Below are 72,089 nucleotides of genomic sequence, written 5' to 3'. Positions count from 1 at the left end.
GTCTCACTTTGCTGTTTACCTATGCCATTACTCTTGTCTACTTTTTCTATCTTTCTCAGTATCCCCTTTTCTTTTTTAAAAATCTTTGTTTGAATAAAAAATTTGATGAGTCATGCACTAAAGAATAGGACAAATTAAAATGTTGAAATTATGGGAAACATCTTTTAAGCCACATAAGCCACAAATACCAGTGTAATGACAAAAGAAAAGTCAGGGCACTACCTAAACGAATAATTGTTTTTTTTCTGGGTATCAAAAGTGTCATATCTGGACCACAATGGTGGCCAGCTGTCAGACCAACACTGCCAGGCATAAAGACATTTACAAGCTATTGCTTAACACTGACTACAGACCTGTTTTTGGCTTCATCTTAGCTCTGTGATGTAAAAGATGATTGCACAATGCAGTGGCTATAGAAAAGGAGCGAAAGGGGTGTTACAGTGTCAGCCTTGGGGTAAACTGAAAGTAACAAGAAATGTGGATGTCACCCCCAAACCCACAACCATCCTCACATGCAGTTGTTTTAAAATGGAAAGCAAAGGAAAGCAACTCTGTCCATGCAACAGCAGCAAAGGAGGGGTACAGGAGCTAAGTTTATTATTGCTGGTTCTGTCCATGCATATCTAATAACTAGCATATAGTCTCAGCCAGGTGACCAAGAGAATTATTTATCGTCTTATTATTAGTATATCATTGCTGAGTTGCTTAAAATTTATAGCTGATGCTACATTTCATAATTGTGTGTGAGAGAGCAGCAGGGATACAATTATTATGTCTGTCAGTCAAATGCAAAACAGAAATCGATAAAGGTTACTCCCCTCTCGTTTCATATCTGGGGAAGCCACAGATATGAAAACAAGAGGGGAGCCAGCAGAGAGTGAAATGAATGATTTCTGGAGTGAGTGCAAAAGAAGATCTGAAGACTTCCTTTTGTCTGACAACAGGCGACTGACTGTTGTTAAGTAAACACAAAGCAAAGTTTTACTCAAACAAGTACAGAAACTGTGAGGAGCATGCACACTTCTTTCCACGTGTACGTGCATGTGTCTGTGTGTGCTTCAGTACACTGTGTGTTCATCTTATAAACTGAGAAAATCAAGGACAGCTTTAGCTCTTAGCAACAAGAATATGAATGTGCAGGTGACAACAATTTTTTTCATTTTCACACTCTGCTCTATTCTGCTGCCTGTGTCATGTCAGTATTGCTTTTCTTTCTTTTCTCGGGATTGTTCTTGTCCAGTAGAGTAGACGAGACACCTCCGTAAATGTTTACTGTATGAGAGGGTTTTTTTACAGATGTGATTGAAGAGTGATAAACATAAAACATCTGGACACTGACCCAACATCTGCTATTATAAGGAAGTTGAACACAGAGACCAAGTGTACTGAAGAAAGTATGAAGAGGAAAAAAGTTGAATGGCACACTACAGTTTGCAGAAACCAGCTTTCATAACCTGATGAGATAGAAACACCTAAACCTTACTAAAAAAATTAACTGCACAAACTTGCATCTTGATTTATTTCTATCTCGCTCCCTTACTTCACCTTTCTGTTGCTCTCCTTTTCATAGAAAGCCAATAAGACAGCTTGGGAGTCAGGCACCCATTGCAGGGGTGGATCATGCAGGATACAGAAAAGAGAGCCAACAAGGAGCAGATGTTAAAGAAAACATGCAGAGACACACTGATGCAAACACACATTTGGAGCATGTAGTTCCTGTCCTGGAACTGAAAGTACAGCTTCACCTCTTCTAAACACGTACAAACTCAAATTGAAGTAAAAAAGGGAAGTTATGGAACACATCAGATACAGAAAAGCATCCCCCCCCCCCCCCCCTCACATGAAAGGGCATTGCAACTTTGCAGAAACATAATTTTCTGAGTAATGTGTATGCTTCTTGCAGCCTTTGTTAAATCCCAGTACATGTATGCATGTGTGTGTGAATCAGGCTGATCCATAATCATCTGAGGAAACATCTGCGTGGACCTGTGTGGGTTGAAAGGGGCGGTATTTGCAGATAACCTCTGACTTCTCCGAGAGGAAGCTTGGAGGGAACCTCAGGAAGTGACTCTCAGGACTGAAGCACAAAACAGATCTTGCATTTACAGCAGCAGTGAAAATAAACACAGCTTTCAGGTGCAGAAGCACAATGACTCGAGTGTGTGCATCAGCACCTTGCCTTATTTTTAACCGTATAACCAGGTGCATGCAAGAAAATTCACTCAACAGTTTGCACATAGGAAATAAAACAAAACAGCCATGTAATAACGTGGTCTGTTTTTAATGTGTATTAATGCCACACCTGAACCGTTTTTGCAACACCTTGACAAACACGGTCATTAATCAATCAGTCAACAGCCTATCACGCTATTTGTTCTGTATGTTCCCAAACTCTCGAGCAGAACACTATAAAAACCCCACCGCAGGCGAGGGGAGGAGAAATTGGCCCTGTGCCTCTCTTTCAGAGCCTCTGCACAGAAAGGAAGCAGCCTGAGTAGTTGTATTGTAAGTCCTTCCTGCAGTTCTCGAAAGGCATAACTATGCTTTACTGGGCCTGTCTTTTTGCCAGTGATGTCCAAGATACCAGAAACACAGCTGTTAAGTGTTGTGGCAGAATGCTACCCAAAACTGGCATGGCACTGTAAAATGCCAGTGTGATGGTTTACTGACAAAATAGGTTGGTCTTCTGGGTAGCAGTGCATTCCTCACATTTTGTGTTCTTCATATGAAATATCTCTGTGTCACTGTCAAGATGCAATCCATAAACTTTATTTTAGCATGGTTATAACTTCTGCTGTTGGTGCAAGATTGTAATTGTTGCTGCAAAATAACCAGCAGATACTGCAGGTCTGTGAGGTGGCTGTACGTGACATGAAGCTCTTTCGATTTGTGAATTTTATATTCTGGTTGATACAGGGAGGATGGTGCCTGCTCTGAGGCTTCACTGGTTTCGCTTCTCCGCTCTGCAAAACCACACATACAAATACGTCCCCTCACAGTACCACGTCAACACAAACACTCACACAAGCGTGGCTGAGGGCGGACGTACGTCAAGAGCAAAGAGTGGAATCCTACTCCCCCTATAACGTCACACGCCCACTGCTGCCCGGCATGGCACCCAGACAGTTAAAGGCAGCGCTTGTGATGAGCTGAATGAAAGTGTGTGAGTGTCTGATTGTTCCTACATCGACTGACAGTGACGTCTGTCCATTCTCTCCACCTCCATCTCTTTCTCCATTTCTCCATCCCACGTGCAAGACAGACGGAGAACAATAGGAACAACATGAGCGCAGATAAAGCTAAAATATAAGACAAATATTAAATAAAAATGGTAAGGCAATAATAAAAAGGGGACTATTCAGTTTCAGTTTAATCACTCCCAGACCCAGGGGAATAAGACACAGCTGTGTTATCATTGGTGTCTGTACAACCTGTCAAAGACTCACCCACTCTGACACACATACATGCACAATGGGTAATTACTGCCAGTTAGCCCACTCATTTGTTGCTATTACACCAAAATGACTTCCTCCACTGCCCATTTGAATGCACATCAGTGTGGAAATACCATTTAAGCATGTGGGCTTGGCAGACTAGTCACAATTTTGCAATTAATGTAAATCACGTGCATTTTACTTACTAACTACTTTCTCAAATGCTTTCACAAATAAGAGCTGATGTCCTGACAAAACTTAAATACGGCATTTATTTTCAGCTGCAACCTCTGACATCCAGCAGGTCATTACAACCTGCACACATTCTAATAGAAAGAATACAATCATAGTCTAAATGACCACGTTTTAGTTTATTTTCCCGTCACAGGTGCATCAAGTGGACACAAAATGTTTTAAAATGTATCTTTTACATTTGCGCCATGTTTTATTAATAAATGTGAATTTCTTAATGAGTTGTTGAATTTTCTGAGTCTTCTGTCAATTTTTGCAGACAGCTTGATGCAAATATTTGCAGTTATTAGGAAGCTATTGCCAGGAGCCTGTTAGCTAATCTAACTCAAACCCTGGAGGCAAAGAACTTATCTAACTCTCTGCCAGAACACTGAATAAGCGTGTTTCATCAAAAACGTCCAACTATAAGTTGAATAAATATGATCCCATTTAAGAACAGGAGAAAAACACTGACAAAAAGTGAACATCTTTTCTGAATTAAAAGATAGCATCAAATACAGCTTCCAGATATCTTTAGAAGCTTAGGTAAGTTCAAGACGTTTATTTTGATAATATCTGCCCTTTTACCTTTGCGTGCTGAAACTTGTGAGGCAGTCAGTGTTGCAAAGCACCACTGAGGCCTTCAACGCCAAGGATTTACATGATTGTTGACCTGGATTTAAAAAGACAGAAACAACAAAGAGAGAAACGGAGGCCTCTGAACATTCATTATTAATGCAGACAGCTAAAATGCATAACAGCACCAGTTTGAAACACTGAAGAATTGGGAACGAGCTGAGAGAAGAAGAAGTAATATTAGCCTTTCAGCACGCTCACCTTGGGTAAAGTAGGATGGGTCCCAACTTGAATTTGTAAAGTCGGCCAGAAATCCCACTAATCAAACTAATAGTATTACTGTTAGTATTTGGTTTTGATTGTTGCATTGCTATATGTGATCAATCACCTCAAGTTTTCTTATTAATCATGATCTGATAAGAAATGCCAAACAAACACTGAGAAAATAGCAATAGTAATGAAAACATACTTTGTCACTCTCTTGTAACTCCATAATTAAATGTTTGGAAATCAAGGTGATTTTAACGAAAACGACAGGGACATAAATATATTCATATGTCCCTGTCCCTGTTATTTCACATCTTAGCGATAACAAAATGGCATACAAAGGAAATAATAGCTGATGGATCAAGAAGAAGCTTTAACTTCCAGGGTGAATTGTCTCGTTACAGATTTACCTTTAAGCAGTTAAAAGATATACATGCTGGTCCTGAAAGTCCCACAAACCCAACTAGCAACTAAGGAAGTGCACATCTACTTCCCAGTGAGATTATTCATCAGCCAGCATATCTAATTCAAACACAGAAATATATCTGGGCCTTTTTGCCAGACCACCTGACCTTCGACGCCATAGTAATGGTCTGCCTGACAGAGCCAAAACATACAGCCTGAGCAAGTCCCGTGGGTCAGTCTGTGTTTTCTCAAACATGCACACAAACACACACGATCACACACATGCATGTGCATTCACAGTCGCAGTATGTGATAAGTGCTGCAGCCCTTAACCCTCTGAGATAGAGGGAGAACTTTAAGTGCAGACAGGAATTCTACTGCTCTCTCAATCACTCGTGTGTGTTTGTATGTGAAACATGGACAGTGTGTGCCTACATGTGAATGTATCGGAGTTAGTTTCGGCTGAGACGTGTTTCTTTTTCTCTCTGACAAACCAGTCTGACTGCACACATATTCACACGCACGCGCGCGCGCACACACACACACACACACACACACACACACACACACACACACACACACACACACACACACTAGTAGAAACAAACACATGCACAAAAATGTGCATACAAGTGTGCTAAAGTAGAGAGGTGATTTGTGAAAGATTTCTCACGGCCAGAGTGCCCCGGTCTGCACTGAGCAAATACTGATTGATTGGTAGAGAGGCTGGAAGTGCATTCCACAGAATTAGCCAGTGTGCACAACAAACTATAAATGCACACTAATGCTGCATATTGCAAGACTACTATCTCTTCTGTCAACTCTGTAGGAAGTAGGTAGACATTAAGCTCCTTCATTTTCCTACTGGACTAGGTTGCAAACACAGTTTAATTAGAGACACATAAACTAAGGTCTCCTACAGATTTAAGGTCACCAAGAAAACTTGCATGTATGTCCTAAAACACAGAGGACATCAATAACAACAACAAAACAAACCCCACACAGCCAAAGAAAATGAGATGCATTGATCCCATAAATTCTGTAGCCTGAGCAGTTACAGGATGCTAAAAAGCTCAGTTTACAAGAACAGTCACTGTTGTTTCTTCTGTACAGCAATAAACAGAGAATACATTGTTTTTCTGCACATTTAAGCAAAATTCATCTAGCACACACTTGTAAAATCATGGTGTAACACTTTTAGATGAATTGTACAAGATGGACCAGATGAACTGGAATTTTGCAGAATTCCACTGCTTCAGGCTTCCATCAGCATGCTGCATTATTGCCCATTACAACACTTACAAATGTTTGTGCATGCAAGTTATAGCACGTACTCCTCAAACTGATCTGACATGAGTGCACAGTATATGTGGAAGCTTGCATCTAAATCCTTAAGCCGGCACACTTTCAGGGACCAGCTGTGTACAACATGCAAGAAGTTTCAGATTTCGTGCACAAGGAATTGATTGCCTTCCAGCAACCCAGTATTGCTCTGCTAGGTAATGCAATGATTAACCAAAGAGCCGCCCAACACTGATTTAAATTTAAAAAGAACGAACAGGAAGGAAAACTCGAAATGAAATCGAAGCAGCATGTCAGTTAGGGGAAGTTCTCATCTGTCATCTCAGTCTTACCTCGCTCGAAGTCATTACATACCATATGCTTGTATTTCCAGCTCTCTGCAAAGGTGGGCCTAACTGCAACGTTATAACCTTGGAAACATTCGACTTCATATTTTCAACCATCAAGTCTCTATTGTAGCACTATCTGTCAAAATGTACAAAAAGTAAGTAGCATAAAATTGAAAAGCAGCACTTAAGAATTTCACAAGGATAATTAAAGAGTCATAATGTCCTAATATGTCATAATATGGTATTTTATATAAATATACTATATATATTTTTTTATATAGAGTTAAGTAATGGATGCTCAGGTATTGGGCTGCTCTAATCATAAAGTTTTTCACTGACATCAGCTTGAATGAGAGCAGTGTCATCTCAGGCACAACTCTTTAAGCTGTAAGCACAGAAGCCCCACCCACCTACTGTTCTAATATTCGGTTTGCAGGGGGCAGCCAATCAGAACAAAGCTGGCTTAACAGAGGAAAAGGAGCTAAAAAAATAGCTTGCTTCTATTCTAGTAGACTCAAAGGTAACACTACAAGAAAACTACTTGGATTAAATGTACTGACTTTTTAAAATCTGAAGTACCCTTTAATACCCCATGTAGTGATGCTGTATTTCCCCAGCCTAAACTCAAGAAAAGCATGAAATTGCATATCCATATACCTCTATCTGGTATAACTGTCACTCTCAGATAAATTGTACAGTACAGATGCAGATAATAACAAAGCAGCTGATGTCCCAGATCTGTGCTGTTGCCCAGTCATAGTGTGTGTTCCTGCTGTTAGACAAAACCACTTGTCCCAACTACTGTTTTCAAGTTCATTTTACCAGCAGACAAAGAGTCCATTTATCTAAGGGGAGGCAGCGAGAGAAGGAGGAGGCAGCGAAGACTAACAGAGAGCGAGGACAGAGAAGAGAAAGACGACTGACAGAAAGACTTTCCAAAACAGCAGATCCTGGAATGTTGGTGGAAGGTGCTACATTGTTCCAAAATATTTGTTGCTCTGTCGGCACGGCAACAGGACAACCGTCGTGTTTATTAGCAAATCCCTACCACGATACCAGCGAGTCCAGAGAAGTAGAGGAAACACCCAGTGAAAAGGAATGACAGCCGTGATAGGGAACAAAAAGTTATCATTAAAAAAAAACGCACACACAACAGGGCTGAACAATAAAAAGAGACAGCCTGTGACTTTCATTGTTGACTTTACATTGGTAAATGCAGGGTGGAAATACCAACATGTTCACATAACCACGTACAGTGGAAGCTACAGGTATCTGTAGCTGCACACAGCTGCAAGTGGAGCAACACATGGCGAACAGAACAAACTATTGTCACTCAACTATGGAGGCCGTTTGCTTCCCTCAGATTCACCCAACTTAGCCTTAAACACACACAAAGGAGGGAAATCTCCCATGTTCTCCCAGTTCTCTGCTGTCACCATATATGATGATGCATACAGCAAGGTGATCAAATTAGGAAATGTAATGCTCCATTACTAGCGCACACTGTGGAAAGTTAACAATGCAAAAAAGAACAAAATAGATTCTGGGAGTCTTTATCCCTTTGAGAAACAAAAATGATAAATTGAATGCAAAGCTATACAATTTTTCAGTTCAATAAACTGACAGTCTCACGTCTTGATGCGTGCTCAATCATCCAGGTAAGTAAATCTCCAAAAGTTGATTCTGTTCATCTGGACATAGCGTTTTGTAGGAGAAACGTGTTGTCACTCATCCAAGTGACTTCTTCAGTCTCAGCTGACTGCAGGTTTCCCCAATCGTATAATCTGATAACCGTATATAAAATTTGGCACTGATATCATTTGGTTTTGTTAATTTTTATTATTCAATTCAATTCAGTTCAGTTTAATTTTATTTATATAGCACCCGTGAGTGAAGAAGAAACACTCGGTGCATTAAATTCGTTATCTTCTAATGTCTGTAATGCACAGACACACAGATTCCAGTTAATTAGTGCAAACATAATAAAAATGAAAGTAGAGCTTTTGTTCATCCCCACAAGCTCCACGCACTGTAAACACTGAAGGAAAGACTTCTTGGGTGGTCTGCTGGTTAAAAATACTCAAAAAATCAAAAACATGGCCAAGAAGTCCAGATCAGTCATTTGTGAATCCTTTGATTACTCTCTTGACCAATTGTGCTGTAGTTACCAAGATATGTATTTTCATTGAACAGTAATTGTTTAGGAATACAAATAAATATTTAAAAACTGTTATAAAACCAAATTACCATCACACAATAACCAATGGCTGTCTGAGCATTTTAGTAAATCTAATTCATGCAACCAAAGCTACAGAGAAGAAAGTTTCTGCTGCTAAAATTTTGTCCTTCGCCTACAGATTCTCCCTATGATATGCAGAATCTGTTTATATAGAATAAACTGATGAAGATGATAGAAATCAGTGTCAGCACACACTGTAATGATTAAGCTACCACGCCCTTAATCATGCATAATCTTACAAGTTAATACAATTCCAATGACAGACATATAGGGTTCATTAACAGGGAAATTAACTATAGACACCAAAACATTTTCTGTACCTTGTTGTAGACAACATATACACCTTATTCAGTACACCTGATCACCTACTTGCCAATCCAAATATCTAATCTGACAGCAACTCAGTGTATTTGGGCGTGCAGACATTTTTCAAACTGAGCACCAGCAAAGAGCAGAAAGGCAATTTAGATTACTTTGAATGCGACATGGCTGAGAGCATCAGACAGGTTGGTCTGAATATTTCAGAAACTGCTGCTCTACTTGGGTACGATTTCTAACATTTTACAGAGAAAATCAAAGAAAATATCCAGTTCTCTGGGAGAGCACCCATGAAGGTTTGATGTGCTGTGATGGCCTACAGCAGCAGAAGAATACTCCGGTTGCCTCTCCCGTCAACAGAACAGAATAGAAGTTTGGAAAAATGCTTTGATTTCTGCTGCAATATTCTGATGCCACAGTCACAATTTCATGAATCCAACCCACCTGGTATCAACGGTTCAGCCTGCTGGTTGTGGTGTAATAGTGTGGGAGATATTTCCTTGCTTTAATTCAGGGCCCTTAGTACTAATTTCTAGTCTGTGGGAGCTTACCTGGCTTTGGACCTAGCCTCAGAACAACTGCAGATCTTGCCACATCAGTATGACAAGCAACTTATCTAAGATAATACTTACCCTGTCATGTTGCTGTTGCTACTCTGTGTTTTATTATTTATTGTAATTTTGTCTTGTTCCAACTTCGGTGGCTGTTTGCGAAAGTTTACAGTATAGAAACTTACTATCTGCTTTAAAATGCTTATGTTTCTGTTTAAAATAAATTTAAATTGGTGGTCTAGAGTGTCATTTTAATGGACACATGTAAGCCAATATGACTGAAGTATTTGCTACAGTGTTAATACAGCATCGTTAACAGCCAAAGAGCGATCAAAGTCTGAGCCTCCTCCTCTAAAATCATAATGCCACTCAATATTGATCTATGATCAGGTTTCATAGCCGTCTCAGAGGAGTGTTTTGAGAAAGATCTCTATGTGCTGGAGTGTGTTAATGTGCTGGCCTGTACATGTGTGGATCCATGAGAGATAGAGAGAGGAAGATGAAAACAGAGAGAAGAGAGTCTCTTTTTACTGTTGCACATCTCTGGTTTCATAGGAGAGCATTCAGCAAGATAGAGATAGCGTATATTCATATATATATCAGGTAGACCTGAATATAATTTAAACAAAACATTCACTGTGCTCTGAGTAACTCTGTATTTATCTTAAGCTTTTTGACAACCCTGCATTTATGTTCTTTCCTCTTCAGTAAATACAAAAGAACAAACATCCATTCTTCCTTCTTTCACCCACAGGCTAAAACTGCTGCTCAGCTTAAAACAATCGCTCAGTCCTGTCACTTTCTCCCTCCCTCTACCTTCTTCTCCCTCCCCCTTCCCTCTACTTTTTTATTGCCTCTGAAAAGCCAGGCTGGAATAACCAGCAAGTCCAAACACATGCTGACAACCTCCCAGTCACACTTGTACACACAAACAACACACAAATGCAGCCCGAGACATACTAAAACAAAAACACACACGCACCTTGTGCGGTTGGGTAAGGTTCCCCCAGCTTGCAGAGGTAAATGGAGTGGAACAGGTTAGCACTGCTGCCTTATAGTGTCCCACCTGTACAAACACAGTGCCTGATCGTGGCTAAAAAGGCTCACACACAGACACAGACATGGACACGGACACACACTAATAGTGCTCCATCTGGACTGAGGCACTGGTGGGTTTTAATAGCTATCGATCATTTTCCCTGGTGACACACTCACACACTCACCTCCCTGTTACAGGCCAAACAGAGCCAGCTGAGGACTCATACAGGTCCCCAAGAGTATACACAAAGGCACACACTGCACATTTGCACACAACCTAATAATACAGTACCAAAAAGCCCTTTTTTTGGTCTGTGTGTGTGCGTGTGTAAACGTGCGTGGAGAGAAAATGAAAGAGACCTGCTGCGGCTCACTCTGCCTTTCTTTTTAGATGAGGTTATTTAATTTACATAATGAGGCCCAGGCTCACTCTCATAGATTGAATTACTCTGAGACAACAAATAAAAATGAATACAGACAAGCACCCCTACAAACATACAAATCTCAGTATGTAACCCTTTCACTGGAGTTGTTCTTTTGCTTTGGCCGTGGTAAAAGAGCAACTGTAAAGAAAAAGTCAACTCTGAGAACCTGCAGTGTGCCCACCCTCACCCAATGACGTCATCGCACACTTGTGAGTGAGTTACAGTGATCTGAAAGGGTCAAAATGAGGGAGAGCCAATCGATATTCCATATGATTCTGACCAATAAATCTAAGATGTGATTAGTCAGGGTAGTTAGCGACGATTAATTGGCTAAGCTAATAAAGTCCTTTGAGTGTGAGGGTGCCAGAGAGGCTGCTGGGAATCGTGTTGATTTTACGAGCAAATTAATTAAAACGGCGCCTTAAAAATCCCCGTCAAAGTCCGGCATCAAACAGTCATTGTACACTCAGGGAAGGGCAGAACAAAGAGACATCAATCTGGGAGATTCAATGTGTGTCTGAGTGTGTGTAATAATCAAACACAATGATTCCTTCCTTTACTCCATGTTGTAAATCTAGAAAGGAAAGAGGGACATTTGTCATTTAGCACTGTCTTTCCTCTTTCATTATAAAAATTGCTGCCACGGTATCTTATTACCGTGTAAGAGCTATGAGCATGTGTAAAGATGGGTCCACGTGAAAGTGTGCATGCACCCAACATAATTCTCAAATGGTGGTTAAAAAAAAAGCAAGGAGGGGGGTGGGGGGGGGGGGGGAGATCTTTTCTAGGATAAAGACGCAGAGGCTAACAAAGGAGAGCATGAGGGGGAAAATGACGTTGTTATGGATGATGAACTGTGCCACTGTTTTTGTCTCAGAGCCTCGGTTCAGTTTAAACTTTGTAGTGAAGTTTGTCCACTCTTAAACCAGTAAATTAGCGTTTGGCATCCTTGTGACAGATAACATAAACTTAAATAGCTCAAGTTGATCTATTTTTCAAATTCACTCAGTTACGTCTAATCTAACAATTAAGCATCCATGTGCATTGCAAAATTTGGAAACCAAAACTAGAAATTGTGTTACTTTGAACAATTATGTAAATAAAAGATTAACCTTTTTTCCCCAAATGACCCAAAGTCAGAATTCAGACCTTCTTTTCAACATATTTACCAAAATTGGTGTATTATTAAGGGGAAAGGTCCTGAGAAAATTTTATCTCTCTGAAATTTTTTAGCAAGATCTCAAACTTTGAATGGCTTGTTTTGGGCTATGATCTGTTCACAGTTATCATTTACAAAAGTCGAGGCGAAGCAAATTTCAAAGCCTTCCAAATACGGTGTGTCCTCAACTATATGCTGTGTCTGCCTAACTATCACCGTCGAGACTCCTCTAAGCCTCACAAAATTAAACTGACTAAATAACTGATGCCGGTAAACCAGAAGAGCTGAAGCAACATATTTTTAGGACGCTGGTTCCTCAGTTCATAATGCAAACACGAAACAGTGGAGGTCAAGTTGACGTCTTAAAAAAAAAGTCAGAGCACCCATTTGACAGCAGTAAGCCCCTCAGGAACATTTAGCAGACTCTGTGGTGGTGGTGCACAGTTCTGCCAAGCAGCGACACCTGCACAAATAGAGTGCCACCTTCATGGAAGAATCATCAGAAGAAAAACTTTCCACTATCCACAACCCAAAATTCTCCATCCAGACTTCTGCAAATAAAAGTCTAAAGAAACCTGATGCATTCTGAAAAACAGTCCTGTAGACTGATGATGGTAAAATGAAATTTCAGAGGGCGTGCAATGAACGCAAATGTGTTTTGAGGGAAAAGGGGTGCGGAAATGTATAAAAGCAACACCTTTTCAAATCCCGAGGACAGGGCTGCATGGATCGTGCAGTCAGTAGCATGGAATGGAAGGATTAAATTAATCCACAGCAAATCCTGGAGGCAAACATCACAATGCATGTAAAAGCTGAATAGAATGGCTTCTAAAACAACATACAGATCCTAAACATACCTTAAAATAAAGTAAATGACTTTCTCAAGAAGTATAAGCTAAAGTTTCTGACATGATCCTCAAAATCCCAAAGAAACTGTGCATGAAATATTTTAATTGTGTTCATTTTTAACTTCAGTTCCTTTGTAAACCGGGTCCACATGGAGTCTCCAGAGCTGGATCTGTACTCTAAAGCAAATGCTTGCTCTTTCTTTAATCCATTACTTTCAGCTGAATATTTCAGCCATTTGGATCTAAAGTTTAGCTTTCCTTTTCATCTGCATGTTTATCAACTGATTTATCTGCTTGATCAGTGTTTTTGTGCACTTTTACTGCACTCTAATTGTGTGGTTCAGGTGTTATGATGGCCTCAGTCTACAGACCCAGACATTTACACACATACGCCGAATGTGCGAGCTTGCTTACAGTCCAGCAGGACACACACAATCGCCACAGCTGGGTGCTTTTTTCCGTCACATAGCAGCTGAAACAACAATTGTTCTCACAGCGTAAGACCATTGTGTGTGTGCACTGTCTCAAACGCTTCAACAGTCTGTCTCCTTGTCTCTCACTCACCCTGCAAATCTCGAGGGATGCCCAGTTTGACGTAAAGAGCAAAAGTTTCTAAAACGTTTCACTGCTTTTGCACTTGTGCTTTTCTTTCTCACTGTGTGGTGCTTTGGCCAGTGTTTCAGTTTAAGCTACTGATACCAACACAAACACGGAGAGCAGTCTGAGATTTTACTGAAATGAGCTGCTGTAACAATACAATTAGGCCACAGCCTGTTTCCATCACAGGGGAAATCCTGCTGCCTGGTTGGCCACTGATAGGAGTGAGACGAGAGAAAGAGTGAGAGAGGAGGATGAGAATGATAAGAGAAAAGCAAAGTGTGGGGGGATACGTGAGGAGGACATCTGTGATCCAGTCCAGAGGGAAAACAGCGCAGAGGTACCGTAAGAATGTAGGGGGTGAAACATACGAATGAAAGGCCGGAGAGGAAAAGGTTATGATAAAATACACAAATGTTGAGCAAGCAGCAAGGGTTAGTTAACCAGAGGAAAGACGAGGCAACTTAGAAGGCACAATTGTACCACTTCGGGACAGGATGCAGCTGAGCAGGAACAAAGCACTAAGAAAGACAAAAAAAAAAACCAACAAAAAAAAACATGTTTGTGTGACAGTGTTGATTCTTTATCTTGAAAATAAACCCCAGAAGCAGCCAGGAAAGTGTCTCTGGCCTTTGTGTTGCATATAAAACAAAGTGTTTCTGTAAAATCTGTCCTATAAATAAACATCTGTTTTTGTTTTCACATCTGGATTAAATATTACGATGACATCCTATTTTTTTTTTCACTTAAAAATGTTGATGACCTCTGTTTTGTTTTGCTTCTTTTTCTTTTTTAAATTTACTTATTAACATATTCATGTATTCTTTTAGTGAGCATGAGGAAAATCATATAAGAAACTGTGGATGTTAATCTTTAAATATGCTCAACAATGACTGCAAAAGTGCATGTAAAAATTACAGGTCAAACATTATATATTTTTTATGGTTACCATTATGGCTACTTGATGTTTGCATCCACTGCTGCCTAAATGTCCAGGTCCGGGAACAGCCAACTACGTTCCTGCACAGAAAATCACTTTGGCAAACTACCATGCTGTGGTTACCCCTTTATAACTTTTTATGCATGGCAACCAGGGAAGAAAAGCAGGCCCAATTCATTCATCCAGGCTTCAGTCATATTGAAGCATTTAAGGGTTCTGTATTAAACACCATTTGAAAGTATATAAAACAGAATTCACCAAGGCCTGACTTTTGCCATGGGATTTGACTCTTAAAAGCACTTTAATTTAAATGAGATAATAACTTTAAATGACATCATATGTTTTGCCTTAACTTAATTCGTCTATTCAGGACAATGGGTGAAGCCATACACATGGATCCCTGCTGTCTGGTGGCGACCACAAGAACACTGATTTCTTTTGTGTGTGTGTGTGCTTTAATTTAAATGAAAAGAAGTCATGAATAGATTAATGAGCAAAGATGGATAAATATTTCAGAATGTGCTGGTTGAACATCATAAGCAGGCATCTAAAGAACTCGTACATATTCTGCTTCCTCTTATTTTGTTACTAGAGTGATTGTTATGAAACTACAAAACAGTGAATGAAACTGACAGAACGTAACATAATAGGAAACACTGCATAAATTTACTTTGCAAAACTCATCTTAAGCGTTTCCTAATGTGTCCCGTCGCCTTAAAGAAAAGCAATTTGTCTCATAACTGAAACAAAATAAGATCTGTTAAGCCAACCAGTTAGATCAGATTATATTTGACTTTATTAATAGCCCGAGTTTGACACATACAACAGTACATAAAGACAACATTAGCAGCCATAAAAAGTCAGACGGTGGTGGTTTTTTATGATCCAGTTCAGCCTCCTTAGGTGCCTCTCTGAGCCAGCTAGCGCCAGGGGACTGATTTACTTGTCACACAAGGGGGACATATTTAGACTGGATGTGCTGGAGAGAGTGTGCAGTAAAGCTGGCAGGGCAGTGGATGACCCAGACAGTGGGAGTGTGGGGGAGACACATAAGACACACCAGTTAACCTCCTGCCATTAAACCAGCTTGATTTCTGACCAAGGGCCATGGGACAATGGAGTGTACTGCACTAATTACACACCCTGACACAGATAATAGGACATATACTTGCTCTTTATGAGAACAAACAGACGTCTGTAGATCTCTTTAACAACTTGCAGTTTTAGCAGAAATAAAAGGTCTTAAATATGGCTTTGCAGTGTGCCGTCTTTGCAGAAGCAAGAGACTTGATTAAAACATGTCTCTTGATGACTGAATCAACAGACAGTTGTCTTGAAATGTCAGACTACTGGTTGATGCCAATCCACCCAGAATGTGCAGTGCTAGGTGGATTGTGACTAAATATGTCTGTGTTTATATTAACCTTTCTTAGGTGTCAAATTTTAACTCCCTCAGCATTTACCGTACACAGTACAGTCACAAGGAAATGCAGGGTGTGTCTATGTGCTAGGTAAGACAAATTATATGGGACCACCAACCCAAGACCACCATAATATTCCAAGACCAATAAGTAAAACGTCACAAAGACTTTCCATCGCAAGTCTGCATATACATGGAAAAATAAGCTGTAATTTGTTCATACAAAAAGGGTTTCGGTGATTTCATCTGTAAGTTTTCAGAATTATCCATGTTTTACTTAAACAAAAACAAAAGAAATGAGGTTAATTACAAAGAAACCTGCAATAAAAAGAGTTCAATTTGTAAAAAATAAAATAAAATAAAAATAATAATAATAATCTATATATAACACTTTAAAGCCACCCTATTTTATTATTTTTTAAACAATTTATTTACTTTTATAAAGTAACATAGATAAAATTAAATAAAACTCTACAAACTGATAAAAACAAGAAACAAATACAGGCCTGCTACAAAATATTATGAGTCAGGTGTAACTTTGATTTTTTTGTCTCAAATTCAGCAATATATTCTTTATCATTATTAGTAAACCAGAGCTATTACTGAGTGCATACACCTTTCTTACCCTATATAAAAAGACAAGTATTTAATTTCAAGCAGTTTGAGTGTTGAAGGAAAATATCACTTCTCCACATAGTATCATCTATTTTAAAGTCATAGAAACTTTGAAAAGTTTAGCCTGATGAAATTCATCATATATTATGATTTATTTTTACTTTCGCGTGGTTCTAAACGACTAAATGAAAAGCTTCCATGTGTGCAAAAAACTTTAAGCAAATAAAAAAAAGGCATAAATAAAAGTAACAGTAAAAGTTAGCAGATGAGTATTTGGGCTGGTTCACAACAAAATCATCGTAATAAGAGAGACTGAGGTCTGGACGCGCTGCTCTGATCGCTGCCTGTCCCGCCACTGACAGTAAAGCGGGTAACCAAATATTCAAAAACAATACGTCATCCCACAATGCAGCGCGCTTACGTTCTCCTTTACAGCATTACCTCATCCCACAATCCACCGCGAGATTAAGAATCTTCTGGGTGGTGGTCGTCTAGGCAACGCGCCTTATCGGAGGACTCAGCCCCGCCTCAGAGACACGCCCCTCAGCCAATGGGAGAGCCCCGTCATGACATCATGGTTATTTTTAGAGAGGCAGCGGCAGCAGATAAGGTTTGCCTCCACGCTGGACCGCTCAGAGTATACACACACGCAAGCGGTGAGCACACCGGAGACGCTCGGTGGCTGACAGGAAAAGTTAGAGCCGCGAGGCGCTTTTCATTCACGGACTCAATATAAGTCTGGATACTTTGACAAAAGCTTTGTGAACAATTTCCACTCAACATAGAACAACCGACCATCGCTTGGTGAAAGAAGTAAGTTCTGATTCCTGTGTCGAGAAAAGTGCGCTCTCAAAGTTTGGAAGTTTTTACGCACAGAGAGGACGTTTGGAAACCAGTGTTTTCCTCCTCGGTAACCAGGAAGAAGAGAAGGGGGGACGGAAAGCTGTTTTTGTAGAAGACTGTGTAGCTACATTCGGTTTTTGTTTTATTTTTTCTTCTATGTATACCAAGATGGAAACTACTTTCTATGACGACTCACTCAACGCTTTCTCCCAGCACGACAACGCCGGCTACGGATACAGCAACCCCAAAGCGCTGAAACACAACATGACACTGAACCTCACCGACCCGCCGAGCGCTCTGAAACCTCACCTCCGCGCCAAAGCTGGCGACATCCTCACCTCCCCCGACGTGGGTTTGCTGAAGCTGGCCTCTCCGGAGCTGGAGAGGCTGATCATCCAGTCCAGCAACGGACTCATCACCACCACGCCGACCCCGACCCAGTTCCTGTGCCCCAAGAATGTCACTGACGAGCAGGAGGGCTTCGCGGAGGGGTTTGTGCGCGCCCTGGCTGAGCTCCACCACCAGAACATGCCGGGCACAACAAACGTGAGTGTCACCTCGACTCCACCGGCAACTGTCAACACTGCGCTGCCGCCTGTTTCATCTGTTGCCGGTGCCACCGTATACAACAACAATGCTGCCATGCGCTCTGAGTCGCCGGTTTATGAGGACTTGAACACTTTCAACCCGGCCATCAGTACCGTGTCGGCACCAAACTACACCACCTCAGCCCCCACTATGTCCTTCTCTGCTGCCCCGCCTCAGCTTCCCATCTACGGCCAGCCTTCCCCTGCCCAGCTCCCCCGGCTCACTGCGCTCAAAGAGGAGCCCCAAACCGTGCCCGAGATGCCAGGGGAGACCCCTCCTCTTTCTCCAATCGATATGGAGAGTCAGGAGCGCATCAAGGCTGAGAGAAAGCGGATGAGAAACCGCATCGCTGCCTCCAAATGCCGGAAGAGGAAGCTGGAGCGGATCTCAAGGCTGGAGGAGAAAGTGAAGACCCTAAAGTCACAGAACTCCGAGCTCGCATCCACCGCCAACATGTTGCGCGAGCAGGTGGCCCAGCTGAAGCAGAAGGTGATGAACCACGTAAACAGCGGGTGCCAGCTTATGTTAACGCAGCAGCTCCAGACCTTCTGAGGTGGTGTCAGCGACAGAGGAGAGAGAGAAAAGACTGTAGTTGAAAGAATAGGACGCTTCCTGTGGTAGTGAGTGTCTGCGACTCCCGAAATCGTTCCGGTATTTGGGATGATGTGGCGCGACACTGGCGGGACCGGGGACGGTACCAAACTGAGTGCCACGCGCTCCCCAGTGGCGCGTCCTAGAGATGGGCTCAGGACTGTGACAATAGCCATGAACCAGAAGGGACATGGCAACAGGCAGAAACCCCTTCTGTTTCTGTGTCGTGCTGTTTTTCTTTACAGAACTGGACAGGACTGACGTTTTCTTGATTTACACCGAGCCCTGCATGGACTTCATCATGACCATCAATGGAAAAACTCAGTATTAGAGGATTTTTTTTTTTTTTTAAATCACACGCAATACAGACTTTTCTTGCTGTAGCCATAATTAATGGCCTCACTTTTTAGGCGTGTTGGTCAACTCTAAACGGCTGAAAAGTTGCAACAAATGCTGCCTGACTCATGAGTTAAAGTACAATGTACATTTTTTTCTTAATTGTAAGAAATTAAGTTAGAAAAGCTTCAAGATTTACTTGTTTTTTTCTAAAGCTGTTAATGGGGTTTCACTCATTGTTATATGTATATAAGATCAACTTGGAGTACTTATGTTTACCATTTGTAATAAGAATACTGTATAATTTTTTATGTTTGTTTTCTGAGCACTTAAGAAATTAATCAATATTTAAGAAAATAAACCAGATAAAATGAAGCAACATCGCCTCTGTGTACTTGTAAGAGTGTGACATAAAAAGTGGGTGTGCCACGAAGAAGTCAAACAATAAAACATGTTGCAACATGTTGTAAGAGCTGCTAGTGCTGAGTACCTCAAGCTAAATTCCATTAGTACTGGTATTGATTGAAGCTGAGTGATTGTGTTTCAGCTGGCAGGCCGGGCTCACTTACTCCTGATGGAGGCCAGTTCTGCAAATTGGGGTTGTAGAGTTTGCGATCTCCACTTTTGTGTCTCAGCTCACACAGGCTCAGAAGAAGAAAAGTGTAACTGCCCTATAAAGTCTCCCATTGCTTTGAGCAATAAGTAACATTTTCACATCATGTAACACTCAGTCACAATAGGCTAAGGTGTGCAACCCTTAATTAAGAAATCTGGAACTGATTTGATTAATACGACATCTCCCTTGCTATTTCATCATTCAGTTATTCACCATTGCTCTGTCCTTTTGTAAGTATTCAAAAAGGTTTCAGCATGTCAAAGAAAAAAAAGAAGTGTTAGGTTCTGAAGTGCAAATCTCTGTATGGGATAAATTAATACAATAAACTGTGGCTTGGTGGGATTATGTATATATATGGTGAGTCTTTTTTTTTAATCACATAGTCATCTTTCAGTCAGTACCAGCTAAAAGAACAAACAATAACCCAAACAAAGGCTTTGTGGTGATGGCTTTAACCACAAGAAAAAAGAAAATACAAGCCTGGAGCTCAGTATCTCAAAGTGCTGAATATTCTTTAACTTATTTACGGTACAGCAATGTGGGCCTATAAATATGTTATGAGCACTTTTGAAATAAATTGGGATTTTTTTTTGGGGGGGGGGGGGGGGGGGGTCAAATTTTTCACTTATAAAAAAACAGGCGTAAATTTTTTTTTCTTGATGTCTTCACTAAACCCAGCAATTAAAGTGAGTCTCGTTCATGCTTACGCAGCAGGTGCAGCTCAGGCGTGGCCTACAGCAGATAAAAGGAGTGGGCTTTCAAATACTGCTGGACATCAGCACGTGTGCTGCTCTTAATGAAACACTGGAGGGCGACATACATTGGGGTGGATTACCGGTGAAATTGCCTGAAGTGCTCGAAATCTCCACAGATCTGTTGCAATTTATATCGGGTTATCAGATATTAATTTTTGTGGAAATTAATAGAGACTGTCATATAGAGTGTAAATAAAACAGAACGGGTTGTTGACTGAAAACCTAACGAAGTCTCTGACACACTGTGATGCTAAGGCTGACAGAATATTAAATGTTCTCTTTCTTTTCAATCTTTATATTTTCCGATTTTATTTTTTGTTTGCTTTTTAATTCTTTTATATACAAACAAACATCAAATATCTTTATAACACAACCTGTTTGAACACGTCAAATAAGGGAATTCAGGTGTTGTCTTTGTTTTAATTGTTTGTATTATTTTTCCTTAATAGAGACAATCTCTGTGGGAGACATATCCAAATAGACACTTTTCTCCCTTTCCCTTTAATTATTCCTTCAGGAATCCCGATTTCTCTACAAATCTGCTCTGATTTCTCAAACTTGGGGCATTGTGACATCATTCCGGAAAGCAGTGCCCTCCCCTGCCATATAAGGAGAGGGAACGCTCGGAAGACCCACGTCAGGACCGAGGAGGCGTTTATTACGGGAAGTGAATCGACTGACTACATAATCTCCTCTTTGCATAATACGATGTGTCCTGAGACGTAATCTAAAGAATAGACCGGACTTAATTAAACAGGCAAATCCATCAAATGACTCCAAGGGCGACTAAAAGCAGACGTCTAGATGTTAAATATCAGGAGATCATAATAAAAACAAACGTTCTTTAACAAAATCCGCATTCTGTAGAATAGTTCACTAACAGCTCACATAAATGATAATAGGAACAATAGAACAGAAATAATATGTTGATCGATCTAGTTGCTTGGTATCCAGGCTATTTTATACCTAAACTTCCCCACATTCAAAGGGGGCATATGTATATTTTTACTAAAGAAGTTTACATGTATTTGAAAGTTAAAGTTACTTCGCAAATGTTTGCATTATAGTACAGGCTTCAGCCACTCCCTTAGTCACACTATAGAGTCTTTAATTTACGCATCTAATCTATAAAATAAAATGGATTGTTATACAAAAACATGCTGCTTCATGCTAATAAATACTGTTAGACTGTCTCCATGAGACTTTATGCAGCAGCATTCTGCTGCATAAAGTCTAACTGTACTTGTATTGGGGGAGTGTCTTTCAGGGTATAAAACTTCTGCTAATTTTACTCATAAATATTATTAATAGCTCTATATCTCTTCATCAAATGATAAAAGGAAATCAAAAGTTGTCATTATTATATATCAAACCGATTTTGACATTTAGGCCAAGAGTGATTCAGACATAAGGGAGAATCTTTCTTCTCCCCCACACACCATTATCTATTTTATCGCTTTCACAAACATGCAAAATAATGTTATTTTTACACAGCTATTATTCTTGTCACCTCTTACTAATACAATACTAATACAATAATTTCACAGTGATTGAGGATTGAAGTGCTATTACTAGATAAAACAATTAACTGCATCTAATGGAAACTTGACCGCGTAATTGCACAAAGGTCAGGTTGAGCCGGCTGAATCTGTACAGTGAAAGGCTTCTGTCTGTTGTAGTTGCTATGGGCGGGGTATTTTACTAAGCAATATGGTACAAAATACACAAACAGAAATCAGAACAACAAATTCTAACAACTGTGGCGCATGAAGGCTGAAGGAACATTTTTTTATTTTCCTGCAAATTTAAAATGTGGAATAATGTCAAAGGTTTTGAAAGCCATGCAGCATCAAATTCTAAGAACCCTTACGCCGTGGATGTGATCCGGACAAAGAGAAGGGATTTGGTTTATGGTATCTCACATACTGAGGATCTCCTGAATCTTTTGGTTGCAGAGGGGGTTATGACAACAGCAAGGAGATCTATTGTTTTGTCCATCAGGACCCATAAAGATCAGAACTCCAGGGTCCTGGACATCCTGGAGGCCAGAGGTGAACGAGCATGTCGGAAATTCTTCCATCCGTGTCTTATGCTGGCAGAACCTGAACTATACCAGCGAATCAAGACCTATGTAAGGAGTATGAACGAGCAAGTTCAAGATAACAGGAGACAGCTGATTGGGTATTTGCTGGAGAGAGATTGTGAATGGGGGGGGAAATTAACAGATCAAACTGGAACCCAGAGAACTTATACTAAAAGGATTAAAAAAGGATCTAGTGTTACAAAGAAAGGAAGTGGTACCATAGTACTTGCAACATCAGAGCATACACCAGCTCAAAGTAAACCAGAAAGCCTCATTTACATGGCTGCTAGAAAAGGGGATCTCTTATTACTTGAGGAGCTGTTAAAAGACAGTGATATCAACACTGTCAATTCTTCCAAAGAAACTCTATTACATGTAGCTGCAGAAAATGGGCATTTATCCATCGCTGAGCTCTTGATTCAAAAAGGGGCTAGATTGGACCTCCAGAATGACGCTGGCCACACAGCTCTTCACAGAGCAGCCAGCAGAGGGCACACAGAGCTCATGAAGACCCTAGTGATGGCTGGGGCCCCTATACATACTCTGGATTTGAAAGGCAAAACTCCCATTCACCTGGCAGCAGAAAATAGGCATCTGAAATCTGTAAAACTCCTGGTGGAGGAGGAAGCCAGGCAGTCTGAAAGTCACAGACAGAATATGTTTCTGCACATGGCTGCCATGGAAGATGATTGGAGGTTGGCTGAGTTGCTGTTGCAGAGCGGGGCCACTGTTGATGCCTTAAACAGCCATAACAAAGCAGCTCTGTTTTATGCAGTCAAGGAGAGCAATGAGAAAACAATGACTGTCCTTCTCAATGCAGGGGCTAAAGCTGACTATGATGTCATATATGAAGCCATTAATCTTCATCAAGAATCAATTCTCCAGCTGTTGCTTGGTGAGTTTGGTCCAGTTCTATTTCAATTCATTGCTTTGTTTTTGAGATGTTACACAAATACAGAATAAACCTGCAAAACATCCAAGCTCACGGTCAGTTTTGTTCAAACCACAGCTAATGCCAGAGGAGTCCTGAACAAAGATGCCCTGGGCTCTGCTCTCTTTTCAGCTGTTCGAATGAACTTTGATGGTGCGGTGAGTGCACTGATAGACAGTGGAGCAGATGTGAACATGCGCGACGGTCGCAGATATACGCCTCTCCTACTGTCAGCTGAGCTGGGACACTCAGAAGTCTTCAGGTGACCTCTTTCAAAATAAATTCAGTGGCAATAAAGTAGCCCCCGTAGGCCTTCACACTCACACTCAAGAGCATTTCAACAAAATCAATCATATCATTGTGGGAATCACGTAATTATGTAGTTTACTTAAAGAACATACTAGAATAAGAAGAACACTGTCTAACTACCTTTATAAAATCCACCCTGCCTCATAAATGTTTATATTCACAAATATAATTTATGTATATGTTAAAAAAAAATAGCAGTGAGATATTTGTGGCACCAGATGCTGGTCCAAGTCAAATAGCAGAATAAAATCACGACTGTACAGGCGCAATGACACAAATGGGTTTAGAAAAGGCAAAATGCTCATCATTCTCCTTCTATAACAAATATGTATTTTCCATGTTTGTTTCTAATTTTATATATATCATCATTTATGTTGTGTTGTACATATTTGGTGCAGAGCATATGCATCTATTTTAACTGTCCCTTTTCTGTATTTTTTTTAGCAGCTAAGCCAAATATGTAATATCTTACATTTTGGCTTTTTTTTATTCTAGTGTTCTCGTAGCAAAAAATGCAAAACTGGATGCTACTTTATCTGACCTCTCTTCAGCATTGCACTTGGCTGCTCGCAGTGGTAGCAAGCCCATAGTGCACACACTGCTAGAAAAAGGACTGGACCCAAACATTAAGGGAGCTAAAGGCCACACCCCTCTCCACTTGGCAGCTCAATGTGATGGGCCTGACATAACTGGTCTGCTGTTAAAAGGTGGAGCACAGGTAATTGTCAAAGCATTAACGGTTGCTATCAGTTCTGTAGATTTTCAGTATATTAATGCAAAGTTGTGTGTCATTGCTATAGGTAAATGTAGTAGGCCAGGATGGTCTGACCCCTCTGCATATAGCCAGCATGCAGGGTCACACAGACACAGTGATCCAACTTCTTCATAACAAGGCAGAACCTGGAGTCAAAGACCGGCTGGGGAGGACAGCCCTGCACTGGGCAGCCTTTTCCCAGGTAGATAGTTGTGTGGTGGACTTGCTGCTGTCAGCCAAAGCTGACCCAGATGCCACTGATAATGAGAAAAAAACTCCCCTCCACCTGGCTGCTATGGAGGGAAAAGTAGACGTGGCGATTTCACTGCTTTCCCACAGGGCAAAGAGGCGAGCTAGAGACATGGATGGCTCCACTCCTCTTCATTACGCAGCAGCTGGTGGGCACGTCAGTGTGGTTACAGCCCTTTTTCAGCCGCTCAACAATAAGGGGACTGAAGACAGGAATGCATGGAGGAAAACACCACTTCATGCTGCAGCTGAGAAGGGACATGATAGTGTAGCTCTGCGGCTCCTGGAAGCTGGGGCCAAGATAAATGCTACAGATCACAATAAAGACACACCTCTGCACTGTGCTGCACGTGGTGGACACCACAAAGTAATGAAAATACTTGTAAACTGGGGACAAGCTGGAAATGTAGGATGGAGGAATAAAGCCAATCTGCAGGCTAAAAATAATATAGGGAAGACACCATTGCAAGTTGCAGAAACTAAACACACACCAGAGCATGAGAACACTGCAATTTTACTCAAGAGGAAGATGTTTCTTATGAAGTAAGCATCATAATTTGTGAACGATGTTGATCCAAGCACTTTGCAACTTGTTCTCTAGTGTGTGTCTTTCTCTTATTTTTGGTTATATTTTTCTCGTTTTGCATATATCGCTCTTGATTCATTGTATTTCTTCCTGTTTGCTATGTATTCTTGCAGTCAACTGTTCATATTTTATTCTTAGGCATGCACCTAAAGGTCGGTTATTTTTTGCTCTTCTACTTTCATCCAGATTAAAATGAAACTCAGACTTTTCCTAGCACCTTCTACCGAATACACCTTCGGCTAAGCTGACTGATACCTTTTTGTGGTGAAGCATTAAAAAAAATCTAACCATTGCTTCTTTTTGCCCACCTGTGGTTTTAGAGTTAGTCACTTCAACGACCATACAGGAAAGTATGTTGATAGCATCTAGCCCCGCTTACACCTTTGCAGATCCTCTTTAAAGGTTATGCAAATTGTATGCAAGCCTGGGTTTGCAAGCGTTGGGTCAAACTCCAAGCACAGAAAGACAGCAGTGCTTGGTGACAGCTATTTTGAACCACATCCTTCATAAGAATAGAGCACATGGCAAGCTGAATAACGATTTTATTCCTCCATTTATTTATTTTTATTTCAGTTTGTTGTTGTTTTTTTTGGACAAGTAAAGGTCTAATGTCTGTATATGGAGGTGGCCTACTTGAACAATACTCTATAAAAATATCATTTGACGTAATAGGAAAACCCAAGCTTTTGGCCTCAGAAGCTATGATTGTCCCCTTTAGCAAGAATGAGTTCTGGTACATGGTTCCATCAATTAGGGCAAGTCTTTCAGGTCCTGAAGCAGTAAAGCAGCCTCAGACCATCACATTACTACTGTTAAAGTTTAGTTCAAGCCAGCTTTAATGGGACTCAAACTCAAAAAAAATATTAATTTTATTTTGCAATAGCTTTTTGCAGTAAGAGAAGAAAAGAAAAATTAGTGATGAAAAAGTTGGTACACCCATGCACTTGGGCTAAATGAAATATGAATCAAAGGTCCTCATAAGGTGCCAGTGATTTGGGCCTCCTTAGGAAGAGGCTGGTGAAGCTGCTGAGAGTCTGGGGTAGTGTGATGCCAAGACCTACAGAGCTCTCCGAGGCCTTTAGAAAAGGACTGCAGAATATCTAAGATAATAAAAAAAGATTAACTTAAGTCACAATAGTCTATCTATTGCCTTTCAAATAATTTGTATTGGTTGATGGAGTCAAAGCAAACCAATTTTAGAGAATATTATTTGCAAATGACACAATTTAGCTTTGGTTCTCGTCCCTTGCACAGTTTGTGCATTTTCTAATCTGGTAATGTTTGCTGTTTCTCCATAGATATTTTGTTTAGCTTCTGCTCCCCCCATCCACCCAGGGAAGAGAATAGAGGGTATTCCTCTGTATACCATGTTTAGCTTGGAGCATAAAGTTCCCTGAAGACTGCCGAATTGGTCCACTATAAGTAATGTTGAACTAAACTTAATAGTTGACAGTAATGCAAACCCCTGGAAGTTATTTCTGCTTGGAAATATTAGTTTCTGATGCCAAGATATTTTTGTTATATCAAAATATATAAGCTATGTAGGTATAACTTAAGCATACCTAACTCTTTTTCTACTGACACTAAATTAATCCATCTCTAAATCTAAAAAAAAAAAAAGCAGGAAGTAAGTGTTATGATATCTGCAACTTTAGGTTGTTGTTGAAAACAAGTGGTTTGTTGTTGACACAAGAAGTGACACGGGCGTTCTTCACTTCAGTAAAAATACAGATACTTGTGTTAAGAAAAATACTCCAGTCATAGTACTGAAGTACTCATTCAACTTATTTACTCAAATACAAGTAAAAAAAAGAAGAAGTTCAGGCTCTGAAATGTACTGAAAGTAAGAAAGTAAAAAGTACCCTTTTGTAGAACTTTGTGCAAAGCTAACTGAACCTCATGCTGTAACATAATAAAATAATATCCATCCATTCGCTTCCGCTTATCCTTTTCACTGGAGCCTATCCCAGCTGTCATGGGGCAAGAGGCAGGGTACACCCTGGACAGGTCACCAGTCTGTCACAGGGCTAACACACAGAGACAGACAACCATTCGCACTCACACTCCCGCCTTCATACCTATAGACAATTTGGATTAATCAATTAACCTATCCCCACAAACTGCATGTCTTTGGACGGTGGGAGGAAGCCAGAGTACCCGGAGGGAGCCAGAAAAATGATTACAGCCAGGGATGAAGGTGGGGAACAGGTGGGGAGAGAGCAGTTTTAGTGGCTCAGCATGGGGAAGGATCACAACTCACAATCATTTCTAATGCGAGCTCCAGTAGGTTTTTTTGCAGTTATGCTGCTGCTTTTTGTGGATTTGCACAGCTGAATTCAGCTAGATGTAAGCACGTTTCCCATGCTATGTTGCCGGAGCTCCATCCCGAACACTGGCAGCATTCTGTTTATACTGTCTTTACAAGACAGCATACAGCTGGTATAAGGGTTAACTTCAGTGAAGGAATCTAATCATCAGCTTACATTCAAATACATTTCTGCTACTCTTGATGTATCCTAACTCCCACCTTGAACAGCTCAGTGCTATAGATTCACCACAATATGGCAAACTAACCTGTTTACCCTGCACTAAACTGCTGAGAATTTGAATAATCCAAAGGTGATATAGCTTAGTTTGTTTTTAAGGATGTTTCACAATAGAAAAAAAATAACTTCACATCATATACAGATCCAATATTTGATTTAAAAATGAAGACATTACAAAACACACTGAGCAATCCTTGCTTTTATATATAAACTCTCTTCTTCTGCTCCTTCTTGTTTTATCTGTCTTTATCTCTGAATTAAGTTATCTTTCATTCTTTTCTCTTTCTGGGAAATGCAGCAGCTCGACCTTTAGTTAGAAGACACATTATGTGGAAAAATTGCACACAAACAGCTTCTGTATTTGCTGATATTATGGAAATAAATCATCATCCACTTTGGTTGGTTTTCTTCTGTGGTCTTTCAGCCCCTTTAGTGTTGCTGAGCTGGTCAGTGCAGTCATTCATTCATTTTAACAATGCACCAGATTGTTTATTCGTCCACTTCCAGCGCTGTTGCTCTCTCTCTGTTTATTTGGAGTTTTCAGCCTAATGATGGCCACAGCATGGCTTGCATGGCTTGCAACTCTTTTGGGTCTCACATTTAAAATGACAATGAAATAATTACAGTGAAAATCCATAAAATACAAATTCAACACCTCAACTTCAGATAGTAAGTCGCTACTTATTTGCAATATGTTTCTTGGGAAATATTACTTTTTTAGGGCCAGGTCGTTTTTTGGTTCTTTTGTTATTTCTACCCACCCCTGGACTTTATCATGTGAAAGTAAAGTTTTGCATGTCTTAAATATATTAACATAATTTTGCAATACCATTTTTGCATTAGGAAAAGGAAAGAATAGAAAAATTAGTCATGGAAAAAATTACACATGCACTTGAGTTGAATAAAATAAAAATCAAGGGTCCTTATAAAGTGACAGTGATTTGGGCCTCCTTGGGAAGAGGAGAGCCTGTGAAAATGAGAAACTGTGTATAAATATGGCTGCAATTCTAAAATAGTTAATGCATTTTTCCCTTGAATTGCAGCAGAAAGTCTGCACTTCAATCACAATATGGTTGTTTACATATATTTGACCTATAATCCATGTGGTGGTGGTGTACAGAGGCAAAACTGCAAAAAAACAACAAAAAAAACTAATTTTGTCCCAAACATTACAGTAGTCACTGTATATTGATCATTTTTCACAAAATCAGTTATCATGCTGAGTTATCTTGTCAGGCTTTATGAAAAAGTATGTAAACGACACATTAAAAAAGTTGAGCATTTTAGTTTTGAGGATGTAATGTGTTACCTCGATTGGGACGGCTTCACCACCACCCTTCAGTGTAAGTATTTTTGTTTAGTTAGTGGTTAGTGGTTATTTTTCACATAAATATTGAAATGAGATGGCACAATGTTGCCTTATTTAGCCTCCTAAGACCCAAATTATTTCATGGCATGCATTTTTAATTTCTCTTTGCTGTTGTGACTTTATAGTGTTCGAACACTATAAAGTCACAATTGAGTAATCATGTGCAAAACTCCTTATTTGGTGTTTGAACACAGCAGCATTTTTCCTGAGTGCAAAAACAAAAGGAAAAACAACAATTGTGCCCCTTTGAGCAATATGGCTCATTTAAAAGCCATTTGAAAGAGCAAAATTTAGTATTGTCGTCTAGACAACCCAAAATGTGATGTCCCTATATATGGACGCCAGGTCCTAGGAGGTTAAGGCAGGGTTAGGGTTAGGATGGAATTACCGTATGTTATAGGGTTTCTAGATTTATGTGGTATTTGTGTAACCATCAGCCGCCTTTTTGTGTCTGGTAGGCTAGCCAATGTTGCCTTGTGCACTAACTGGTAAGCAAGTCAGCTATGTTATATTAACCTTGGTAGGGTAGGGTTTTCATTTAGTTGACCTCATTTTGAGTTTTCTCCTATTTAGCATTTACTTTTATCTACTTTCTCTATACAGATTTGGATTTTAGTGATACAGTTAATAATTTTTCATTTAATTAAAGTTACAAAAAGTACTTTTTATACCTTTGTCCTTGTCTTTATGTCTTATTGCTTGGTTCCTGGCACTTGTGTTGCCAGTTGCTGTTATTGTGTTGGACTAGGTTAAGCAACTCATCCAACACATTGGACTTGTTAATCTTGGCAAACATCATTGGATGGAATAGTGAGGATCGGTAGGAATTTAACTTAGTACATGTACTTGAGTATCTTACTGAAGTAAAGGTTTAATTTACTTAAGTGTTTCTATGTTACTCTACTTTCTGCCTCCTTAGATTCTTTTAGCTGCTCCCCCTTAAGGGATCACAACAACAGATAGCTCGTATATTTGATTTGACAAATGAATTCTTGGCACAAACCCAAAAAGATCTGTAATAGAGTTACTTTCTGTATTTTGCTGATTTTTGTTGAAGTTTTAGAAACTTTGCATTTTAAAATTACCTGCCACTTAAAAACATTACTTCTTACACTCGCTCCACTTCTAAAACTGCTATAAATGATGCATAAACGATATGATTTTATCTCTTTCTGTCTGATAAGCTCCAGTGATGGAGAATACACGCTCAGATCACTTTGATGTTTGAAGGCCTGCAGTGATGATAAATATAAACTTGCCTCAAATGTCTTTAACCTAAAGCAATGAGTTTATTTTGCAAATGGTAGGAGTAGAAATTTGTGTGAAAACTTGGGGGGAAAGTTCTGAGAAAATAAAAACTATGAAAATACAATGCTGAGTAAAATACAAATACCTGAAAATTCTAAGAACAGTAATTTCACACACTAGATTATCTTTCACTCACACAGATTTTGATGCATTTAAATGCTTTACAAAAGCTTGGTATAGCTGCAAAATGTTGTAGATGATTGTGCAGCGGTGATTATTATCTGCATTTACCGTCATTTAGATCTTCCTGTGTGATTGTGGTCCTGGCAGCAAAACCCCTGAAGACCTATTAGCACTAGGGTGGGATTTTTTTTTTTTTTTTGAGGTTTAATGACAACAGGAAAAATGTGCGCTTCCTTCTCATCAGGCTAACTGTTACTTTTCCAACGCTGTTATATGAATAAGAAATGTCAACGAAACTTCGCACTAACAACTGTTAAAGTGTGTAAAATGTACTTTTTTCCATCAAGGGTCAAAAATATCGTAGGACAATGCTAAAATATTCATCATAAAAATGTATTGTATTATTTGGTGTTAAGTAATAGAATTATAACAAATTATATAAGGATTCAATTTGACAGTATTTTTTGCCAGTGATTTTTAGCTCATTCTGTGTTTAATTTTGCACACCTGAGCTTTTGTCCCTGTTTCTCTTCTTCAAGAATGTTTTTTGACAGCTGCTCTTCCACTAAGCGCATGATGAGGTCTGATTAGGCTTGGCAAAGTGTAGATGGTTCAACTGAAGCGCCAGATGCAGCTTTTTTCCCCTGCTGTATGGTTATGTTTTACCGTATGAAACAGCCAGATGCAGCTCTCGGGACTCATGTCAGATCTTTGCTGGATTTTTATCTCTGCTGAGTGGTTATGTTTTTGATAGCGTTTATTGCATGCATGTGTGCTCGTATGCTTGCAGGCATGTGAGCACAAATGCGTGTCATCATTCCATCTATAAACAAGATAGATTTGAGTGAACTGTGATTAAACTTTTTGGGTGTTTATAGTGGGGTTGTGTTAACAATCCATTAAAACTTGGCTTACATCCACCGGAGTCTGCAAGGTCAACTTAATGATTTGTTGGTTGAAATTTTACAAAAAGCCTTTTAAGTCACAAGATGTCTGTGAAGTTTCTCAGTTCTCACATTCACAAGTGTGATGCGTATTGTTAATGTTGCACCCTCAGACAGACATGGCTCCGTTCTCCTTTTGGCAACTTTATTTTCCTCAGTTCAGGTTTGGAGTTTACAGGCAGCATAGCATATCATCAGCAACCCATGCTGTCACGTTCCACACGCTGTTTACTTTTTTCCTTCTTGCACTTACTGATGACATCACAAGTCTGAACTTTGACCTCCTGGAACTAGTGAACTAAAATAATTCACTGAAAATGTGTCCCAAAAAAAAACAAAAACACAATTAAATCAGTATACTCTTTAGAGATTTTTTCAGAGATTCAGAAAATGTCAGTTTTATAGCCACTCTCACATCACAATATTAACATATAGAAAGTACAACATCAAATGTAAAAGCTTGTGTTCCATTTAACCTTTGACCTCTCCTTCAAGGTCAAAAGACTGATCTGACGATCAACAATAATTCCATATAGTCTTTTTTTTTTTTTTTTTTTGCCTGTCCCATTTGGTTCTTTAGCCATCAGAATTGTTGTCTGAAGACCAACAAGGATACCCAATGGATTTATTTTGCCAAATGGATCATCGTGGCATTGCCGTATTGGTCCATTTGATCGACCTTTGTTTTTATTATTTATTATATTTTATTTTCAGATGTTACAGATGGGACAGACATGAGTGAGGGATAGGAAAGGGAGAAAGAAAGAGGAAGGAAAAGAAAAACAGAAGGGGAGAGGGACAGTGAGAAAGGGGGGGGGAGAAAAAAAATCTCCTGGATCACCTGTTGAGAGAAGAAGAATAGAGAACAAGTAAAAAAAAAAACAAAGCAATATACTAAACACAACACCATCGCATTAATCTAGCTAAGTGTAAACAGCAGTAAATACTAAATATTCAATGTTGTTGTGCAGCACGCAGCACAGACAGCGCACAATGTGCTTTGAAGTAGCAGCCAAGAAAGGTGTAATTTAAGTCTACGAGCAGTGAACACCCGTGTGCATACCTGTGCGCTTGTATTCAAATGGTTTCCACATGTAATGGTCTGCAAGAGGATGTAGCGAGCCATAGCCCCGTCCCCTAGGGCATGAAGCAGGCATGGAGGAGATCCAGGCCCCAGACATCCAGAGGCCTCAGAGTGCGAGAGCCCAAGAAGGACCACCGAAGGGGCATCCGTGCCACCCTCATGGGAAGGGCTGAGGATCCCCAGACGAGGTGTAACCCAGTAGCCACCGAGCAGAAGCTAGAGGGGGCTGCACTGGCGTGCCCGCCGGCTCTGCCGGCAGCCAGCTGTGCCAGGGTGAACCGAGCCGCAGGCCCAGAGGCCGGAGGCCCGAGGGCCCCCCGCACCCCGGAGGAGGCCTGACCGAGCAACAGGCACCAGGCCCCGCCAGGTAGCCACCGGGAGTGAGCTGGTACATAACTGAGTGCCCAGCCCCGGACACCAAGAACCACCAACACACCGACCCCTGAGGGCATCAGTCACCAGCAGGGAGTGTGGTGAGGGGAGATAGGCCTTGGAGGGCCTGGGAGTTCCCAGAGAGGTGGAGTCTAAGACCCGACCTGACATATAGACACAGACAAACAGGCACACACAGACACAAACATGCATTCCCACCCTCATGCACACATATACAAACACTCAGCACTCACCCAACGTAAGGATTCCATATAGAGTCTAATTGCTAAAAAAAAAAAAAAGAGTGGCAAATCATACAATTGAAAATTGATTCTTTACTAGGTTTTCTATTATGTGTAGACACAACACTGGTTCATCCCTTGAGTTATGTGCATTGTTCATGATGAATGACCCAAAGGTCAATGTAAAGTGGTTCCAAAAAAATCATCTGAAAATGGGCCAAAAATGAGGGAAAAGTAGACATAAAAAGAGCACTTGAAAATTTTACAAGAAAAACTGAATCATTGGAAACAATTTTTTTTAATAAAAAAAAAAAAAGAGAGAGAGAGAGATGTGACTCAAGACTTATGCACAGGACTTTACTTTATGGTTACTTGGTCTCAAGGAATAGGAAGAGTCCTTCCTGGACTATTTAGGCAAGAACTTCAACTCCTCTTGAGCGTCATTAGTAGTCATCAAAATAAACTAATAAACTGGGCCTGAACGATTTTCCTAGTTGCTGTATTTAGTTTTGGCCTTTTATCTTTAGGCCCTTTCATCTGTGCTTCCACTGCTCAGCTATCCCTCACACCATCTGCTACACTGGGTAAAACTAAATGACATCGCTCCTGTTTTACAAGTTTACTAACACAAAATATAGATCAATGCAAATTAGATAGAGGTCAACTGCTCTGTCCTCAAAGAACTAGACTAAATTTTCCTAACATTTAGGTAATATCAGGTCTCATCAAGTGGGTATATTGGAAATGTAAAAGCTTAAATGCATTTTTACTGCCTGGACTAGTTCTATAATCTGATTCACTGAAAGAATTCACAGATTCTTCTTTTTATTTCTATATTTCTTCACCCCAGCTGCGCGATGAAAGTGTCGGTGTGGCGGGTCGTGGTCGGCGGTGTCGCTACAGGGTAGGCGAACGCATCTGCAACGGCATCCGCAATCACGCCTCGCCGGGTTAAAAGACTGACTGGGGTCCTATGTCGTTGTTGTTGTGGAGTTGTGTGGCTGGCAGCGGGAGAGCGGCATCTAACTGTGTGTACAGCAACTGTGAGGAAAGTGTAAATAAAATATGTTGAAAAGCTTTATAAAGTCATCGAGTCTGATACGGCTCCTTTTTTAAACAAATTTATAATTAAACTATAGGTTCAGTGGCCGCACACTGCCATTTTTCAGTCAATGTAGGTTCCAAAAAACTCCCAAATGAGTGTCATCCATAAAGTTTGGATACAACTTTTAAATCAAATTCAATTCAAATCAAACAATCAATATTTGATTCAAGTGCAGATGTTCAACTTTAATTCGAGGTGTTAAATTTTTTTGTATGAACCATTTAAGATTTACAGTCATTTTTATACACAGTGCCCCATTTATAGAGGCTCAAAATTAATAGGACAAACTAAAATAAATGTAAAAACTATAGACTCTTTTTAATACTTGGATAAAAAAAACCCTTTGCAGTCAATGACTACTTGAAGTCCACAATGTTTGAAAGATAATGCAATTTGGTTCATGAGCATATTTGTCTCCTCCCATTCTGGCACAAGTTCAACTTGGTTTCAACTTTCCAAAGAATTTTTTTAAACAGAACTAAGCAGGCGTCTTTAGATGTTTTTTGGAAAACTCAAATGTGACCTTTATGTTCCTGAGTGTAATCAGTGGTTTGCACTCTCAGTATTTCCTTTCATGGTTTATGTCTCTTGACAGTTCTGGACTTGGTTAGATATTGCAAAGCTGTTATTCTTAACTATGGAAATAATTTATAATACAAAATTATTCACTTCTCTGTTTTCTGTGATCTTTCTGGCCTTTTGGTGTTGCTGAGATGTATGTCTGCTTTGTTTGTCATGAAATAACAGTGAAACAGGTTTCACTTGACCATGAAACCTCTTGGTCAGTCAATTTTCCTATTCATTTTGAGCCTCTGAAAATGGGGGACTGTTTATAAAAATGGCTGTAATTCTGGTTCATGCACGATTTATGTAAAAACCCTTGAATTACATTTGAAAATCTGCACTTCAGAGGCAAAACTATAGAAATGTGACTTTATCCTAAACATTATGGAGGCCACCATATATGGAGCAGATTGCACACCCATAGGCTAGACTGTTATCATGTCAAGGCTTGTGAAGAAATATGTAAATAACAAATTTAAAGAATATGTTTGAGGATGTATTTTGTTACCCAAATATTGCCAGTAGTTGTTGTGCTTGACTAGGCTGGACTAGAGTGCTGTTAATCTTACAGTGGTAAACGTCACTGGATATCAATGACAGCGATTAGGAATGTAACTTAACGTACATTTACTCAAATACCTTACTGAAGTACAGGTTTAATGTAATTTATATTAGTATTTCAATGTTGCGCTACTGTCTTTTTTTAAAGGGGCTTTTTGTTACTTTCCCTGTTCTATATTTTGGATGAAAATGTTGTTCTTTCTACTCCATATAATTCATTTGAACGTCTTAGTTGCTTGAAATAAAATAAACAGTATAAATGATTGTTTACATTTTGTTGCAGATATGTCAACTTAATTGTTATAGATACATTTACTCATCAGTACATGAGTAAGTAAACTAATCAGCGGCTGCATTAAATTGATATGCACATATATGAATGAATAATTTCCATTTAAGAATATGTATAACGTCTGTGATTATGAAAAGTGCAATTCTACATTTAAGTAGCTTAATTATATTTTAAATCGCCCGAACTTTTTAAAGCTACTTAAGTATTATTAGATATTTTTAAGTAATGTCTGTTTTTTTAAATAATTATCCAGCACAAAACATATCTAATCATGTCTAACAACTTTGCATGTAATAAATCTGTAACAGGGGCGATTGTTATGTACACTATTTTCTACACAGATTCTGCTTGAATATTCGGATTTCCTGCTCCTTTGCAGGTAATAGATTAAAAAATATAATGATAATAATATTTAAAAAATAATAATAATATAATAATAATAAAAAGAAATGCACTTGGTTTGCACGCTTTAACCCATATATTACATTTCATTTCGTTCGCTTACCAACGAACCACAAGACAAACATTTTGGGTTTGGTTTTACGAGGGATTGCATGTATTTTGCGATTTTAACTGCTGCTCTCGCGTTATGTTGGTTGAGATCACGTGAGGGCTGTTGTGTGTCACGTGATATTGTTTTTCCTCATTCGCAGCGGTTTTTGTGGACGAAGTGGAAATGGCGAGAAATGAGGAAAAACAGCAGGGCAGACTGAACAGACTGTGGCTCCAGAAAGAGAGAGAGGGTAAGCGGGTAATACGTTTAGTGCGATATGCATTCAGTTGATAAAAACAAGCCGCTTTGGGGGCAGCTAGCTCTGCCTGTTAACTACAGTAGTGCTAACCCTCAGCTGCTAGTCCAATTAAAAACATACATTGAAATCTTGTAGTTTACACACTCACCAAAGCTCAAAAAGTAGGAGTTTTGCTGGACTACATAGCATTATTTGTCCACTGTCTCTCATTCTCACATATTCACTTGGTTTAATACACAGGCTTTAGCCCACGTGAAAACGCATATCCGACCATAAGCGATCCCTTCTGAAACCCAGAGATAACCAGAGACAAAAGCAACTAAAATATAAGTTTGCATTTTTACCTGTTGTTATGTTCGAAAATAGAAAAAAGAAGAGTAAGATGACTGTTACATAAAAGCTTTAAGGTGATTGTGGATGATTTCCCAGTAGGGACAAGTAAGTACTTCTTAATCAGAAACTTCCCCAGATATAAAACAAGAGGGGAGTAACTTTTATCTATATCTATCTATAAAGTTAGGTGGATGATACTAGAAGCATTTTCATCAAGTGAATCTGTAAATAAATATTTCATGCCCAGATGGCTAATGAAATTTAAGGTCATTTTCATAAGGCTGCAGAATAACTGCCCAAATAACTGCCTTTATGTCGACCAAGATGGCTGAGTGGTTAGACATGTTCCTAGATTACAGACACATAAAATATGGCCTGCGGGCTATTCTGCAGGAAAACAAAATAATTAATAAGAGGCAACATTATGCTAAGAATCTCAAGGCAAGTAACTGTTGTGCTACTGAAAAGAATATTTAGCAGGATTTTTTTGTTCGTTAGTTAATTTATCTATGTTATTAGTAATATCTTCCTTGTGACCTTTGACCATGTTTTGATGAAGATATTCACTGGCACTTTGTGCACTTTATCTAAGATGGTATTGCACCTCGCTGGGGGGCTCACTTATGTTCTAGATGGACTTTGGCTACACTGGTTTCTTTTCCTTTACAGAGGGACGCCTCAGAGATATTCACGAGCGTCGACCAAAGCTGGTAATGAAGAAGCAAACAAAACACACAAAAGTCATGAAATTGTCACCATAATTCACTTAACTGGCTAATTTCATCAAGCCATTTCCTTTCACAGTCTACTCTTAATTCAGCTGCTGCTGTGAAAAAGTGGATCCCCAGCATCAAGAATGAAATTGAGTATTATCTACAGGTGAGTGTTTGTAACAAAGCAAGATTGGGTTTATTTTATTATTTATTTATTTATACTTTACCAAGTTCTTGTTGTTTTTCCAGCAATCACAACTTTCTCATTACCCGGAGAGGAAGATAGGAGAGTTTCAGCTGCACATTGAGGCCTTAGAGAAAGAGTACAAACGCTTCATTGCCAAACTACGAGTTCTTGATCCATCTTGTAAACACAAGCCATGGACTCCTCGAGCTTATTGCAAACGAAGAGCAGATATGCAAGATTCTCCAGCAATTGGTAAGTAGTTAATCTTCTGCTTTGAGTGAAACTAATAGTTTTTCTTTTTGACTTATGAGAATATTTCATCTTAGAATGTCACAAAAAATACAGTCTGAATGTGTAATGTGGAAATAAGATAAACCATATACATAATTTCCAAGTCTGAAAAGTGAAGCTAAAGCTTAAGTGACTCCTAAGTAACAACTTTGCTACTTTTAGTTCATACTGAATAAAATATTTGTAAATGATGGCCATTATTAGTTTCAGAAAGCAGGATAGACCAGGGCAAGCTGAGCTGGTGAGTGTGTTCTTTGAGTTTCGCATTCAGATCCATCACCAGCTCGTGGCATCAGGTTTCAAAACTCCAAGATGTTGACGGTGAAAACACTTAGTTGTTTGTATACACTCAACATGGGCATGAATAAGAGGAATGAATGGTACCATCAATACCATGAATGGCAATTTTTCATGATTTCTTTGAACAGTTCTTTTTCCAGGATGAGTTTATTTTGAATTTTCTTTTCAGAGGGTCAAAAGTATATGCACCTTCAGGTAAATCTGGTAATGGTGGTAGCATGAAGCTGTGGGGCCATTTTGCTGTCAGTGGTACAGGTACATTACACAAAGTAGACGATATAATGAAAGGGGACTACATTCAACTTCTACAACTTCCCTTCAGTTTAACAGCCAAATGGTTGAAACATGGACACGAGTGTCCACATGTTTTTTGATGTGTTTAGATCCTGGAATGGCTTTGCCAAAGCCACAGCCTCAATCCTATTGAATAACCAGGTCTGTGACATGAAAATAACCAATTTAAATGAACTCTAGTAATTTTGCCAAGAACAGTGGTAAAACATCCAGCGAGAGTTATCAAATTATATATTTCATCCTAAATTTTGATCTTGTGTGAATTAGAGAAATTCAATAATAATAATTAGAATAAGTGATAATTTAAACTTCTGCGCCCCAATTCCTGTTTTTTAAAGTCATTTAATTTTAATGTTACATAATTAATCTTCTCTGGAAAAAAAAAACAATTCAAGGAAATCATGAAGAGCCTACAACTATCCTTACATTCATGCTCATGATGACTGGATGGAAACTGCAGACCACAACTGTAACGCAAGGCCTTGTAACAAGACTTTACTAAACAATATAGAATCTGTGAGTTAGCATATACATCTTTTTTTTATTTTGAGCTGACATTACATTTGACTAATGTAAGGTGTTTACCTTGTAAATATTAACCTCCTAGGACCTGGTGTCCACATATGTGGACATCACATTTTGGGTTGTCTAGACCAGCGGTCTCCAACCTTTTTTGCACCACGGACCAGTTTATGCCCGACAATATTTTCACGGACCGGTCTTTAATGTGTCGCGGATAAATACAACAAAATAAAACTAGTACCGGTACCGAAAAAAAGATTTATTCATAACACACGTGAAAAGACCCAGGAAAACCGAGTTAACGATCAAAACGATAACAAAATAACGCTGAAAACCGATAAAAACCCTGAAAACCGCACATTTCACACCTGAGCCTCAACTCTCACGGCCCGGTACCGGTCCGAGGCCCGGGGGTTGGGGACTGCTGGTCTAGACCACAGTACTAAATTTGGCTCTACAAGGACATTATGCTGCCACTGTTCTATCAAATTTTAAAACAAATGTCCTCATGTGGATATCAGGCCCTTGTAGAGCAAAGTCAGGTAAAAAGTCAGTTCTTTGTTTTGTTTTTTTGTTTTTTTATCAGGTCCCAATCAGCCCAAATAGCAAAGAGAAATTAAAAATGCACGCCATGAAAGAGAAGGTTAATGCATCATTACGTTCATGCTACATAATGCATTTCAATCTCTCATATTGATACTCAGTAAAATATTCTATAATATTTTTGAGACCACCTGGAAAAAAAATAATAATATAAAAATTAGAACAAACAGTTATATCAGTAACAACACAATTTTTAAATTGCCAGATGTAGCGTAAAAAAATTATATTAAAACATAATCATCTTTAACACAAATTGTTATCCTGTGAAATTAACATTGTGTGTTTTGTTGTTGCTTTAAGACAGTGGTATTGGTCATACATATATCTCACGTGTGTTCATTTTTATTTACAGTTAAAAACCCTCGGACCTGTGACTCACAAAACGATGGCAGTCAGCAAAATGAAAGTGTCTTTATTAGCAGAATGGCAGGATGTTTTGCACCCACTAAGCTGGTCTCTGAAACCTCAAAGGCCATGTGCGCAGTTCAGGACCAGCCGCTTTCTTTTGATCAAACTCGTCTGGCAGTGGCTGCTGCTTCATTCAGAGGAACACCAGTTCAGCCTAGTTCCTCTCAAACGCAGAGTCTTGCCAGGATCCTGCAGTGTGGCTTGCCAAATCTTAATAATTCCCATTCAAGACAAATATATTCAGAGAAAAGCAAAGATGGGGTATCAGAGACTGTTGGGCAGAAAGCTGCCTTCCAAGAGAATAACTCAAACTGTGGAGCAGCAGGGAGGATACCTGGGAAGTCATCCAACATTGAGACAATGGAGGAAAGGACTGGTCATGTCTTGGGACTAGACTGTTATTCTTCTTCTGATGATGACTCTGACACATAACTTGTTTTTTATATTACATATTTTATAATACAATGGTTTATTGAAAACTCTTTCATCTCCTGTGTTCATTTAGCACATCCATCCAAAGTTTATATTAGCATATAAATGTCTCTTGTCATATAATGTCATAACAATAGCTTCATTTATGAAAACTATGAAGTATTTTAGGACAAAGTTACAAAACCTGCTGTGTAAGGAAATTGCATGTTTCCAAAGAGGATGAGTAATGTCGTTGATTTCAGGTAGAGAAGTTCATTGTCATTTTCAGGCACTTCTGAGCAAAGTCAGTCATCCTGACCACATCAACTTCCATTATGCAACAGAAGAAGAATGTGTGAGAAGACAACTAATTGATGGAGTCACTTGCTGATTCAGTGATTCATTTTAGTCTTCTCTTTCAGGTTATATTAACTGGAGCAGCCGCGTAGACGGCCTGGTTAGACCCCAAAACCCCACCCTCCCACCTAACCCATTCTTTGCTGCTAAAGCTGTTGCTACTGTTGCTGCGAGGACCGCTTTCAGCATGACACTTCTGGGAAACAGATACATCAGCTTGTAGACTAAATGCAGTCTGTGCAATTTATGGTTAAGTGTGACGTAGTTGCCATTTTACTTCGAACCTATTGCACACTTTATGGTGGAGTTCCCACTGTCTCTGCATGAACTTGGAAAAATGAAACAGTTGTGGACAGGACTGAGGACTTGCACCGAACTGATTAAAATATACCAATACCAAAAAAAGATAAAGACTACAGAATCTAGACAATGGGCGTTATTAGTTAAATTCACAGCTGATGTAAATCGTTTGCTTCGATGCAGTTCTAAATGTCTTGCAGCTCTCACAGCTGCAAGGTCGAAACTCGAAAGACACTTTTTTTTGTCCCAAGAGCCCACTAATAGGGGTTACTTGTGCTTGTAAGCAGAATTTTGTGATTGAAAGATAATAGGTAATGGAAACTGCTGCACCCACAACTATGAGATGGCAGGCGCATTTGCTCCATATCCTAGGAAACCAACCCAAAATGTCAGTAAGACCACAACGCTATTAACAATGCACTGAGCAGGGAGGGAAGCGGTGTGTGCTCAGCTTTCCTGGAAGCCCATCTCTGAGGTATTGGTTGGGGTTGAGTCTCACCTCTGAAGTATCGTTGCTGTCAAGTCTTCACAAGCAGACGGCAGGAAAGCCAGTGCAGAGATGTGCGTTCTTTTATGTGGCAGCACAATCATCCCACCAAGAATACTCTGTGTGCTATTGAAACTGCTGTATCACTGTTTACTAACAGACTGTGTCTCATTAAGAGTAAATCAAAGGAAAAATACCATTTGATAATGACGTGTTTATTCTCTAAAACGATTCAGATTTGTGCGACATCTCTCTCTGGTTCAAATTTCAAGTTTCAGTTTGTCAAACCAGAAAGGCCAGTAAAGAAGCTCAGAACTATGTCAACTGGGCAGCTAGACTTTTTACACTTTTCTAACATCCAGTGCAGGTGATTGTAGTTGCTCAATCTTTCCTTTTGTGGAATTTGTGAAAAAGTTTCATGTCTCAAGTGACTTGTAAGGTGGTTAGTGAGGTGAGGGTCAATTGAAACCTCTAACTTCCTTTCTTCTCAGACTTAGTTGCACAGTACACTCATATAGGTACCCTATGAAGCATAGAAAAACCAAATTATTTGATAACGTTTAAATAAAAAGTTACATGGCAATATTTTGAAAAACACAAACGAACCCAAAACAACAAAACAGCCCAGAGGAAATAAGCAGTGGTTAAAATTTTCATGTAAAATGACATGCTCTCTTCAATGCGTGGGAGGGTTGTGGGTGGTGAATGCCTTGATAGCTTCTTTTAAGTCAGAGGTGCTCAGACAGAAGCACACACCTCCTTTTTGCAGAGGACATAGATGCACATATCTGTCACACATCACAGATCAGTGGTATGGCCTGCACCGTGAACTTTGAGCAGAACTATCCATTTCCACAAATGTTTCTTGTGGATGGAGGAGGAGGAGGAAGACAGCAGGATTCTGCTCAGCCTCCAAGTCTTATACCCTGCTGGTCCTTCCCGCCTGCCCAGGAGAGAATGAAGAGCCGTGGGAAGAGTAAGGGCTGCATGGGAATCAGCCCCGGGCTTGCATTGGTCGTGCTCTTTCTGTTTCTGCTCGTGTTTGCAGCCCTGGGATTTGAAGCCTTTAAGATTTCCAGGCTAGAGGACCAACTGAGGAACAGTGATGGAGAGGTAAGGACTAACATGGAAAATTCATAAGAATGAACAAATCCAACGATCTTACAGTGAGTTAATAAGCTAATGATTAGTGCAATCAAGAAAGAGATACAGTAATGATTTGATGACTCTTAACAAAGCAGGGGAGTAAGTAACATTTGCAAAGACATAATTTTAATAACATTCCTTTATGTTCGGTTTTGGTTTTTCAGATGTGTTAATTGGTGACACGCACCAAAAGTGAAAAAGGTGACTACTGTCACCCATGCATAGAGGGGGAGTGATGGGTAGGTGTAAGGTGGGAGAATGGAAGAGTAGTTGGAAAGTTTAGCAGACCAGCAAAGTTTACTAATTAATTAACTTCGGTTTGGCACTGTTTACAGATGTGTTATTCTTTAGCTGTGCCTTGACATTTAAAAGGCATACCAAGGGCTTCATTGTTCCATCTGTGGTCACCAGTCCAGTGAGACAGGATATCCTCTCTCTGCGAGTTTTAGAAATAAGCACTGAGACACAGCGTCTATGATGTGGTATTGAGACTTCTATGTCACTTTTGTTTTACTGAAGGTGAACCAACCTGCGGCTGAGTTTAGTGTACCCCAGAAGCAAATCGGTAGGCCTCTCTCATCACACAGCTTTTTTTTTTTCCCATTAAAGAATAAGAAAAGATGATGTGACTCTAATCTGTGTGTTGTTTCAGGTCTTGATGAATCTGGCCTTAATGGTCAGGACAAAAGCAAAAGATCTGCAGCACATGTGATAGGTAAGTCTTTTTTTAAATTTAAGCCATGCTCTTTGATTGTTACAAACTGCACATTTGTTAACATCAGATCTTTCATTTGGCAGGGCGAATTGAGAAAACAGAATACCCTATGACTTTAAGATGGGATTCAAGGGCGAGTCGGGCATTCATCTCCGGAGCAGTGGCTTATCTCACTGCAGATGGTGCTCTGCAGGTCAATGAGACCGGATTCTACCACATTTACTCACGGGTTGAGTTGATCTTTAAGCAATGCTCACGTATATCCTCATTTGATCACACTGTGTTTGTGAGGAGAGCAACAGATACCCGACCTTGGACTTTGATGAAAGCCCACAGGGGGGGCTTCTGCCCTCAGCAGACGAGCTACTCGTGGACCACAGAGAGTTACCTCGGCTCGGTCGAGCACTTGGAAAAATATGACAGAGTTTATGTGAATGTATCCCACCCAAGATATCTTAGTCACTCGCATTATGGCAACTTCTTTGGTCTATACAAAATCTAAAGAATCCGGGGTGTTGGGCATTGTGTCCTATATTGAAATTGTACGCAACTGAATGTAAACAACTCAGGCAGAAGTGAAACTTACTCATTACTTTATTTGACTGATATATCGAATGTTATTTCTATCATACACAATAACTGCACTCTGCATAATATGATCTTTGAAGGTAAAAACAGGGAAATAGTGCACATTCTCGTGAATGGCACCTTAAAAAAGGCAGTGACATTAAATTAACCACATGCAGAAAGAAGTATTGTGTGTTTTGTTGATAATGGGGGAGTCACTTGACACTAAAGTTCTGATTTAATTTCAGCATTTTCTAAGTATTTATTTTGGTTTTGATCTAAATATTTGTCTATAAAACTAATGTTGTTATGCTTAAGTTTAAAAGTATATACAGATAAAGTATATACTCCTATTTTCTTTCAACAGGAGACGAAAGAGCAAACATTTGTTAATAAATAAAGTATTTCCATTTGACATCTGGTGTGTGAGGAGTCTGTCTTATGAGGAACACCTACATGAGTTTTGAGTATGACCACTGGAAAGTATTCACATGAAGACACCAACCTGAATTTACTACTGATAATGACCCTCATTTCCATATGTTCCACTCAGATTCAGCATCAGTTTAACACTTCAGGAGATTTTCTTTAAAGCTTTCAGTTAAATCTGAAAAGGAGCCTGAAAACCAGCCAGTCATTAAAAGCTCCTTTTCCTGCTAATCGTTTCATAGATGATTTAGAGACCACGCTGCATCTGTACTTGCATTTTTGCAACTTTTTTTTTTTTTTTTCAGTTTAGCACCCTCATTGCTCTGTTCTTTTTCTGTACACCACAAACACACATGTTAGTAGATGTGAGAAAATGCAGCTTGGGCACAAATGAAGGGACAAAACTGAAACAGGGTTGACGTGTTTCCTTCCTGTGAGACTATCACGAGGGTCGTGCATGCGTGCATCCTGATTTATGTGAAAGACTTTGTGCTTAAAAGACACTTGTACAACTGTGAATGAGACCTGACTAATCCTTTAAAACATCATAATTTGGATTAAACTATCTCAGCAGTTACTGTTTTCACAGTCTTTAATGATCAGTAAGAGCAAAAATGAAACATATTTTTCATGCACTGTGCAGTCCTTAAAGGAAGTCTACAGTTGAGCAAGTGAAGTGCATTTAATTGTGTTTCTTTTGCTGTGCTAAACAAATTCAGCGTCATTTAGTGAACCACGTCTGTTCTACTTTGCTGAGGCCTCTCCTCCAGATGCAGCTGTACAGAGTTATCTAGAAAGCGTTATTCAAACCACTGCTGTGAAGGTGTTCAGCGTTAACTCATCGGTATAAATCCGTCTGGTGAAGCCTTGGTCTAGGCTTGTGGTTTCATCTTGTTCCAATATTCACTGTTTATAATCATCTCGATACTGGCTGTTGAAAGCAATACTCTATACTAAGTCTCGCTTTTGCCTCCAAAGCCCTCTAAACCTCTGAAGACAGGAATATAATTGCTGCACTTTATAAAACAAATCCAAATTATTGCATTACTGCATAATCTTTATTGTACACACATTTCACTGTGGTGGCCCTGCAACTGAAATCCTTACGTTTAAGCTTTTGTAACTTTGCGTAAAAAGTTGCCAAACAAAAACACACATTAAAATGAGTTCCTCGGTAAGACTTAATCGCAACCTTATACGTCTGACAACTAGATTAGATAGTATGTGGCAAAAGAGTGTTGTATATATATATATATAGATATATGTATAACTCAATCACACGATCAAGCTAAGCGATAAGCGGTTACTCTCTGCCTGAGCAAAACATCCCCTGTGGCTTTTAGATCCACCAAAGAGGCTGACACAAACATGTTGAAAATTAAAGTCAAGTAGATGACTAGAAAGATTAAAAATTTATTTGCCACCCATACAGAGTCTCTGGTTTATTTTTTGCTATTATGAATTCTCGCGCACTGTCGCTCTGTTCTACTTTTCTTATGCATACTAGTAGTGACGGTGGTAGTGTTTTCCAAATAAGTGCAAGAGATCAAAGGATCGAAGTTACACTCTCTGTGCCAAAGGTTTTACCAAAGCTGATGTGAAGTAAGGAAAGAATTCTGGTCAATATAGAAATATTTTAGGAGCCAACTCACAGAACAGCTTCATAGTAATTGAACTTGTACGTTGAGATGTATTTATGCAAGTAACAAGGACTCTAAATACTGAGGTTTGTTTTAATGATTAAATAGGAAAATACCCATTGTCATCACCTTTTTCCAACCAAGCTCTGCCCACTTGACAACACTGAGTATCCGACTGAGTTTCAGATGGAATGCAAAGCATCACACCGACCTTCTCACGTTATCACCATCAACCTCACTGTTCTCTGCAGTTCCAGAGTCTTGAGATGAGTGGAGTTTTTATTGTAGTGGGCATGGTTTTGGAGTGGTACGTTTAACAAATAAGCAAAGGTGTGATTTTGAGTTTCTTTTTTTAATGTATAAGTCTCATACGTTAGGGTGATGCTCTAAAACCCATGATCATAGTGATAAAAACAAATTTAAAAAAACCGAGATCTTATTCATCAAGTGAATTTAAATGTGTGAGTAATTGCTGCCTGATGCATCACTTCATTAAAGCTTCAATTCGCCGCCTTACCATTTGTGTTGCCAACTGCCCCTGTTTCCAAAGCCTAAGAACCTTTTTCAAATTGCACACTTCATCATATTTTTAGTGCCACATGCAAGATCCCAAAAAGGAGGGAGGCGGGGGTCTGCAGCACCCCCTGTCGCAAAAGGCAGACATCACAAGACCCGTGCAAAAGTGAAAACAATAGTACTGTAGATAAAGATGCTGAAACACGTCCTATGGTGTACAACATCTGATTCAAATGACGTTACATGCTAAAGACCAACTACAAGGTTAGAAAAGCATCAGATTAATGACCTTCATCCCCCTGGAAATTCTTGGAATTTTCCCCTCATCTGAGTATCATTCTCTAATTTGGGATTAAAAACATGGTTATCGACCACCATGACACAAAAGAGATTCACACACCATCCCTGATGAATGTCCTTACAGACATTTTGAACAAGCTGGTGCCTCTCTGGATATTTCAGGATATTTATCTCCTAAACTTCTGAGGGCCAGGTCGCACCTGTGTTAGAATAATGTGTGTAAGCCGGGCAAAAAGTGATTTCAATTGTTTTAATGTGTTTTTTTAATATGTGTTTTGTCTACTTATATTAGTAAATAGACTATAGTGAACAGGATTTATAAATAAATTTCTATATAAAATAAAGAAATTATGAAAGAGGTATCTTTATGACTGCATTATTGTACCTTCACTATAATCAATCCAGTCCCTTTTGGTCACTTAAAATATCTTTATAGAATTATGATGTTATATTAGCTGCAATCTCTGTTAATGTCTTGGACATTTCAAAACTACATTTTTGATGTCAACAAGACTTTATTTAACTGGGTAAATAAAGGACACAGTCACGCTCATAATTATTCAAATTTTAACTTAAAGTTACTTTTATGCAACCAGCATTTTTTTTTTTTTTTGTTGACTGGAAATGACACAGGTGTCGCCCAAAAGATAATAAGATGATGTACAAGAGGCATTATTATGGGGGAAAAAAATTTCCTAGCTTTTATTTACATTTGAGCAAAAAGTGTCATGTCCAGAATTATTCATATGCTTCACAAACTGTCACAGTCTCTGGGAAAATTCAAAGTTCTATATCATTCCAAATAGTCCAAGCTGTTCTAAAGCATCCTAAGTACCCTGGTTAATTGAGAATCACTGTTTTAATCAACTCAACAGGTGAAAAACAGCAGCTCTCTGCAGTTGGTTTGTGGACAGACATGGCTAAGACAAAGGAACTCAGTGAGGACCTGCGGCTGCACAATGTGGCTGCTCACAAGTCAGGAAAGGGCTACAAGGCCATATCTAAATGTTTTCAAGTTCCAGTGGCTACAGTGCAAAGTATTATTAAAAAATGCAAAATGTTCTGCACTGTGGAAAATCTCAGAGGACGTGGTCAGAAGCCAAAAGTGACACCTGTGCTGGCCAGGAGGATAGTGAAAGAGGTGAAAAAGAATCCAAGGATCACCACCAAGGCCATCCTGGTGAATCTGGGCTCTGCTGGTGGCAATGTCTCAAGGCAGACAGTCCAACGGACACTGCACACTGCTGTGTTCCACAGAGGGCGCCACTTCTCCAGATAAGGCACACAAAAGCTTGCTTGGCCTTTGCAAATGCTCATCTGGACAAAGAAGAAGACTTGTGGTCTTCTGTGTTATGGTCAATTCAATTCAATTCAATTTTATTTATATAGGAAGAAACCTCCGGCAGAACCAGGCTCAGGGAGGGGCGGCCATCTGCCGCGACCGGTTGGGATGAGAGAAGGAAGACAGGATAAAAGACATGCTGTGGAAGAGAGACAGAGGTTAATAACAGATATGATTCAATGCAGCGAGGTCTATTAACACATAGTGAGTGAGAAAGGTGACTGGAAAGGAAAAACTCAATGCATGGGAATCCCCGGCAGCCTACGTCAGATGAAACAAAAATTGAATTGGTTGGTCACAATGATGTTTCCTTCATTTGGCGTAAAAAAGGAGAAGCCTTCAACCCTAAGAACACCATCCCCACTGTTAAACACGGTGGTGGTAACCTAATGCGTTTGGGGTGTTTTTCAGCCAATGGACCTAATCACAGTAAACGGCACCATGCAAAAAGAGCAATACATGAAGATTCGCAACAACAAAATCAGGCAGTCTGCAGAGAAACTTGGCCTTGGGCACCAGTGGACATTTCAGCGTGACATCAACCCAGAACACACAGCAAAAGTGGTGAAGAAATGGTTAGCAGACAAAAACATTCATGTTTTGCAGTGACCCAGCCAGAGTCCTGACTTGAATCCAATTGAGATTCTGTGAAGGGAGCCAAAGATCAGGGTGATGGCAAGAAGACCCTTCAACCTGAAAGATTTGCAGCTCATCGCTAAAGATGAATGGGCAAAAATACCTGTGGAGACACGCAAAAAGCTGGTCTCCAATTATAGGAAGCGTTTGATTGCTGTAATGCCAATAAAGGCTTTTCAACTGATTATTGAGAATGGTATGAATAATTCTGGACATGACACTTTTTGCTAAAATATAAATAAAAGCTGAGAAATATTTTTTCCACAATGATGCTTTTTGTACATTGTCTTATTATTTTTTGGGGAGACGCCTGTGTAATTTCCAGTAAAAACAAAAACCCCAAAACAAAACTTGCTGGTTGAATAAAAGTAACTTTAAGTCAAAATTTGCCAGGGGTATGAATAATTATGCGCTTGACTGTATATAAGTTTGATTGTGGCTTCTACCCTGTGACAGCAATGCTGTTTGTGGCTCAAGATGAATTGATATTATGAATTATTATAGGGATACATTTGGCATATGCTTCACATATTATAGGCCAACAATTCATTTATAGCATTCTAAATACAGGCAATCAGTTTTTGGCAAATACCGGAAATCACTTTTTGGCAGTGGATCACCTTTTTGGCACAGTAATGATATACGTTTCTCGAGTGTGTGGGGCAGGTAATTTAAGTTTTGCCTGTTTTACACACCAGACAAGAACAAATACAGAGACACTTATTTCAGTTCCCCTAACTTCAAGGGGTTAACCCACGGCTCTGGCCACAGGCTTGATATTCAGTAAACTGCAGGGGGTTTTGTTTTTAATAGAGTAAGGAAGGCAATCAAATAAAGTTTGATCTCATAGTTACACAGCAGCGTCCAGATTGGTTAAAAGAAATAACACACACCCCTGTAGCAATCAGACTCAAACAAGAGCATTTCCCCAAATCATAATGAGGTTATTTATGTGCTTATGTCTTAATTTACCCTTCAGTACTTGTAAGACAGATCACTTCAGCAATGGACTCATCTAAAAAAAAAATCAGACTGAGGAAGATCAAAGGAGTCTTCATAAGGTTTCACATCTATCAGGCTGAAAGACAAAGCAAAACCACGTAGCTGTGACTTCAAAGCGGCTGCAGGAAGGTTTAGCTTACACGTGAGACGTGTTCCAGCTTTGATGCACAAACAGTTTGTCACCGTAAGAGTCATCAACAGACAAAGTCATCACAAAGGTCCTCGTCCGAAGCCTCAAGCAGCAGTTTGGATAAACCAGTTATTTTGGCAGCACGTGGCCTTGACAGAGCTGCAGTCATCAAAGGTAGGCCTGCAGGAATAAACCTTTCCCGATGTCTGTTCGGCGGTGTAGCAGCCAGTAATTGGACTAAACACTCATCAGATTTAAGAAAAAAGACTTCTACGTTAGCTGGTAAGGAAACTGAAACTGAAAGGCGCAGCCTACGGTGAATGTGATTCACCATTAAATAGCTGTAGGAACTGACGCGTTTGGAGACATAGATTAAACACGCTGTGTGAAAAGGAGAGCTTGAGTGTGTGTCTGAAGCTAAAGTGGTTTAAAAGCAAAAAATAAACATCCATTAGAAAAAGACTGACTACTACATATACACACACAGGTTGATAAAGTTCGACAGGCTCGGTTAGATGGTGTGGAAATGTGAAAAGGAGAGATGGTGGATACACAGGTAAGAGGAAAACACAACAGGGGAGGTTTAGTGAAGGGAGGCATGGCTTGTCTCCCTTCGGTTTGGTGTTGCAGAGGAGAATCTCAGCTAGAGCTCCACTTTAGCGACCCCTAAAGGGAGCAGCCGGAATAAGAAGATTTTGGGTTTGCAAAGCAAAATGAATAAATAATAGCGGATTAATACTAAAAGAAAAAAAGGCTAGATCTTGAGAACAGATATTCAGTTGTTCTAAACTTTTGCTATTCTGTTGTGTTACTGTAAATAAGTCACACAGCCACTGAGTCATGTGCCTGGCACCATCATTTGGCTGAAGCTGTGACAAGAAGTGAAAGGCTACGGTTCACTTTATTTTTTCTCACTACACTGTTTCGGCGAACTAAATCATTGTCTTCGGGGTTAAGGCGAATATTAATATCGGTGCTTGTAATGATGTTACTCCTGAACATAGAGGTTGATTCACATTAAATCCAAACAGTAGTACTTTGGCGCCCTTTACTGGCTCTATCAAAAAGCACATCATGGCACTGATTGTAATTCATCTTCAGCCACAGGTGGGCAGATGTTTGCACGAAACTATGAAGTCACCAAACTTCAAACCGACCGTGCAACCAAGTGAAAATCATGTTTAAACTACGTATAATTTTGCGGCGAAAAGAACACAACAATACATTGAAGTACAACTTGAGTTGGAAGATAAAATTGTGCTCCTTGATAGTTTTTTATGAAAATGATTGGCAGGTAATATTGCACTTAAAGTAACTGTAAACTTATTCACATATAGAACTGTTGTCTTGTTGACAGTTTGTAGTGGGGTTAAACAGCAACATTGTTTAAAAGAGAGCCTAAATCGGGAATTTCATGTAGTGCGGTTATTGACACATCTAGAGTTTCAGTTGCTCGGGACCACCTTCATGATACAAAGCTATGTCAAAATTCCCCATATCAAGTCATTATCACACATGAACTGCCCTTTTTTTTCCTAGTATTTGAGTTTTCTTCATTTTTCAGTCATGCGATACTGATTTTATGAGCGATAAGCACTGGAACTTTCCATGCCTTGTTTTTGACATCATTAGTGTGGGTGTTTATACAGACGTGTGCATCCAGAAAAATTCTTACATACTGAGCTACTTTCACATCACACTACGGTAGACTAAAACTATACTGTGAAAATGAAAAGCCTCTTCCTGAAAAGAAAAGAAAAGAAAAGAAAAGAAAAGAGAAGAAAAGAAAAGAGAAAACAAAACAGGGCGTTTAATCCGCCTGCCAGTGCATGTTCTCCACCTGCTTTCATGGGTTCATTCCAGATGCACCAGCAACCAGCAGTCCAAAGATATGCATGGACTCCAGTTCTAAATTAGCAATCGGTGTGAATGTGAGAATAGACTGGTGACCTGGCATACCCCACCTTTCACCCTATGATAACAGCGATAGGCACCAGCCCGCTGGAAACCCTAAATATATAAAAATAAATGGATGGATTGGTGGAATAACAATATAATTATTAATGCCAGTGAAATAAATGCTCAAATCTGAAGATATAAATGTATAGATGTTTTATCTTGGAATCTTTCCCATTGATGTGAGGAAGAGCGTAGTCCATGCATTCTGTTTTTACACAACTTGTAAAGGTTATTTTAAAGAGGTTGCTACATTTAACCATGGTGCTGTAATAAGGTGTCATCATTGCAACATGTCAGTCTATTAAATCTTCCCTCCTAGACATTTCGCAACCAGCCATAAGATGTAATATTGCAAAGTGGAAGCGTTTAGAAACCACAGCACTTCAGCCACAGACAATATTGGAACGTGATTATTTATCATATACAAGCGCATGTGCAATTTTAAACTGAATTTAATTTTCTTTCTGTGCATTAATAATAATATTTAGCCACTATATTATCTATATGTGGACACAGCCTACAGGTGCTGCTCAGCCATAGAAACCCTTGCCCTGAAGCTCCTTTTTGTGCTGATGTTATTTTGTCAGCGGCAGTTAGCAGAGGACCTTTTATAACTATGCTCCATAAATTTCCAGTATGGAGGGCCAGAAATGAAAAATTGAATTAAATAAATACATCATTAAATAATGTATTAAATGTGTCAATAATTAATTAAAATTTGGAAAAAAAAAACCCACAATTAAATGTGCCAATAATTAATTACATATATAATTAATTAATGAAATGTGTCATAAATTACTTAAAAATTGAAATAAATAAATAAATAAATAATTGAATGTGTAATATTCCAGAACCTTGCTCTTTATAATGCAGGCTGGGGGAACTCCAGGCCTCAAGGACAGATGTCCTGCAGGTTTTAGATGTGTCCTGATTTATATGGCTAAATTACATCCTCAACGTGTCTTGAAGTTCTCTGGAGGCCTGGTAATTTATTTGTTTCAGGTGTGTTGACCCAGGGTTAGATCTAAAACCTGCAGGACACCAGCCCTTGAGGCCTGGGGTTCCCCACCGCTGGATTCACTTTATGTCAACATGCAAGTTCAGGTTCTATCACTAGAGGGCGCCAAATTATCATTTTATAACACTCCTTGGTACTGCCAGCCAGTATTTAGGAAGCACAAGTAACTCTTTTGCATATGTAAAATTACTTCATAAATATTGTATTAATTCCGATAATTCCAATTCTAATGTTCAATTTCAACTTTAAATTTAATGTAAATTGTATGTGACATGTTGAGTTTGACTAAATGTGATGATACTATATGTTTACTGTACACACACTCAGATATAAAACTGCTGTCTTGATGACAGTTTGTAGTGCAGTGTGTGGGGTTAAACATCAATGGAATAACTCATCACCTTTTAGATTGCCTAACCATGCTTAGAAACTCATAAAAGTTCACATCAGGTCTGGTGAAATTTTACCTCTTTCATTGGTTTTGGAAATGGGCTTTGTGCAATGACTCTAGAACAATGGTCCCAAACCTTTTTTGTGCCACGGACCGGCTTATGTCTGACAATATTTTCATGGACCGGCCTTTAAAATGTCGCGGATAAATGCAACAACAAAAAAAAGAGAAGATTTATTCATAACACAAGGGGAAAGAACCAGGGAAACAGAGTTAACGATAAAAAAGATTTTTTATTTTTAAAAATGACGCTAAAAACTGATAAAAACCCTGAAAAACATTCATTTTACACCTGAGCCTCAACTCTCGCTGTGCAGTACCAAACGACCGGTGCCGGTCTGTGGTGCAGGGGCTGGGGAGCACTGCTCTAGAATATAACCTACACATAGTTCGAGCTACATGAAATTTAGTAAACAAATGCCAATGTACAAAATAATCCCAAGGCCCCGTGATTTTATCAGCTTAAGTTAATCAATCTAAATTGGGAAAGTTTTCTGTTTTTATTGAAGAGTGTGTCCAATGCACAATGTTAAATTTTGATCATTCAGCCATGAAATTTTAAGTTGCTATCATTCACATGTACATTATCCAATCAGGCCCAAATCTCATAGTAGTGTGATAACCTGTCCAGTCCAGAACAAATGACTATGATAATAGTTAACTATAGTTGAAGCGCTTCAGTGTGAAAGTTCTGAATTTTTATTTAACAGCAGACCCTGGTGGTATGGCGATTTGCCATGAAAAAAGAAGTTGTTGTGGAGAGGATTGGAAAGCTTAAAAAGTCATGAAACTTAGCACACACCCTCCGGGAGTGTATGGCTTTAAAAATTTATGGTGGCTTTTTCTGGGTTTTGCAAACTGGTTCCATAGTGCCACCTACAATATAAAAAAAAATATATTAGTTTAATCAAGGTCTCTGAGATTCAGCAGCCTTATGTAATGTCTTAAGGTTGGAAAAAAAAGTCTCTTGGAGCTATACTCTAAACCCGACAGGAAGTTAGCCATTTTGATTTAAATTTTGTAATGCTGCCAACATTTTTGCCATTCTCAGGCCTTGTACTATAACAAAATCCTCCCGGAGATTTAATTTAATCAACATGATCTTTGGGGAGTTCAATTTAAAGATCTCAGTGTTGTTAAATTTTGAATGAAAGGATGTGGTAATGGCGGTAGTTGGGTCATTTGTGGCAGTATCCAAAATTTTATGTCTCAAGTATAGGTTTTCCAGATTCCAAATGTGAAGGTGTGTAGGTGTCAATATTTTGTCAGAGTCATAGTGCCACCTAGTAGCAACAAGAAATATACTGTAGGTGATAATTAGGGATGCAACGCAGATTCACTGAGCACAGGGCAAGCTAGCGAGACAGAAGTTAAGCTCTCCTTGCAACATGGCAAATTGAACCTCCCCCACCCTCATTCAGATCTGGCGTTTGGAACTATTTTGGTTTTCATGTGAATTATGACCCTGAAGGTAAGCGCGTCATGGACAAAAGTAAAACAGCATGTCGGATGTGCCACGCAATGCTCAATTACATTGGTGGGAACTAGTGCGTTTAGCGCAGTTAGCTTGTTAAGGTGTTGGCCGTCCAGCCCCACGCACGGGGCGATCCGCGGTAGTTCTTTAACAGAGATTTGCCGTGTTGTGGCGTTAACGTCATTTCAGATTAACGCTGACAGCACTAGTGGGAACACAACGAATATGACGGCACATTTACGCCGACAGCATCCTAGTGCAAAGACAAGTGGAAGCAGACAAAAACAACAAGCACGCATGCTACAAACTTTACCCGAGTCATTTAGACAGCCGTTAGCACATGATTCTCCTTATGGGGACCTGATATGTTTAATATGCTGCTGAGAATATAGCCCAGAAGAAGCATATAGTATAGCTTTTATTTTGGAAAGAGCCATTTCTCTGTAATAAACTCTCTTTTCCAAAGATGAGTGATTTCTCCATCAGATAGATTTTTTTTTTTTTATTACTTTGTTGTTTCAGCAACATTAAATTTAAAAACGGTACTTTTGAGTTAAAATATATATTTGTAATTTTAATAAATGACAAATTAAAAAGGCATGAACATTCTTTTGTATCAAAAAAATATCGAACCGTGAATTTTGTGTATCGGTGCACCCCAAGTGTGCATGACACCTGAGCCATAGCTCTGCTCGACCATTGCTATGGCTTGCAGCTCCAGTTTTTGTTTTGTCTTTTAGTATTTGAGTTGCTTCATTTTTCAGTCATGCAATACGGATTTTTAAGATAAAGATGCTTTTTAAGATAAAGATGGTTATTTTTAAGTTAAGCATCTGGCATTTGAATTGGAACTTTCCGAGCTTTGATCTTGACATCATTAGCGTGGGTTGACATGTGTGCATCCAGAAAAATATTGTTCAAAATATAGCTCAGTTCAATTTGAAGTTTCACAACAAATAACAATAGACTAAAAGTAGGTTGCAAAAAGTAAACAGCCTCTGCCAGCTGTCATGGGTCAAGAGGTGGGATACATCCTGGACAGGTAGGCAGTCCATTACAAGCTAACAGAGAGAGAGAGAGAGTCAACCACACACAATTACATCCATGCCAGTGGTCCTTTGGTCATTGGTGTGATGTCACTTGTGTTGCTGGTCTGTGGTCACTGGTGAATTTTCCCCATTGGTGTGGTTCGCTTGCGTATGTGTGAACACAGTAATCGCACTCAGGTGCCAACAAAAACAACCGCACCAAGACCCTTTGGAGGAGGTGGTCTCCTCCAAATGAAGTTCAGTGCGGTTTGTTTGTTTACTTTGATCCAACCCAACTACCAAGTGTACATTGCAAGTATGAGCTAAAAAAAAAAGACTTCCTGTAGACACATATGCTTTTAATTCTGAATACGACAAGGTACTATAGATGTGCAAAGGTCTGTTCGGGCAGCTAGCCATGAAATAAATGTAAATTCTCCATCTTCTCCAGTTGTCTGGAACACAGCACCTTCTTCCTGTATTACCTTTTGTTGCTCCTGTCCTACACACCTGGCCAATAAGCAAGCCGAACATTCTCTAGTGGCTTGTAGTGGTGCATTTTGGTTCACTTGGAGTTCACTTGGATTTATCTCCATGTGAAAAGAAAAGAGACCAAATCACAAGGAAAAGTTTAAAGTTTACAAACTCATCAACTGATTAGTCATGACTGACTAATCAAACATTTATTCCTCTGGTATTTGTAGATTTCCTGGAATATTCACAGAAAATCTACAGAGACACAGAAAGATGCATACTCCACATAGAAAGGCCCCAGACCACCAGGATGGTGAAACCAGGAACTGAGTAACCCACAAAAACAACAGTAACATATTTTACTGGCATACCTGACATGCCAATGCTCTCACTTTCTGTTGTGGCATCAAGAACAAGAACAAGTTTGTACAAGATTAGAAGTTCTCCAAATGTATTTATTGTTTGCCATGTGAAATGACATTACACACAACAATTCAGTGCTTTACAAAATAACAGAGATAACTAAATTTTGTAAGTCATTAAACAAAAATTCATGTTTACATTTAAAATCCCAAAATGAAACTTTAAAGAAAAAAAATCATAAGGTATTTCATAACAGCAGGTAAGAATTAGCCTTACGTATTAGCCCTGTGCGTGGGTGTATGTGTGGGGGGCTTGTGTGTGTGTGTGTGACACATAGATAGAGGTGGGATATTGAGATTTCTCATGTCAATTTGCACTTTGCTCAAGAGTTGGCCCTCATGACACAACCACTTGTTGCCGGGAAAAATGTGCTTTCCCGACTATCTGCCAGTGCTTTATGGAGCTTGCTGACTCTTGGATGAAACAGGGGATGCTGGTTTTTTTGTTTGTTTGTTTTTTTTTGGGGGGGGGGGGGTTACAATTTTTACATTTACAATTTTCATTGTAAATGTTCAACAGCTGTAACTGTTGAACATTTACAATGAAAATAATAGGCTATTCTATTAAACTTGAAATAGTGCAACACAAAATAAATAACGGAGAAGGTGTTTCAAAAGGCATACTTTTTGCTTTTTTTACCTGTTTGTGCTGCACTTTTCAGCTTGGAGTGTAGCTGGACAGAGTTTCCAGAAAAATCCATCACTTTCATTTAAACTACGACCACAGCAATATGATAGCATGACCAAGGCAATGTAAGGTTTTTCCACCCAGTTGGGCAATGCATGTTTTTCCAGCAAGGGGTGGTTGCCAGGGGACCGCTGACCAAAGCCTGCAGGCCTGCATGACACTTTACCATAAACTGTCAGCCTGACTATCACCTGTTCAAAGTTAATGTTAAGTTAATGTCTCTTGGTTAGTGGTCATGTGTCTGCAAAATGTTAATACCCTGCAGGGGTTGCAAGTCTAAAGAGAAATAGAGACACACCACACACTCTCACATCCACATCTGCAGTAAATTCCTCGAGTCAGTGAATAACCAAACATCGATTTCTATAGATTCCCAGAGGAAGCAGGATTGCCCAGAAAAAACAAAAACAGAAATATCAAAGTTATGTTAGAATATGCACGCTACTTGTTGCTACACTTTGGTTTTCATACAAATGTAACTCAGATACAACATTTTAATTAGTGGGCTTTCTGTTATTGCAGGGTTTCTTTTATTTACTCAAGCAAAGATAACAGTTTTCCTTCATTTAACACTCATCCAAATCAGGGTCATGGGGAGATTTGAGTCTCTTTCAGCTGTCACAGGGTGAGAGAAGGGCTACAGCCTGAAAAGGCTGCCAAGCTATACAGAAGTCTATACATCTGTACATCTACAGTCAAGTCACCTCAAGTCACTGATGAACCAAACATTATTGTCTTTGGACTGAAGGTTGAATACCAAAAGGAACTCCAGAGAAGGAGAAGAAGGCCTTAGACAGCCAGGAAAGTGATAGCCTGCTTCGCACGATAACCGCTGCACCACCATGCCACCCACATCCGTAGTATCTTTTTCTGGAATACCTGCAACAAAAATAGTCTCCGTTTCTATTCTGACTTCTAGAACTGGATTGTAAGCTATATCCAAAGCAGGAGTCTAATTGTCAGCCCTGGAAAATGGCATTAAAGGAATTAACAAAGATAACAAAAAGACTTCAGCTTTTAAGAGAAAACAACAGACTATCAAAGCCAAAATTAAACTTTAAAGATTTTTGGCTAAAAGAAAAAATGGAAAAAGAAGAAGCTGCTGCTTTCACCTGCTAGTTTAATCACTGATTTTATTTGTGGTTTTTTTTACTCAAGATTTCAAAGGGTGGGTCAGAAATAGCCTGACTCTAACTACGGGTTAAGGTTTATGCAGCCATGTTGCTCTTGATTGAACTTTGGTTTTCATATAGATGTAACAAATTAGATATAAAATATTAATTTGGGGGCTTTGGGGTTTTGGTTACAGGGCAGCAATTTCACATAATGACAGTTTTTAAATTCCAACTAAGCTAACAATGTCTCTCTTCATATTCGATGTACAGATTTTATCTTTCTCCTAGCCAAAAAAAGAATAAACTGAAAGGAGGTCAAAACAGACCTGAGATCCCCACTGTTGCTGTAAATCATTTCTAAATGATGCGTAATGTTTCTAAGATATGTGAAGGTGTGTGTGAGCACGTGTATGGATTTTTTTCACCTCGTCAGTGTGTGTCTGCGTTAGCATGAAAAATGAGTAACGTCAAAGCTGGGACTACCTTCTTAGTTGAACAGTGAGTTTATTTGCCCTTTAGGTTTCACTTGGGGCCCACCACTAATTACATTTAAAACAGTTAAACGGTTCATTTACTCAGCAGTAAACAAAAACTTGGTTATATCACCCTCCCACAGCATAAAGGTTGGTTTCTGTGATATCAAAAAAGTAAAAGCAATATGACTGGCAGATTTGAATGCAATCATTCCATTGTTGTGGTCTTTTCTTGACTGACGGTTGATTTATGTAGCTGTGATCTGAAAAACCCATCCCACTTTTAGCTACAATTTATCAGTATTGTTAACCTCTGAGTTATTGCAGAAATAGTGTAGGACAGACTTATTTACTTACAGTCATGTCAACATCCCTCATCTCAAAATCTCAACGGACGCCTTTAGACAATAATTCTGATGGCAAAATAGCCAAACGGGGCGGGCAAAAAAAAAAAAATCTCAACAGACAGGTTGCACTGACAAATTTGACTAATAATAATAATAATAAACATTAATAAGGCATTTCCTTCACCTTTTCATACTACTTAATATTCAAGTTAATTAGTTCAAGTTTTGAATAACTAAACACTAGTCCTAAATTACTTAATCTTACAAACTTTAAAACGATAGGGACTTTTGTCACTGGCTTTAATTGTGCCATTGTTGAGCCATGCAGGAGTTAAATTGTTCTAAATGCTGTGCCATATATGAAAGGATTTATAAGACACCAAACTGCACAGGTGCAGCAGTCTTACATTTGGTAAAAGCAATCAAAATGTTTCCCGTAACATTGCAAATTGTCTCTTTTCTCATTTATTATCAATAAAATCATCACACTTAAAGTTGCCTTCCTGAAATACAGCTCAAGTTTCTAATTATTCATTTATGACTGAGTGGTATGAGCATATGATTAAAGGCTGCGTGGGGAAAATGCCTGCACTTTTAGTATTTTATATTGGTGCTCATGTGTTGTTGGGGGTTTTTTTAACCACTAGTTGAGATGGCTGGTCGAATTCTTGATACTATCTCTATTTTATGAAGTTTAATAAGGTAGATCTGTAATCACTCATCTGCCTGCTTTCCTGGGTGTTTGGCTGCTTTTCTGTTCCTTACATGACTACATCTTTCCCACGCTGTCAATCACAAAACTGACATCAGTACTGTAGTCAAATCTTCTCACCCATCATCTTGGAGCTTGTGCTTCACATGGTTTAAATCTCCCTTTCAGACCCCCCCCCCCTCCCCCACCTCCCCTCAGACACCTAAACCAGAGGTCCATTCAAACCTCAGTCTTCATCTTCACCACCACCACCATTTAGACTCTGGGGGAGGGTGGTCCTGTCCTAAATCCTATCACCACTGAGATTGTGTTACATACATCTTTGGTCTGCAGGCTACACTTTGAAAAGCCACATCATTATATGAGATAGCGAATGAAATCATTTCTACTTATAGGTACATTAAGCACTCCCGTTTCTATTGTTGATGTAATGCACTTGACCTTAACCATGCACACACAGATCTCTGACTCTGTGAAATTTGCAGAACATGGTCTCTTGCAGAAAGGTCTCAAGAGATCATTAAGCATCTAACCCATATGTGTCTGTGCAAGATAGGGTAAAAAGACAAAGAAGCCAACACTGTGAATGATGTACAAAGATGCAAGTCAAGCCCGTGCTTATACTTATGTGTAATTTGCATGATTAGTGTTCAGCATTTTCCACATACATTCTTGTAGTATCTTTATCATTCTGTGCATCTGCCACTGACTAACACGGCAGTCACAGAAACTCGATTTCTAATGTAATCTCAACTGATTCTTTCAAACTTCACTTATTATGAAGATAGCACTCATAGACAGAACTCAACTGCCTGTCTGAAACTGAGACTACAACGTTCTCCCAAAAAAAGAAAAGAAAAAAAAAAAGCTAGAGTGGCATCCAATGTCTACAGGGACTGTACCTTTTCTTTTGACAGTGCATTAACAACAGCTCTAAGGGGGTCCACCAGTTTTTATTATTTTAGTCAGCAGAAGGCTTCCTGGAATTGTACAGTATGCCTTTAATGTCTATAAATTGCTCACAAATGCCTTTAACATGTCTATGAAGCTTTTTGCAGGCTGGAGAACTTGACAGATACGGGCAGAAAGCTACAGGGGGGAATCCCCATACCATCTTAAAGCTCTATGAGTCTGTTTAGGAAAGGTGACATTAAATAGCCAGACATAAACACTTTTGACAAAAGCCCACTCGAGATACAAGATAAAGCCTCTAGCCCAATGTGGAGGTGGGACAAATAAGCCTCACCATAGCAGGGCCTTGGGGACTCCCCTGTCCATATGTAGGGACACCTATCTCTCTTTTTGTCTCTGATTCTCTCTTTCTCTCGCTGTCAGTTTTTTCCCTCTCCTCTCCCTTTCTTTTTTCTTTGTATCTCAATTTCAATCTCCTATCTATCCACTGTAGTTTGATCTTGCCCTGCCACGTGTGCACTTTTGATTTTCTATAGAAAAGTGTCAAATGTTTATCTAGGCTTCTCTCCCCTTCATTGTCCCTCTGGTTCTGTCCTTTCTGATGCATAAATAGGTTCATAATGACTCAGCCAGCTGCAGAAAACTTTTCCACAGTGCTCCCCACTCCCCACAACCATCACACTTTGCTGTTTTGGGAGCAGAGTACCAAAAAGTGTGGGTGTATTGTCCAAGAAATGTGCCCATCTTCTCCCTGTGTGAATGAAATGGAAAGTATGAATTTACCAGAAATGTGGGCTGCAGATCATTTGATTAAACAAACAATCATTTCTGCAAATAACTAAGCGGTTTTTACTTTCTGGACAAGCTCACTGGAAAGCAAGAATACAAAAAATTTATCTTTTTTTACTTATTTAAATCAGTACATCCAAGATTGCAAGCCTGAAAGTGCGATAAAGATAAAGACACACAAATTACACAAAATGTAAATTTCTGGAAAAAGTGAAAATGGAAAGAAAGTGTTTTTCTATAAATGCAAATCAAGTGCATGGGAAAGAGTGGTAATGTTGCAAAGAAGGGTAATAAGGATAATTATGCTGCCTTTGCAACCTCTCACAAAACGATTTATGAACAGCATGGTTCAATGTTTTAGCTTTGACACTAGTAGCAGATCTTTTGACCGATTCCTTTAGAAGTGAGCACAGCTGACCATCAGCCTGTATCTCACCCTATCCTAGCATCCTCCTCTGTCACATCAGCCCTTTTAATGTCCTTCACTACATCCACAAACCTCGACTGGTCCTCCTGACTGGCAGCCCCATCTTCAACATACTTTGTCCAGTATAAACATTATACCTCCTGCGCACATATCCAGACCATCTCGTCTTTACAACTCATACTTTGTCTCCAAACTGCTCAACCTCAGCTGTCCCTCAGATGTGCTCATTTCTAATCTTGTCCATCCTGGTCACTCCCAATGAAAATCATGACATCTTCAGCTGCCACCACAAACTCCACCTCCTTTTTGTTTGTCTCCAAACCAAACGGCATATCTCACTACTGTCGCACGAACTTCCCTTTCACTCTTGCTCTATCCTTCTATCACATATCACTCCTAACACTCCACCCACTCCTCCCTGCCCGCACTCTCTTCTCCACTTCCCTTGTGCACTATCCATTGCTTTGGATGACTGAACCCAGTTATTTAAACTCATCCACTTTCATGACCTCTACTACTAGCATTTTTACCTTTCTACCTGCCTATTTCTGTTTTACACACATCTTCTACTTACTTTCATTTCTCTTGTTATCAGTGCTTACCTCCACCTCCATCCAGTGTATTCCTAGTGCCACTCACAAGCATCAGGAAGAGGCTTTAGAAATAAAGTGGCAAATCTGAAATATTGAAATCTGCAGTAACTGATTAAATGTTTGTTTGGCCTCCCCTGCTGGGAACAACAGGCACAAGTTGTGAACTCAGTATTGATATAGCTGTATATCAAAGCAATGGTGGGCCAATGCTGTGATCATTATAATAAAATTAATGGTAGCTGGGATGAGACTCTGTTAATATTAAATTAAATTCAGTTCATATAGAACCAAATCTCAACAAGGCACTCACCTCAAGACACTTTATGTTTTAAGGTCAGTCCCCTACAATAATAGAAAGAAAACTAGAAACAAGCACTTGGTGAGAGTGGGAATGAAAAAACTCCCTTTTAACAGGAAGAAACATCTGGCAGAACCAGCCATCTAATGCGACTGGTTGTGGGTGAGCGGAAGGAGATAGGACAAAGGTCAAACTGTGGAAAAGAGTCAGAGATTAATAATAACAACCAATGATTAAATGTAAAGTGGTGTATAAACACAGGGCGAGTAAAAAAAGAAACACTAATAGCAGAGTCTGTGTTTTGCCATCACAACAAGGTCCACTGGGTAAAAGCATTTAAAAGCAATATGTAATATATTAGGCCATTAAAGAAAGACTTCTGGGACTCTTTTAATCTTAATGTGGTTGAGTCCAAAGTGTGGAATGTGAGAAAATTGTGATTAACAGGTGGCGCGACGGATAACTGCTGAATGCCTAAACAACATTAATGAATATTTCCTGACATAAAGGCACAATTTCAGGCAGTGGATGAACTAAGTTGCTGCTCCAAGGTCAAGTTTAAGACACATTATTATATAGAACTGGGAACTTCTCTGAATTGCAAAAGAGCCTAATAGGTCCCCTCTGAAGGCCCTTAAAATAAATGTTCTCATTTGGTATCTGAGCATATGATGTAGGACACAAACTTTTCTCACTGGGTTGAAGTGGGCGACAACGGTGATGTCATGTACAACTTCTGCCCACTCTAATCGAGTTCTGACTTTCATTTGTTTTTGTAGGTGTAGCCAAGTTTTAAATGCTTAACCACTGATGAATAGCAACCGAGGAAGCTCACTGTATACATATGTGTAAATCAAAGTCTAAACATACTTGGTGATAGAAACAGACACATTATTTCACTTTTATGTCAGAATATGCCTTTTTTTTTTATTTAAATTCTCTAATTACTTTACATACAATTTTTTTTACCAGATAGTTAGGACATGGGTGCTTTAACCTCCTAAGACCCGAACTCATTCATGGCATGCATTTTTAATTTCTCTTTGATATTTGGGCATATTGGGACCTGATGAATGTAAAAACAAAGAATTACCAGATTTTTTTTTTTACCTAATTTTTGTTTCTAGGAAAATGAGAGCCACATATGAGGATATTTGTTTAAAATTTTGATAGAACAGTAATGGTATAATATCCTCGTAAGTGGATATCAGGCCCTTGTAGAGCAAAATTGAGTATTTTGGTCTAAATAGCCCAAAATGTGGTGTCCACATATGTGGATGCCAGGTCCTAGGAGGTTAAAGGAGCCTCCACTGTGAAGACTTTTCAGGGATAGTTTTTAGAACCAGATAATAATCGAGCCCAGTTTTCTCAGCATGACTATGAGACAGCTTAGAGATATTTTATGGCATTATTTAAATTTTTACGTTTGAAAATATTGGGCGAATGCACAATATAAATACATATTTGTTTAATATGCATACTGAAGGACATACCCTGGTCAAGATGGGCATTTTGATTGTGGCATTATCGGTATCTGGTTAGACACCATGTTTCTCAGATTTTTAATTCATTTAATTCATAAATTCAGTTTTGTCTGAATTTATGAATTCAAGACGTGCCTGTAATTCAACTAGTGGATTTGTATCATCGGCTTCATTGATAAATAGTTGCTTAATATGTTTGCAGTGTTCCTAAAAATGTTAAAGACTAAATCCAAAGGCATTACTGTAAATATAAAAATATAATTATAAAAACTAAAGAGCTTACTGAACCTGCTTTCCTGGCTCTCTCCTCTGAATCTCAGTCTTAATCATCCCTAGCCTTCTCTTCCACCCACTTCCTCTGACAACACATCACTGACACACGTAGGGTCTCGGTGGGTGAACATGAGCTGCATAGACCACAGTTGGTCGGACCATTCAAGTGGCTTTGCTGGGTATGCTGTTGCCAATGGGCTCATGTGAATTTTAACAGCATTCAAGTTTTCATACAGTCATACTCGCTTTCTACATCTCATTCACTCACGTATACCAACACACGAATCAAACAGGCCATTTTTAACATCGACAAGCAGGGAGGGGGAGTAGGCGGGTCTTCTACATCCCCACTTCCTACACGATTCTGGCGTTGGGGTTGGCTGGGTCTAGGGACAGGTTAACTGCATCCCAGGATCACTGCTGGCTATGGGGTGGCACCTGTCAGTCCACACTTCAGAGGCTGGGGTGGAAGCAGCAGTTGGAGACCCAGCATCTGGCCTTTATCCGCTGTCTGCTCCAGCAAAACATCCACTAGGGAAAAACATTACCAAGAGATGCCAACAGAGAGTCTACGGTGCTCCTCTTGGGAAAGAAAATACGTCTACCACAACAAAGCATTCAGCCCATAATTCTGCTTGCTACAACTGCTGAACAGGACAGGTTTAAAAAAAAAATTGCAGGTTCATAAACCGATTAGTGAAACCACAGTATCTCCACGATCTGTTTACTTTCAATGGTTTCTTCCACTTAGATAGAGACACAGATAAAAGGAAAGATGAAGACTCGGATGTGACAGCTTTATTACCATTAATGCCGTGACACACTGAAGGAAATCCCCTTTATCTGCACCTGAATCACTGACCTTTTCTTCATTACAGCCTTAGCATTGCATCTCCATTTGGACCACTGTTTTCTCACCCTTGAAAGCACTATGCATGTATTTTTTATCAAACATTTGAAGTGGATTATGACTATAATGTAACTTCAAACCATTATTATTCTTTCAGATCAGCATTGTTCTGTCTTTTTTGCTTTTCAGAGAATAGTCATTTTATTACATGACGACAAGCTCCTTGTCGTCTAAGGAGTTTGGAAAGAAAAGCATCTGGACTTCCTTAAGTTGCTTGAAGACGTTTCGCCTCTCATCCGAGAAGCTTCTTCAGTTATAAGGTCAAATGGTGGAGAGTCCCAGGTTTACGCCCTATGGGAGTGACCCCCCAAGAGAGACATGGACCCCCTGTTGATCCTCTACCTAATTGCACAAGCCAAGGTGTGAAAATGTGTGTAGGTCACAATCAGCCAAGGTTTCGGGTGAACCCATTCTGAAACCTAGCCCCACCCTAATCATGTGATTTCTGGAGGCCAAAAGGCCCAGGATGTGAGTAGGCGTTAAGGCGTCTGGGAAAGGATCTCAAAACTGGATTATATATGACAGGCACTTAGTATCATTACCACTGCCTCTGTTCAAAGATGGTCATTCACAGTGGACATAGATGGACTCTTTTACTCCTTTTTCAAACCATCTGTCTTCTCTGTCCAAAATGTGAACGTTGGCGTCCTCAAAAGAGTGACCTTTGTCCTTTAAATGCAGATGGACAGCCGTCTTGTCCAGTGGAGGTGGCTCTTCTATGCTGTACCATGGCTTTATGAAGTGGCTGTTTGGTCTCTCCAATGTAGAGGTCTGGGCATTCCTTGCTACACTGTACAGCATACACCACATTGTTAAGTTTTTGTTTAGGAGTTCTGTCTTTGGGATGAACCAGTTTTTGACTGAGTGTGTGGCTGGGCCTGAAACCACAGACCACAATCTTCAAGCAACTTAAAGAAGTCCAGATGCTTTTCTTTCCAAGCTGCTTAGACTACAATCACCTGGATGACTGAGAACCTTTAGAGACTTATTACATTAAGTATATCAGACAGGCAGGTCACAAAGTCTAAGCTCACTTGATGTCAGCACAATAGCCGATAGCTTAGCCAATTGCCAATCGTGCATTCAATTGGCAAATCAATATAGGGCTCACCGTTTACCTGTCCACAGATGATGAGCCTCTTTGCAAACCAACTTCAACTCCAGCCCCTCCTTTTCATACAATGTTTGACATAATCAGTGACATATCAGGTCTCGCTATTTGAGATAGTAAGTAAGTAAATAAATAAAATATTTACATAGCACTTTTAACAGATAAAAATCACAAAGTGCTTCACAATAAAACCAGAAATATAAATAAAATAATATAAAACAATGAAAAATTTATTAAAAAGCTTGTTTGTATAAAAAAAATGTCTTCAGTTGCTTTTTAAAGGAGTCAGTGGAGTCTAGACAGCATAAAGACAACAGAAGAGATTTCCACAGCCTTGGTGCCAGTGCCTGATAAGCCAATGCCCACGTGTTTTGAAATTAGTACGTAGGACCAATAGTAACCTCTGACCTGAAGACCTAAGTGCTCAGGATGAAGCATAAGGTTTCAACAGGTCAGAGATGTACTGGGGAGCTTTGCTGTGAAGAGCTCTAAAAGTTACGACTAAAATTTTGAAATGAACCCTAAAATTTACTGGCAACCAATGAAGAGAAGCCGAAACTGTCTGACCTGTTGTTTGTGCCAGTTAAGAGTCTTGATCCAAAGCTGATTTGTTGAGACAAGTAAAAAGACCATTAAAATAATCCAAACGAGAAGAAGTACGACATACGAAAGTGACCCAGATAGGATTTGAAAATATCAGATTTATGCTGTTCACACTGTCATACCATGATCGGATATGGGTCACATAGGGTGAAAAAAGTGGGATTTGATGTGCTTTCGCCTGCAGTGTGAACGTAGCTTAAAACACCTGTAGTCTGAGTTTAGAAATGTTTCTTAAATGATAAAAACAGTTATGAAACAGTTGTTTGAAGTGTTTTTCAAGAGACATTGAACTGTCAAATATAACACCTACATTTCTGAGAATCAACTGAAATGCAGGGTCTAAAAAACTGATATGCTGCTTAATTTCTGAGAACATGTGATCAGGTTTAATAATCAAAGTTTCTGTTTTATATGTATTTAACTGGAGGAAGTTGTCATTTAACCATTGTTTGATTTCTGACAGACAATTATTTAAACAAGACCATTTATAAAACTCAGAAGCTTTAAAAGAACAGATGATAAGAAATATTACTGTAACGTCTGATAATTTGGTCTATAGGGAGTATGTAAAGCAAAAAGAGATCCGGACCTAAAACTGATCCTTGAGATACCCCGGAAGGCAGAACTGATGTTTCAGACAACACTAGATGCATACAGACAGCAAAAGATCTCTCAGATAGATACAACCAAAAACAATTGTAAAACAACACCAGTAATCCCAAAAAAGTCCTTAAGCTGTGGCTTTTACTGCTGCACACCCAACCTTAAGCTTTCCATATATGTGCATTAAAGCACAATGATCCCACAGCGGCACCATAACGCCAAATATCAATTACTGCAGACAAAAAAAGCAACGAAACAAACAAAACACAAATTAACTCTATCATTCACAGTAGAATATAATCATATGAATGCTATGACTGTGAGTTTGAATAAACAATCAATTTATCAACTATACCTAAATTTGAGAGTATATGTGAGAGTATCTGAATGGACAGTTTGTTTACCTGCCCTGAGCACCAGGCAGTTACAGAGGAACTCAGCTGGCCTGTGTGGGGCGATCTATGGTGACAGAAAGAGGATGTTTATGTGTCACAACGGAAATTAAGACCACTGATAATGCTAGACATAGTGTGTTCCAGCTTCACCTCCCCCGGCTGAGGAAAAAAATAGAGGAAATGGATGATGGTGGAGAGACTGTGGGCGTGCGCTACATGTACAAGACATACACACAGAAACACAGATAGACACAGCGGGGGGAGTATAAAGTTGATCTCGGGGCAACCTGATGGACTGTGGTATAGATGGAAAAATAAATGGTTTTATGACGTACAGCAGCACACCACAGACTTTCCCGAATACATAAGAAGGGAAAAATATTTTTATATATACTAACCCCAGTTTATGCTTTGATTGAACTTCCTAAAATGCACATTCAGCACAAGCTAAATGTCATCTTCACTATCATGTAACTCACTGGGCCGTCTTTTACTCTGAGTCCACTGGGAAGCATGCTAAACAATTTAAAACATGTGGTCAAGTTTCAGTGAGTTTTTGTTTGCTTATGTTACACATTATCCTAAGAACTGTGATGACCTTCTTATGAAATAATTCATTAGTTTGACTGATATTTAGGGCACATGCACACAAGCAGTTCACTACCTGTGTCATCTCTATGCATTTTTGTTTGTTTTGGGGGGTTTTTATGACCAAAAACCAAGGACACAAGACATGCTCTAATCTCTTTTAAGTTTTGATTCTCAGAAAAACGGAAGTTTTGATCAATGCTTACCAAAAAAAAAAATCCCCAACCATCACCCTTATTTCCTCTTCTGCCACGTTTAAACCAAAAATGTGAGAAAGTTACGGTGAAAGAACTAGCAGGTTTCCTGAATACGAGACCTGAACAACCAACTCAGGGGTCAACGTTGCATCTGTGGTGGAAAGAGTAATGTCATCTGAATGGGGGAAATAATTGTTACCGCAGATGTGGTGGTGATAAGAGATCAAGAGAAAAAGTACAAACCACAGACTGTAAATAAAAGATGCCTCTAGCCACCATGAAGTCATCAACTGGTTAACCCCCTGGGGTCAAATCCTAATCTTACAGGACAGTGCATGAATAAAAACCATGACCCCTTTCATATTGGTGAAAAAATGTACCATATTGACCAATCAAAAAAATTATTTGCTTAGGCTGCTGCCCCCGCGACCCGGCCCCGGACAAAGCGGATGAGGATGGATGGATGGACAAAAAAATTATATGGCAACATGTGGTTGTTTAGAAATAGGGGGATGTTTTGGGAGTGACGGCGGCACGACAGAGTGAGCAAGCGAGTTTTCACATGTGAGAGATTTGTAACATTTAGCATGTTTGGAGTGTGTAGTTAGTGTGCGGTGTGGTCATTTGTTTTGTTTTGTGTGTCACAACAATGAGGGCACTAGTGAATGTCACAGTTGCTGCTAAAAAGTCACCAAATGTAAACTGCAATACAAATGCTGTGTCCAGGTGGAAAACAGGGGGAGTGATACGTCTCCTGCTGTCAGGCCTGCAGGTTTTAGGCCTGCGGTGTGCTCCTCCTTTTGTGGTTGACAGAAAATATTTTCTGGACTTCCACAAATAATTTGTGTGGCATCTTATTGTGACACGTTTTTGTTCTCTAATTTTAGTTTTAGTAGTTGGTTTAAATGGTTGTATCATGTTTTTCTACTCAGAGATGCTTTTTGTGTGATTTTAGATCAGTTGTGTTGATACAGTATGTCAAAATGAAAAAATAAGTAAATTCAGACATGTGAGGTTGTGCTGAAAAGAATGATGCCAAATAGAGCAGGGCGATATGACCAAAAATATTTATCACGATATACATTTGAAAATTTCACAACTTCCTTTCAACTCATTCATGTCACCTAAAAGGTAAACCTGTTTCTCCATCACCTGTTCAGTTCTGATGATTCAGTAAGAACATCTCCTGGTTTCATCTGTATGTTTCCCTCTCACATATCCAAAACAACATAATGACCAGCAGCTTTACAGCTGTGGCTCCAGCAAACATCAGCTGATACTAGAAATTAATATTAAATAAATTCTAACAACAGCTGATCATTGATCAGTTTGATGATTGAAGTAGCAACAGGAGGGAGAGGGGGAGAGAATAAGAAAAGAAGAGGCAGCTGCAGTGTAAAGACACAGAATAACTCCAGCTTTCTGTCTTTTTCCATTCTAGCTGAAGTCCGGGACAAACTGCGTTCCTTTTCAGCTCAATACGAAATGCCTAATATTTTCTCTGAATGTGGGGCAATTCAGTCTTTTTACGGGATGGTTGGCAACTCTACTAATTAACCTTATGAATAAAATAAAGTTCACTATCAGTAACATCATAGCACCCACCCAGCTGTATAGAAACTCCGTCATGCTAGCTAGCATGCAGTACGAGTTATTGTAACTGACTGTAAAAAGTCAGCAAAACAAAAATAAACTCCACCTAAACTTGGTTTATATCTGACCCAGATAGACTGCAGGTCATAACTTCTTACCTGAAGGTCTCTCCTCTTGCCTCCCCTTTCCCTCATGTACCTGCTGGCCTTCACCACTTGCTAATGTTACTTTCATTGTTTATGCCGTTACAAAAAAATAAATAAATCATTGGCCCATAAAAACGAAAAATCACCATCGGCCCACCGAGCAAATGTGCAAATATGCCCGATGGCCAGTCCAGCTATGGTCATGCCATCAGTTAACCCTTCGCGTGCCAGCTGTGGCACGCGTGCCCAGGGTTGCCAACCCCTGTTGTATAGTAAGGACTAGGGCTAGGTATCGTCACTGATTTCTAGAATCAATTAAATTCCGATTCACAAGGTCCCGAATCGATTCGATCCACGATTCGATTTAATTCGATTCGATTCGATTTAAATCTGGGAAATTTTGACAGTCAGAAATATTATAATTCAGATCAGTACATTTACATATTTTTGTATCAATAAAAAGGAAGCTGACACACGCAAGACTTTATCAAAGGTGTGAGCATCACAGCAGATGCCTTTGTGTCAAAGTAGCTGAAGATAAAACACAGAAAAACATGAAGGTGATTTTCCTGGCCTGGGATTTTATAAAAATATTCTGCAGTACATCAAAAACGAAAGAAAACCATTAATCAACATATGAACATTACCTCTGAAGTTACAGCGGTTTTATTAGAGACACGGTTAAGCGTTTTGCATTTTGAATAATTTTAAAAAGTTTAAATTTGTTCAGTATTGAACAGCAGAAATGAGGTTTTCTTTTCGGAAGAATGTAAAAGGGAA

The 72,089-nt window shown here is 39.4% G+C and overlaps 4 protein-coding genes across 4 annotated transcripts; all 4 read left to right on the top strand.

Annotated features, from left to right (window-relative positions):
* Window positions 1-17,318: 17,318 nt before the first annotated feature.
* Window positions 17,319-20,017, top strand: jun (Jun proto-oncogene, AP-1 transcription factor subunit). The gene has a single exon (XM_085264689.1). The coding sequence runs from the start codon at window positions 17,694-17,696 to the stop codon at window positions 18,675-18,677; it is 984 nt and encodes a 327-aa protein (XP_085120815.1). The 5' UTR covers window positions 17,319-17,693; the 3' UTR covers window positions 18,678-20,017.
* A 2,148-nt stretch (window positions 20,018-22,165) lies between these two features.
* caiap (CARD- and ANK-containing Inflammasome Adaptor Protein) lies at window positions 22,166-26,395 on the top strand. The gene is made up of 5 exons (XM_085264688.1): window positions 22,166-22,554; window positions 23,327-23,401; window positions 23,516-23,699; window positions 24,242-24,464; window positions 24,547-26,395. Exons 3-5 carry the CDS (start codon window positions 23,578-23,580, stop codon window positions 25,294-25,296), a joined length of 1,095 nt encoding a protein of 364 aa, XP_085120814.1. The 5' UTR covers window positions 22,166-22,554; window positions 23,327-23,401; window positions 23,516-23,577; the 3' UTR covers window positions 25,297-26,395.
* Window positions 26,396-36,451: 10,056 nt separating this feature from the next.
* On the top strand, window positions 36,452-40,730 carry LOC146546568 (uncharacterized). Its single transcript, XM_085265439.1, has 5 exons — window positions 36,452-36,588; window positions 37,600-37,640; window positions 37,735-37,809; window positions 37,893-38,082; window positions 40,193-40,730. Exons 1-5 carry the CDS (start codon window positions 36,522-36,524, stop codon window positions 40,678-40,680), a joined length of 861 nt encoding a protein of 286 aa, XP_085121565.1. The 5' UTR covers window positions 36,452-36,521; the 3' UTR covers window positions 40,681-40,730.
* Window positions 40,731-40,861: 131 nt separating this feature from the next.
* On the top strand, window positions 40,862-44,609 carry faslg (Fas ligand (TNF superfamily, member 6)). The gene is made up of 4 exons (XM_085265440.1): window positions 40,862-42,916; window positions 43,469-43,514; window positions 43,602-43,664; window positions 43,748-44,609. Exons 1-4 carry the CDS (start codon window positions 42,617-42,619, stop codon window positions 44,164-44,166), a joined length of 828 nt encoding a protein of 275 aa, XP_085121566.1. The 5' UTR covers window positions 40,862-42,616; the 3' UTR covers window positions 44,167-44,609.
* Window positions 44,610-72,089: the final 27,480 nt, after the last annotated feature.

This window comes from Mchenga conophoros, linkage group LG23 (genome assembly GCF_057382185.1).
Source record: "Mchenga conophoros isolate Kocher_MC1m ecotype Shallow Benthic linkage group LG23, M_conophoros_male_GT1.1, whole genome shotgun sequence".
NCBI classification, from domain to species: Eukaryota; Metazoa; Chordata; class Actinopteri; order Cichliformes; family Cichlidae; genus Mchenga; species Mchenga conophoros.
The sequence above is the reverse complement of the archived record's forward strand: the minus strand, read 5'-3'. Positions and strand labels throughout refer to the sequence as shown.

Bases quoted from the DNA above. Each gene is read 5' to 3' on its own strand.
- jun (XM_085264689.1), top strand. From the start codon at position 17,694: ATGTATACCAAGATGGAAACTACTTTCTATGACGACTCACTCAACGCT.
- caiap (XM_085264688.1), top strand. From the start codon at position 23,578: ATGAACTTTGATGGTGCGGTGAGTGCACTGATAGACAGTGGAGCAGAT. The intron at 23,700-24,241 runs GTGACCTCTTTC...TTTTTATTCTAG, and splicing joins GGACACTCAGAAGTCTTCAG to TGTTCTCGTAGCAAAAAATG. The intron at 24,465-24,546 runs GTAATTGTCAAA...TCATTGCTATAG, and splicing joins TGTTAAAAGGTGGAGCACAG to GTAAATGTAGTAGGCCAGGA.
- LOC146546568 (XM_085265439.1), top strand. From the start codon at position 36,522: ATGGCGAGAAATGAGGAAAAACAGCAGGGCAGACTGAACAGACTGTGG. The intron at 37,810-37,892 runs GTGAGTGTTTGT...TTGTTTTTCCAG, and splicing joins AAATTGAGTATTATCTACAG to CAATCACAACTTTCTCATTA. The intron at 38,083-40,192 runs GTAAGTAGTTAA...TTTTATTTACAG, and splicing joins GCAAGATTCTCCAGCAATTG to TTAAAAACCCTCGGACCTGT.
- faslg (XM_085265440.1), top strand. From the start codon at position 42,617: ATGGCCTGCACCGTGAACTTTGAGCAGAACTATCCATTTCCACAAATG. The intron at 42,917-43,468 runs GTAAGGACTAAC...GTTTTACTGAAG, and splicing joins TGAGGAACAGTGATGGAGAG to GTGAACCAACCTGCGGCTGA. The intron at 43,515-43,601 runs GTAGGCCTCTCT...GTGTTGTTTCAG, and splicing joins TGTACCCCAGAAGCAAATCG to GTCTTGATGAATCTGGCCTT.